Source organism: Thermobia domestica, chromosome 4, assembly GCF_964235325.1.
Source record: "Thermobia domestica chromosome 4, izTheDome1.hap1.1, whole genome shotgun sequence".
In the NCBI taxonomy this organism is placed as follows: Eukaryota; Metazoa; Arthropoda; class Insecta; order Zygentoma; family Lepismatidae; genus Thermobia; species Thermobia domestica.
In genome coordinates, this window is record NC_137457.1 from 77,565,684 (window position 1) to 77,637,772 (window position 72,089).

Genomic DNA, 72,089 nt, shown 5'->3' on the forward strand with positions numbered 1-72,089 from the left:
ATTACATGGATGGCAGAAAATAGCTGTTCGTCTTGGGCTGAGGGTCTTCGTTTTGTCCAGATGAAGAAAAACAGGTCCTTCCATAGGGGCATTAACCGGAGCCCCTACGAGGCTTTGTTTGGCGTTCCCATGAGAAATGGACTTTCGGATTCATCTCTTCCATGTGATTTATTACGAGACTTGACCAATGAGGAAGATCTACAAGAAATATTGGCTCGTGATCCACATTGTGACACCATGCAGGAAGGGGAAGGCTCAGGACAGGATGTACAGAATTCATTGACTCGTGATCCACACTGTGACACCATGCAGGAAGAGGAAGGTTCAGGACAGGATGTACAGAATTTATTGACTCGTGATCCACACTGTGACACCATGCAGGAAGAGGAAGGCTCAGGACAGGATGTACAGTATTCATTGACTCGTGATGTACAAGAAGACACTTCAGGACAGGACGCACAGCATTCATTCGTTCGTGATTCCCTTAATAATCTTCGGCAGGAAAGAGAGACTTTTCCAGAATTTCCAGCTTCTTTAGAGACCATCAACACTGCAATTGTGGAAGCAAATGAATCTCCATGTCCGTGCGCAAATCAAGAAAAAAGATGCAACATCTGCACAAGAAGTGAGAGTATACGAGAGGCACGTGAGGGATCCAAAATACATTTAAAGCGACAAGCAAATGAAATGTTAATGGCGTCAAGTAAAAAATTCCCTCGTGCAGACGTAGGACAAACTGTTCTAATCAAAATCCCAGAATTGGACAGAGGCAGAGCTGCTCCGAGGAACGTCATGGCTGTGGTTATGGGGAGAAACGATAACGATCTCTACCAGTTGGGGACTTCTTCGGGAATTATTAGAAAGCTGTACGCGCGCAATGAGTTCCAGTTCGCAGATGAACAGTTTCTTCAGATCAGTGATGTTCCGCAGAGAGACATTTCACTTAGAAGTGTAGCTGAAGCAGAAACACACTCCAGGCAGGGGTTTATTAAGTGCGGCTGCAGGAACTTCTGTTTGAACAAAAAATGTAATTGTGTAAAGAAGGGTGTAAAGTGTAACTCAAAGTGTCATTCCTCAAGTGCGTGTAGGAACAAGTAACTGGACAGTTGACCTATTACAATGTACTTGAAGAGCCTGTATATGTGGCGAATCTGCATTTCAGTTATTCCATTTTATAACTGTAAGTTCATTATATTTTTTCGCACTTACAGCTTAAAATTTTCAGCACACGTTTTTCAAATTCTTCACTGTTTCATTGTGTTAATAACTGAACTTAAAACATTTAACGCACTTTGCTGTTAATGCTTAATTAATTATTGTACTTATTTTTATATGGTGCATATTTTCTAAAAGTCTTCTAAAAAAGAAAGTAAGCTGAATTAGAAGGAATTAATACGAAGAACTATTTTTATTCATATACGAATTTCATACTTCTTATTTGACAGAATTTTGTGATATACATTTTCATTTCTTAAACATTGAAAAATAAAAATCTTGTAAAATGTGTAAAATGTGAAAAAATTAATAAATTTTTTTCTTATTTTCCTTTCTAAATTGAGCTTTGGATGAACTGTAATTATCCAAACCTAGCTTTGGATACTATTAAGCGACCAAACCCCGAAATGATAGACTTCTTCGTACTTTGGATAATTGCATCTGTCCAAACTTAGAATTGATCACTTTCTTCGGCCAATGGCCGTTTTCGAACATTGCTCCCAACATATATATATAGGTGTAAGTTGCCATTCACTAGACAGCCACTAGTATGTAAGTAGATGTAAGTGGACGGGGTTCGAGCTTAGACACTCAGGCGAACTATGAGAAAGTATGAAGGTAACATGGTGGTAGTGAATGATAGGAATGATAAGAGTAGCACAACAGCCGGAAACCAGAATGGGAGTCCTGGTTCGGACTCGAACCAAGAACTCGGTTGGCGGAGTGACAAAGGGGGTTGTCAAAATGGCGGACACTCACATGGTGTTAGTGATACATATGACTTGGAATATAGATAACTATGTGTGTGTACCCCCGGAAGTGTACCCAAGATGGCGGATACAAAATGGAGGACAACTGATAATAGAAACAACATTAAAATAAACAGGAATAGAAAGGACAATAGGAATGCATGCGCGAATAATGAATATACACTTACAATGGGTCAATATTCCTATAATATGGTGTTAGAATTTAAACGGAAGGCTGGCGCTAATAGTGTTATGATAACTAAATAGCATGTAGTGGAACTTTTTTTTGGAAATAGTAATGATCAATTTACATAACTAATGGATAGAATTGCTAATGAAGATTGGTTTTCGGGACTTGCCTGATGCTAGTGCAAGGATATATTCTGAATATTGCTCCAACAATTGTAATTCAAATAGAGACACTTTGCTACTAATAGTTGGCTACAGAGAGATACAAGGGGTGATTGAAAACCTTTGTTACAACTATAATTGTAATTGGTACATGAGTTTGGTAATTAGTACAATAGCTGATCTGGCTCTCAAGGAGCATGGGTTGAGAAACAACATGTTTCGAATGTAGGATATATACACAATGATAGGTGTGTGTGTGTAGAAGTTAGTGTTATGAATTAGTGTGCACGCAGTCGGCATATAGCTGAAATAAAACAAAATACCATAAACATTCATCAAGTTATCTCACGGACTGGAACGATATTTGCACTTTTGTCAGCAAATACTAAAGAACAAGTTATGGCTCAAAAAAGTTGGTGTTGACCATACACGTCAATGTCAACTGAATGTATTTTATAAGTTTACCTGTAAAGAAGTTCTTATTATTAGTAAATAAGCGGAATGCCTACACATAATTCCTACATCTAATGAATTCCTACAATTCATTATTTCAAGACTGTACAATAATATTTACTAAATACTACATGGTAGAATATATAATACAAAGATTGAATATTTATATATTGATTATAATGATTATAATGATTGATCATGAATACTATTTTGAATACCTACATTTACATAGTGAATGATTTAATATATAGGATAACATATACTGATTGCTCTAAATCTACTTAATGCAAATATTAAAGAAATACATTTTTTGCTATAGGCAAAATAAAAGAATAATAAAGCAAAAGTAATACAGGTAGATATAGTAAAAATGGATAAGATAATTACTTTAGTAGAATAAGCTTACTTGAATTATTTTGGTTTTAGCCCTAAAATAATCACTAAAACTGTTCTCTTCTCTTATACTTATTTCTGCATATATAGTGTCTGTGTGTATATACTAATCAAGTGTGTATATACTAATATGTGTGTATATACTAATCTCTGTGTATATACTAATCACTTTTTCTTTCAGCAACCGGTTTATAATACAGCCTTATATTCGGAAGGTTATGCATTAAGTGATGTTTCATATTCCAGTGATCGGTTAGCTCGCTGGTGCATTGGAGTCACCCTTACGCTGAGATGCACTATTATTAGGTCTTTGTTGGAACCTTGATGGTTTCTGATTACTCGAAGTTTGATATCGTTTGTTTTGTGGTTGTTTTAATTTACGTGTGTTACGGTGATTGTGATTATACTGTCTGCGCTGTTGATCGCTGGTAATTCTATTGTAGGCCTGATTCTGTTGACGGCGATACTGGTTCGAACCCTGACGATAATACTTGTTGCGATTTTCAAGAGTCATGTTAAGCAGTTGTTTTATTACTGCCCGGACAGATTGATCTTGGCGTCTACTACGCTTGTGAACTGGCTCTTCCGAACGTTGAGCCTGTGTGTGGTTAGTGCCTATTTTAGGCGTATTCTCATCTATTGCCCATAAGTTGGCTTGATGTTCTGCATCTTCGTAAAGCTGTAGATATTTTTGTAGGTCATTCAGAGTTTGGCATTCCTTAGTTATAATGAATTGAAGGGCCTGACTGTCCAAACCCTTTAGAATATTTCGGATTTTCTCTTTCTCATCCATAGTGTCGTTTGCCCTTTTACATAAGCGAAAGACATTAAATATGTATTCATTGTATGATTCATTTGGCAGTTTTTTCTCTGATACAATGCTGCAAATGCATCGCCGATATCTCCAGCTGATTTGTAAGCCTTAAGAAGTTTATCCCTAACTTGATTGAAAGTGATTCCTTCAGCGTTCAACTCGTCACTGTGAACTTCGAAGTAAACGCGAACACTACCTGAAAGGTATGGGAGTAGATATGCCCTCTTTTCGGCATCACTCCACTTAAACATCTGAGCCGCGCTTTCGAAATCATCAAGAAAACGCGTCACATCCTGATTAGGTTTCCCAGAGAACACATCAATTGGGAAACCTAGAATTTTATTATGAACCGTCACCTGGGATGTTTCTTTGGTATCCATTACAGAAGGGATAGATTGCTTGGAATGTCTACTTGGTAACTCTAATTTTATAGAAACGTCACAAGGACTAGACTCACAATGACTACGTGTACGGGCTGCTACTGGACTCCCAGACATGTATTGTTCCTGTGGTTACCAGATGGTGTTTTCCTTTCTACAGTCTGCTAAAAGAGAAAACAGTCCATCAGGGTAGAGTTTAAATAAATATTGCTTCAAACCCGGGAATCTTGAACCTAAACTGCCTACTCGAAGAACCTTAGGAACATTTTTTGAGAGTACAGGGCGTATACAACAAAAAAAATTATGCCGATCGATTCAAATGAAATGGATGTCTTCAAGACCTAGCCAGCCTGGATCAGCAAGACACCCATCTCCATCTAATTAAACAACTGTAAAGAGACACCATAGAAGGAAGATTAATATTTTTTTAGGCTTTAGTATCAGAGATGATAGACCATTTGCGTTCATGAAATAATTTTAAGCGCTTTATATTCACCGTAAATTCCTTGTTATCACTACGAAGTGATCTTAAGACACAGGTGTTACGAGGTAACATCTTGAGTATTACGTAACTACCAACATAGTGCTTTCGCTCTTGTTTATGTGAAGGACCAGGTTTCCTAGCCTAGAACTTTAATAGTACCTTGTCACCTATTTTATACGATATTTCAGACCTTCCTTTATCAATCCGTTCTTTATATTTAGCCTGTCGCTGGGCTAATGCTTTCTTGGTAACTTCGTGAATTCTTTTGGGTCTTGTTTTGAACTCAAGAGACAATGGTTTATAACATTGCGTCTCCAATTCATTAAACAACATCGGCTTTCTGTTATACACTAGCTCGAAAGGACTATATGGATGCAAGTCGTGTCTACTTATATTATAAACATAAGCTGCTAAAGAACGTACTTTGCCCACTGTTTTGATTCGAATTGTGGATTTAAGACGATTTGCTATAGAAAGCTTTGGTGGTATTAAACGTTCGTCACACACGGACACTTCACTTCCAGTATCCAAAAGAGCGTTTGCCAGTTGTCCTTTTAACTTAAGACGAACCGTAGGGAGTGATGTTCCTTATTATGGACCTTTGACAACACCAACGGCATATAATTTAGTTTTCGTGTTAGGAAGATCATCCCTTATCGAGGGAGTCAACGCACTACGGGTTTTGAGATTGTCAGCACTTTTTAAAATACGTAATTCCGTAATAACATCCTCTAATGATCTCACTTCAAATAACATAAGAGTTTCAGCATATGGGAGAGGGATAGTTCGAAGCAAATAAAGTAATCATTCCCGTTTGGTAATGTCAGGTCTTACTAGCAGCCAATCTCGTTTGCAAGTATAAACAAAAGAATCCACTGCATCATCAGGTTTGAATTTTCGCTTCAGAAGAGCCCGATGCAGATAGGATCAATAGTGATCGTCTGGAAATGCTGTTATCAAGAGTTTTTTCAACTTTGTAAACGTTTGCATTTCTGCTACGCGTGGTCGTAATACGTACTTCCATGCTTGAGCACTTTCTCGAAGACATAATGAGAAACAGGAGAGTTTCTTTTCTTCAGACCATTGGTATGCTTGAGATAAAAGCTCATATTCTGCCACAAAACGAGTAACTGATTCACCATTGGCGCCCTTAAAGACAGGAAAGTTTAAAGTAGGAGCCCACACTAACTTAGAGTCATGGGTACCTAACTCAACACGAGGTGTGAAAGGCAAGCTGAGGGGTATCTGCTTAAGGATGCTCATCTTGTTTGGGGATGTCACCTGGTTGTACTTGTAGTTGTAGAGGAGATGCAACTTCCTCTTTTGTATTTTTAGAGGGTCCTGAGGAGTTGAAGTAGCCATTGGGTTATGAAATTCATAGCTACTTGACATGTTCCCAATGGAATCCGGAGATGAATTCGAGAATACGGTGCGTTGTCTCGGTGCGGGTTTCGACACCGTCTTATATTCAGTAGTGTCCAATGGTTCCTCATGAATGGTTTGAGGGAGGAATGACCCAACCATAGGCCTTCCTTGACATGGCGTTCTCTGCAGTTCCTCATCATTCTTAGCAATAGCTCCACATTGCGAACAGTGCACTTGTGAACATTTCGGCCAAACACTTGATGAATGGGAGGCTTTCGCCCTTTTGACCTTAGGCCGCTGCATAAAGAATGACATGACCGAAACTGAATGGAACTTTAATTTCTAATGGCAAACGTACACCCCATATGCTGAGCAATGATTAACATATTCTCACAAAATATTCATGGAATACATGGATGGATAATAACATTCTTACACTTAAATGGAGGCAGGCATACTCTAAACAAAAGCAAATAAGCATTGAGAAATGTAGAAGCGTATCCCGGACGGGCCTTCATAGATCTCAAGGCTCTGTTTTTCCGGCCAGAAGGGAGAGAAACATGAGATACTACAGGTTAAATTTTGTCTAAGGATATAGGGATCAAGATACACCCATCTAATTGTAACAATATACAATTTATTAAAATAAAATAAAGACAACAAGAAAAGAGAAAGAGGAAAATATAGTTTGCAAAACTCAAAATATAACAGAGGAGTACTGAGACAATATTTTAAAAGCCTTGACAAATTATGACATCTTGTCTGTCTTCAAGTTCAAGTAATAACAGACTAAAGTGAAAATCAAAATTACGAATTACAATGACAGATATTAATTGCAATAATTTTCAATCAATTAAAGAGTTAAGTTATTTTAATATTTGAAAGATAATGAATCTAGTTGAGAGTTCTCCACTAGAAATTTGCCATATTGAATTTGTTTCGAGGCTGCCTGCCGAGAAAAGAAAATAACTTAAAACAGAAACATATTTACCTGAAAACAGATGTTAGGCTTCGTACAAGGTGTTGACACTTGACGAACACTATACTTTCAATCGCACTCAACTCACTAAACTCACTTACTCTATGTTTCACGGGTTCGGTCATTTTATTATGCCCGACTCCGTCATTGATGACGCATGTGGTGGAGTGATATTCTGGATTTTTCCAGAAAGCAGGATGAGTCTCCTCTTCATATGTCAGTGTGAGGAGGGAAGAAAAATAGGACAAGAGACATACGCAATTGCTTATCCGGAATCAGTTTTCTTCAACAATCAAAATAAGTGATTGTCTAAGGAGAGAGAGAGAGAAGTCGGATATTCGGGAGATGGTGTCTCACTTGATCGGAAGCCTCACATCACTCCTAACCCAAACTTCATGACATTATCAAACTGATATTTTCTGAATTGTAGTATTACTTGATTCATATCAAGCCAATATCCTGTTTCTTGAAAACTAGGTCACGTATAGTAGATATCATCCTGTTCATCCCCGTTGGAAAATTTTGGCCGTGGGAACGTTCCCACGGGGCTTAAACCGGTGTAAACCAGTATGTTGGTATGCTAGAATAAGGAAGTATACTCTTGGACGCCTACCAGATGTAAAAAACAAGATGAAACATGCCTTTTTCGTGTTCTTGTCGTGTATTGGCTAATAATTTGAATCCCAAAATCCCCCATCCCTCCTGCGAAGAGCGCAAGCGGAACGTATGTGCTTGTGTAGATCATTCTGTTAGCAGCTGTTGCAAAGGAAGAAACGTCAAAATTTAAAGATTTCATCGTCAATGAGTTTATTAGATAAGCTTAATAAGCCATCAATGGTACCCTTCACAAAAATGCGAGATTTGGAGATTGGAGTACCATTTGGTATTGTAAACTGTGAGATAATTACAACGGTATATGGTAGGAAGGCATGTGTGAAATTTGAAGGAGGCGAAAAAGTGATTTTATTAGAACGTTGTACTGAAAAATTGGAAGCAGATAACGATGCACTATTAACGTATTTACAAAGTGGAAATATCTGTTTAATATATAAAGGAATAAAAATTAATGTATCTGGGCGTAACATCCACGATCTTGAATTTACTGAACTGGTATACTCATCGTAAGTGTACGGTAACATGTACAAACAAGATGAAACATGAATTTTCCTCTTCGCCCCCCTTCCTCTTCACGCATGCGCAGTCATTTGTATGCATAGTGTCGTTATTCCGTGTTGGCCAGTTACTGGAGTAACATGTCTTTGAGTGATTGTGCATCAACTATGGATACCAAGAAAGAGTACTTGTTAAATGTTGAATATGGACTTAATTCAATGAAAACAAAATTAATTTGTATTGGACTGGATAGTGATACTTTTGAACCAGTGATTCGTGTTGGCAAAGGACTTGTGTTTGGAGTGGAGTTAAATTTGGCAGAGTGGGAGAAATTTGTACATTTAACCCCATTTCTTACGGACTATTTAAATTCTGAAGTGGAAATTATATTTATGAAATCTCTTAGTCGAAAAAACGAACTATTTATGCGAAAACTAATGGGTGAAAAATTAGTGATATTAGAGAAGAAAAGAACATTTCATGCTCCTCGAAACACTGTGCACTTAACTTCAAGTGATCGGCTTTATTTCTTGCAAATATTGCCGTGTATTGAATATGCTGTGAAAAACAGTAAAGTTTGTATTGTTGTGCTACGTGGATATTTTGACTTGTGTACAGATACTATTCGTAATCATGTACAATTGCAGTGTCTTACATGCAGAGGACTTGTCGGGATCCACACCTGTGTAGACGAACAGAGTATTATTAATGGTATGAACATCAGTTTTCCAAGTGTCTCTCTTGATAAGAACAGTGATGTGAACATTGATGGTGAACGATTAAAATTGGAAATGTAAGTATTTTGTAAACAAAAACTCATAGATACAATTATGGCTGATTTATTTGATAGTGTATCGACACAGCCATGGGGGGGAAACTGATACTGAACCTTCGAAGGATATCAATGAAGTGAACGTCTCTTCATAAAGAACAAGATAATTGATTTGTTTTTTTTCATGTATACTAACAACGTAATATCAAATGTAATAAAATTATATATAGTGAAAGTGAAATGTTTTATTTGTGTGTGTGTGTTTTGTGTTCGTTTCATACACCTCAATTTGATAGGATTTTTAATTAGCATACTAATTATTATAAGAACAATCCTAACATATTTTTTTCCTCGTATATTATAAGTGATACGTATAATAATTATAATAATAATCATAATGAATTCAAATTCTGAATATTAAAATAACAATTAGTATTTGAAATTATTATTATTATTATGATACAACTTTGTCTTAAGTATGATAGGACTTTTTTTAGTTTTTTTTTAAAGGAACTAAAATAATTAATATTAAAATTTTAAAAACAAAAGTCCTATCATAATAATATTGAATTCACATACTTGATTTAATTTACGAAAGAATAACTGATTAAGTATTTGAATTCATTATTATTATTAGTATTAGTATGTAGTTATGTGATTACACCATTGAATTAAAAATCAGTTTCAGAGTATTTTTTAAAAAAACACTATGAAATTCTTTAATTCAAGAACTTAAAAATATGTTTTATGATATGTGTATTTAATTACATAATTGATCATAAAACATATTTATTTATTAGGAAACGGAGAGAATAAATAAAACATTTGTTTTCAAAAAGAAAAAGAATACAAAGTATTTATTGCTGTTGAAACTATTTACACAATTTAAACGACGGTAAGTATAGTTCATTTTTAAAAGAACGTTAGATTTTTTCATTGTTCAGGTGATGATAACTTCCCAGCTGCCATATACTGTTCACTGATGCTGTCTATATACATGTACGTAGTTGTGTTGTAGATACTAACTTCACAGATGATACTACTGCTGTTGATGATGGTGATGACATGAAGATTGAAGTCATACTGTACAATGATGATGTCCATACACAACATGACGATCTTTTACTCTCTGAAATGAGAATAAATTGAAAAACATAACTTAAATTTATTTTATCTATAATCATGAACAAATAAAAGAACAAATGATAATATATACAAACACATTATAATAAATAATAATAAGAAGAAATGATTACTTGCAATAATATGAAAAAAGTAATCAAAAGAAACGAAGAAGAAGAATGAAGACATGATGATATGTATACAGGAAAAATGATTATCTGTAAAGTAAATACAGCAAGCGACAATATTTTTTCTGGAGTTGATGAGAATGTTAAATGAAATTCATTTAAGGACTTTCCTTTAGCTTTGAAGCATAGGAAAAGATATGAATAATGCCCACATAGGGACGATTTCACACTTTGAATTTGTTTATTATTAAATGTATAAGAAGTGGAATTTCTACGTAGAAATTGTATATGTTGCATTACATATGGAGGAGATCCAAATGTATCGAAGTAAGGGGCACGTCCGTCAGTAGGAATATATACGGAAATCCAGTGTGTACCAAGTTTGTTCGAGGGATCTGTATTTATAATGATAGCTGCAGGTAGTGGAACATGTGTTGGATATAGATTGGCTGCCTATATGCCAACGAAATGATTGTGAAGTAAAGAATTTGATTGCAAAGCATTCAATAAATCAAATGTAGAGGACATCATGTATAAAAATGCAGACATGTATATATATGATACGATATTAAAATAATAACAATAATACATTAATAATAATAGTAATAATAATAATAATAATAACGCACCTTTAAAAATCCATGATGATTCTTCTGAAGATCCACTTCTAAGAGAGATTGGAACTCGTCATATGTGATGCACGAGACTGGTGCTGGTAAGGGATTCTTCCAGACTTCCAGACTGGACTGACCAGACGACTTCCAGACAAACACATCCGTGGCATATAAGGTTCCAATGCTGCACAGGGCTGGCTTCTTCATCTTGAGTAATGTCGAAAACAAAGATAGTGTATCCTTGAGGAAAGGCAAGGCGAGGAATATTGTTACCATGATTGGAAAAGTGAATACCTGATTAACAGAATAAGGATAGAGGTTGTTTTCCAAATTTGGTTGTAATGGGTTTGAAGGTACAGGTTTTCCATCAATGTATAAAGAGAAGAAATTGATGTCAAAATGTTTGAAATGAAATGGATTTGAAGTTATTGTTCCTATATAGGCATCACCTTGTGTAAATGCCACAATCACTCGATTTGGTAATACTCCCATTAATAAATTATCAATTGTTTTTGATTCAAGATACTTTGGAATGACGAACGACTTCACTTGCTCTCTTGTGAGAGGATATTTGGCTGTTGTTGATTGTAGAAGCTTGTTATGTGCTAGTTTTATTGTAGGACTAACATTAATCTTTTTAACATGTAAAGTAGCGTCTAAAATGTTCACTTTATCCTCAACATTTGAATTACTAGCGATGAGACAAAAGTTTGGCTTAGGAGAAATTAACTTGATACGTAATTCTACTCCTTGGATTAAAAATTTATCTTGATTAAAAATATCACAATGAAGATGTCCAAGCATGTCCAATTTTGCACTTTTTGTGTCTAATTTTTGTTAATTCATAACGTTGTTGAAATCCTCTATTACAACTAGATGTTGCATCCATGCCCATACTTCCAAATGTATGATTCACAGGATTCATATTTATGATACGTAATAATGGTGCTACTGTATCTCCAACAAATACAGATTGAATTATATCAAAATACACATACATTGTAGATGGAAGTCCTAAACGTAAATTTGGAATGCTTTGGCCTTGTTGCATATCCTTTAAATCAACGTTTGGATCAAACCCCAACATCACACTAACACTTGGTGATAATGCAACGTCTACATCTATGACTTTATGAAGACGTAGTATAAAACAGATATTACTCTAACGAGTATAAGAAATATGTAAATTTGTGAATCTGTTGTACATATTTATTATCTTTATCAATTCTGATATGTCAGTGTAATAACGTACAGGAATAGTTATAAATTTCCATTCATCAATTTTTGCAGGTTTGTACAAAAACATTTTTTTACGGAATTCTTTTCTCTGATGAAGTTTCTTAGTGTGTGATATTAAGGTGTTTTCAGGAAAATATTCCATAGAGCTAGTACTGGGAAGCGTAACGTTGTCAGAGGGATTTTTTACCCCTGGAAACTTTTACCCCCTGGAAATGTTTACCCCCTTGTCGGTTTCTGGTAATTTCAAAGGAAAAGTCAGAAGTCACTATAAAATTAATATCATTGAATGTGATCTCATCAATTTACAATGTAATATTTTGTCTGTCTTTGAAGTAACCAGAAACCGACAGGGAGGTAATAATTTCCTAGGAAATTTTTACCCCCTACCAAAACTTTGGATTTAAAGCCAGCTTGCCCAAAGTGATTGTGTCTGTTAAGAGATACTACGGAGTGGTATCAATTTATAATGTAACATTTGAGTTTGTCTTTGAAGTAACCAGAAACCGACAGGGATGTAATAATTTCCTAGGAAATTTTTACTCCCCTACCAAATCTTCGGATTTAAAGCCATCTTGCCCAAAGTGACTGTGTGTGTTAAGAGATACAGCGGAGCGGTATCAATTTATAATGTAACATTTGACTTTGTCTTTGAAGTAACTAATAACCGACAGGCGGGTAATAATTTCCTAGGAAATTTTTACTCCCCTACCAAATCTTCGGATTTAAAGCCATCTTGCCCAAAGTGACTGTGTGTGTTAAGAGATACAGCGGAGCGGTATCAATTTATAATGTAACATTTGAGTTTGTCTTTGAAGTAACTAATAACCGACAGGCGGGTAATAATTTCCTAGGAAATTTTTACCCCCTCTACCAAATCTTCGGATTTAAAGCCATCTTGACCAAAGTGAGTGCATACACGGAGATATCACATTGAATGACATGAATTTTTAAAGTGACTTCTAACTTATGAGTTTAATTTATGAAAAACGTTTTAGGGGTAGTTTATACTTTTACTTTTCGGTTACATTTGGTTTTATAAAACAACTCAAGCTATTTCATAAATATGTATTTTATTTCTAATCTATAAAAGCGAATAACTCATTGTTTCTGAAAAAAACACAATAATAGTTTACTCAAGGATTTTCCATATAATTTTGTCAAACGTTCTCCCAAACGCTCAGAAGGATATATCCACCTTTTCAATGTACTCCCCCGCCATTCGAACAGTTCCTTTACCTTCTACGTGACGATAACGTTGTAACATTCTCACGATAGGGAGATTCCTTTTATATCGCACTCGTCGATAGAAAGGAAAAGCATAAGATCTGAACTGTTTCGAAAAAAAATGTTAATAAAGAAACATAAATAGGATATGGTGAAAATTTTAACGCGTAGCTAATTTTTGCATTTTCTTGGTAAGTACTTAGACGTTCAATATGGGTAATTTGGAATTGCTTTTCGGATAGATGAACAGGACCTTTGATGTTGCTCTTCTATTGATCATTTGAATTTAAATGTATTCCACATTTGACACTTTAGGCAAACAACTTAATTACATTGAAACAAGAGCACTCAGTACAAAAATTGCACATTAGAAAATGACTGACAACTTTCTTTCCACAGTTTGTATGTAATATCTAGAATTAAAAAAATATTTTTGTAATAGTCCTGGTCACAGTGTAAGATAATTCTTTTGGCCATCATTATTATTTTACTAAATGCGTCTCTAACAAGGAAACTTACGGAAGTATAACTCACCGATTTAAATGAAACTTTGCAGATTTGTCCAACATCGAAAAATAATCGACACGTATTTTTTCTAATTTCGGCAATTGGGCGGGTTTAAGATCTCTCGATGACCCTTTGAACGTTATGAAAGTTTATGAAGCATAGAGGGAAAACAATCATTTAATATTGAAGAAACAAGGGAGGTTTTAGAACAGCTGATTTAAAATCTGTCGTCAAAATTAGAAAATTCAAAATTGCGGATCCAATATGTTGATTACAATTAACAAAAGTCTTCTGTTTTGAAATTGTTTGCAGTTAGCCAAGAACAATCATAGGTGGCAGGAGTTAATGGAGAAGGTTGCAAACCGATTTGAAACCTTCATGTTTGATTGCACCTATCACTATTCGGGGTGCTTATTTAAAGTGAGGCTCCTCACCTCTCACTGTTTGTGATGCTTATTGAAAGTGAGTCCCCTCGCTTCTCACTATTAGAGGTGCTTATTGAAAGTGTGTCCCAGCGCCTCTCACTAGTGGGGTGCGTATTTAAGTGATTTCTACTATATTTGAGTTCCAAGTGAAACCTCAAAAGAGTATCTCAAAATAGAAACCATTCCTGCAGGAACAACTGGATTTAGCATCTTGATGTACTCTTCTTTAGTTCCTGGAAAAACATCTTGGGACATTTTTCTGGCATTGTCCTCCTCTATAACATAAATTAACATATCCCTAATAATATAATAAAGATCCAATCTTTGATTCGTAAGTAGGTTTTTTTCTCCCACATTTGCAAACATTATTAGTTATCTGTGATACGAAAGCGGTAATTTGTAATAAAAACCTCCTACTTTGACAATCCCATAACATTTTATTTCAAAGATTGTGCATCATTTTGCAATTTGTGTGCAGTTATTGCTGTAATAAGGTGTGCGTTGTGTAAACTATGTTTATGCATCACACATCTTTTTACGGAATATCATTACTGTAAAACGTGTTTCAATATATTTATAATTATAACAACTGAGGATATATGAATCTCGGACATATTGACAAGCGAGGAGACTCACTATATACAAGCGCCCCGAATATGAGAGGTATAGAGATGCACTTTAATCAAGCATCTCGTTAAAATAAGTAGAGGAAGGTGTTTCAAATCGTACTGCAACCTCCGCGCAGTAACCTCTGCCTGCGATAGTGGATAATTGTTCTTGGCTAACTGCAGACCATTTCAAACCATACAGCTTTTGTAATTGTAATCACCATATTGGATCCAAAATTTTGCATTTCCTAATTTTGACGTAAGATTCTGAATCAGCTATCCCTTAACCCCCTGGCAGTATGTTTTCTTTGAACATTACGTAATTGTTTCCTGTCTATGCTTCAAAATCACCTCTAACGTTTAAAGTTTGTTTCTACTCTTAAACCCGCACCAACGCCGAAATAAAAAACTATGTGTCGATTGTTTTTCGATGTTTCACAAATATACAAAGTTTCATTCAAATCAGTGAGTCTCACTTTCGTAAGTCTCTTTGTGAGATAAACATCCTATCCATAAATATTTAATCTGTCTCTGAAATTAACTTTTTAGATTAACATTTATCTAAAACATGCATTTTATGTAATGTTTGATAATATAATGCTTTTCTCAATATTCACTATCGCTCCAGTGCTCTGGAATAAAAATAAGTAATTTAACGTAATCTTTTGTCGTGCGGAAAGGAACGTACATGGACATCTTATGTGCTTCTGCAGCTTGATTGTTTGGTTGGTTCGGATTTTAGCATGCCTTTTGAGCAGTGAATCATTTGACACGAACTTCCGCCTTATCGTTATGTCCTAGCCGCATATGCCTACTATATAACAGAATTGCCAACTTGTGAGCTTGAAGTGGTCGGATCACAATCACAGTCTAAATCGTTTTTTGAATTTGTATCCGAGATCTGGATATGAATCTAAATTCGGAGATATAGTTCTTGTGATTCAGCATCTTAGTAAACAAGTAGTTCCCCATCTCTTTCCGGCATTTGAATCATATCAATATTAGTAAGTGAAAAGCATTGATAAGATACCGAAATAGAACATTTATATTTCTTCACAGGTAATTTTAGTGAAATTAGGGTTGCCGTCCTTTCGGCGTTTGCCGAGCATGTCCGACATTTTGCGATTTTTCAATGTCGAGACATCATTTCAATTATTTTTGAATAGTCTGACATTTAATCATATTTCTATTTGTTCAATATTTTGCTTGAAAAATTAGTATGTTTCTCAATTGCGTTAGAAAACTGTCCTTCATTGGTTTTTAATCAACTCTTTATTAAACATGGTCCTCTAAAATGTGTCGAGGTCCAAACTTTAACTGAAAAATTGGAAGCAGATAACGATGCACTATTAACGTATTTACAAAGTGGAAATGTCTGTTTAATATATAAAGGAATAAAAATTAATGTATCTGGGCGTAACATCCACGATCTTGAATTTACTGAACTAGTATACTCATTGTAAGTGTATGGTAACATGTACAAACAAGATGAAACATGAATTTTCCTCTTCGCCCAACATCCTCTTCACGCATGTGCAGTCATCTGTATGCATAGTGTCGTTATTCCGTGTTGGCCAGCGACTGGAGTAACATGTCTTTGAGTGATTGTGCATCAACTATGGATACCAAGAAAGAGTACTTGTTAAATGTTGAATATGGACTTAATTCAATGAAAACAAAATTAATTTGTATTGGATTGGATAGTGATACTTTTGAACCAGTGATTCGTGTTGGCAAAGTACTTGTGTTTGGAGTGGAGTTAAATTTGGCAGAGTGGGAGAAATTTGTACATTTAACCCCATTTGTTACGGACTATTTAAATTCTGAAGTGGAAATTATATTTATGAAATCTCTTAGTCGAAAAAACGAACTATTTATGCGAAAACTAATGGGTGAAAAATTAGTGATGTTAGAGAAGAAAAGAACATTTCATGCTCCTCGAAACACTGTGCACTTAACTTCAAGTGATCGGCTTTATTTCTTGGAAATATTGGAGTGTATTGAACATGCTGTGAAAAACAGTAAAGTTTGTATTGTTGTGCTACGTGGATATTTTGACTTGTGTACAGATACGATTCGTAATCATGTACAATTGCAGTGTCTTACATGCAGAGGACTTGCCGGGATCCATACCTGTGTAGACGAACAGAGTATTATTAATGGTATGAACATCAGTTTTCCAAGTGTCTCTCTTGATAAGAACAGTGATATGAACATTGATGGTGAACGATTAAAATTGGAAATGTAAGTATTTTGTAAACAAAAACTCATAGATACAATTATGGCTGATTTATTTGATAGTGTATAGACACAGCCATGGGGGGGGGGGGAAACTGATACTGAACCTTCGGAGGGTATCAATGAAGTGAACGCCTCTTCATAAAGAACAAGATATTTGATTTTTTTTTTCATGTATACTAACAACGTAATATCAAATGTAATAAAAATATATATAGTGAAAGTGAAATGTTTTATTTGTGTGTGTGTGTTTTGTGTTCGTTTCATACACCTCAATGTGATAGGATTTTTAATTAGCATACTAATTATTATAAGAAAAATCCTAACATATTTTTTTCCTCGTATAAGTGATACGTATAATAATTATAGTAATAATCATAATGAATTCAAATTCTGAATGTTAAAATAACAATTAGTATTTGAAATTATTATTATTATTATGATACAACTTTGTCTTAAGTATGATAGGACTTTTTTTAGTTTTTTTAAAGGACCTAAAATAATTAATATTAAAATTTTAAAAACAAAAGTCCTATCATAATATTGAATTCACATACTTGATTTAATTTACGAAAGAATAACTGATTAAGTATTTGAATTCATTATTATTATTAGTATTAGTATGTAGTTATGTGATTACACCATTGAATTAAAAATCAGTTTTAGAGTATTTTTTTAAAAAAAACTATGAAATTCTTTAATTCAAGAACTTAAAAACATGTTTTATGATATGTGTATTTAATTACATAATTGATAATAAAACATATTTATTTATTAGGAAACGGAGAGAATAAGAAATAAAACATTTGTTTTCAAAAAGAAAAAAGTATTTATTGCTGATGAAACTATTTACACAATTTAAACAACGGTAAGTATAGTTCATTTTTAAAAGAATGTTAGATTTTTTCATTGTTCAGGTGATGATAACTTCCCAGCTGCCATATACTGTTCACTGATGCTGTCTATATACATGTACGTAGTTGTGTTGTAGATACTAACTTCACAGATGATACTACTGCTGTTGATGATGGTGATGACATGTAGATTGAAGTCATACTGTACAATGGTGATGTCCATACACAACATGACGATCTTTTACTCTCTGAAATGAAAATAAATTGAAAAACATAACTTAAATTTATTTTATCTATAATCATGAACAAATAAAAGAACAAATGATAATATATACAAACACATTATAATAAATAATAAGAAGAAATGATTACTTGCAATAATATGAAAAAAGTAATCAAAAGAAACGAAGAAGAAGAATGAAGACATGATGATATGTATACAGGAAAAATGATTATCTGTAAAGTAAATACAGCAAGCGACGATCATTTTTTTTTCTGGAGATGATGAGAATGTTTAAAGAAATTCATTTAAGGACTTTCCTTTAGCTTTGAAGCATAGGAAAAGATATGAATAATGCCCACATAGGGACGATTTCACACTTTGAATTTGTTTATTATTAAATGTATAAGAAGTGGAATTTCTACGTAGAAATTGAATATGTTGCATTATATATGGAGGAGATCCAAATGTATCGAAGTAAGGGGCACGTCCGTCAGTAGGAACATATACGGAAATCCAGTGTGTACCAAGTTTGTTCGAGGGATCTGTATTTATAATGATAGCTGCAGGTAGTGGAACATGTGTTGGTAATAGATTGGCTGCCTATATGCCAACGAAATGATTGTGAAATAAAGAATTTGATTGCAAAGCATTCAATAAATCTAATGTAGAGGACATCATGTATAAAAATGCAGACATGTATATATATGATACGATATTAAAATAATAACAATAATACATTAATAATAATAATAATAATAATAACAATAATAATAATAATAATAATAATAATAATAATAATAATAATAATAATAATAATAACGCACCTTTAAAATTCCATGATGATTCTTCTGGAGATCCACTTCTAAGAGAGATTGGAACTCGCCATATGTGATGCACGAGACTGGTGCTGGTAAGGGATTCTTCCAGACTTCCAGACTGGACTGACCAGACGACTTCCAGACAAACACATCCGTGGCATATAAGGTTCCAATGCTGCACAGGGCTGGCTTCTTCATCTTGAGTAATGTCGAAAACAAAGATAGTGTATCCTTGAGGAAAGGCAAGACGAGGAATATTGTTACCATGATTGGAAAAGTGAATACCTGATCCACAGAATAAGGATAGAGGTTGTTTTCCAAATTTGGTTGTAATGGGTTTGAAGGTACAGGTTTTCCATCAATGTATAAAGAGAAGAAATTGATGTCAAAATGTTTGAAATGAAATGGATTTGAAGTTATTGTTCCTATATAGGCATCACCTTGTGTAAATGCCACAATCACTCGATTTGGTAATACTCCCATAAATAAATTATAAATTGTTTTTGATTCAAAATACTTTGGAATGACGAATGACTTCACTTGCTCCCTTGTGAGAGAATATTTGGCTGTTGTTGATTGTAGAAGCTTGTTATGTGCTAGTTTTATTGTAGGACTAACATTAATCTTTTTAACATGTAAAGCAACGTCTAAAAGGTTCACTTTATCCTCAACATTTGAATCACTAGCTTTGAGACAAAAGTTTGGCTTAGGAGGATTTAACTTGATACGTAATTCTACTCCTTGGATTAAAAATTTATCTTGATTAAAAATATCACAATGAAGATGTCCAAGCATGTTCAATTTTGCACTTTTTGTGTCTAATTTTTGTTAATTCATAACGTTGTTGAAATCCTCTATTACAACTAGATGTTGCATCCATATGCCCATACTTCCAAATGTATGATTCACAGGATTCATATTTATGATACGTAATAATGGTGCTACTGTATCTCCAACAAATACAGATTGAATTATATCAAAATACACATACATTGTAGATGGAAGTCCTAAACGTAAATTTGGAATGCTTAAGCCTTGTTGCATATCCATTAAATCAACGTTTGGATCAAACCCCAACATCACACTAACACTTGGTGATAATGCAACGTCTACATCTATGACTTTATGAAGACGTAGTATAAAATAGATATTACTCTAACGAGTATAAGAAATATGTAAATTTGTGAATCTGTTGTACATATTTACTATCTTTATCAATTCTGATATGTCCGTGTAATAACGTACAGGAATAGTTATAAATTTCCATTCATCAATTTTTGCAGGTTTGTACAAAAACATTTTTTACGGAATTCTTTTCTCTGATGAAGTTTCTTAGTGTGTGATATTAAGGTGTTTTCAGGAAAATATTCCATAGAGCTAGTACTGGGAAGCGTAACGTTGTCAGAGGGATTTTTTACCCCTGGAAACTTTTACCCCCTGGAAATGTTTACCCCCTTGTCGGTTTCTGGTAATTTCAAAGGAAAAGTCAGAAGTCACTATAAAATTAATATCATTGAATGTGATCTCATCAATTTACAATGTAATATTTTGTCTGTCTTTGAAGTAACCAGAAACCGACAGGGAGGCAATAATTTCCTAGGAAATTTTTACCCTCTACCAAATCTTTGGATTTAAAGCCAGCTTGCCCAAAGTGGTTGTGTCTGTTAAGAGATACTACGGAGTGGTATCAATTTATAATGTAACATTTGAGTTTGTCTTTGAAGTAACCAGAAACCGACAGGGATGTAATAATTTCCTAGGAAATTTTTACTCCCCTACCAAATCTTCGGATTTAAAGCCATCTTGCCCAAAGTGACTGTGTGTGTTAAGAGATACAGCGGAGCGGTATCAATTTATAATGTAACATTTGACTTTGTCTTTGAAGTAACTAATAACCGACAGGCGGGTAATAATTTCCTAGGAAATTTTTACTCCCCTACCAAATCTTCGGATTTAAAGCCATCTTGCCCAAAGTGACTGTGTGTGTTAAGAGATACAGCGGAGCGGTATCAATTTATAATGTAACATTTGAGTTTGTCTTTGAAGTAACTAATAACCGACAGGCGGGTAATAATTTCCTAGGAAATTTTTACCCCCCCCCTACCAAATCTTCGGATTTAAAGCCATCTTGACCAAAGTGAGTGCATACACGGAGATATCACATTGAATGACATGAATTTTTAAAGTGACTTCTAACTTATGAGTTTAATTTATGAAAAACGTTTTAGGGGTAGTTTATTCTTGTACTTTTCGGTTACATTTGGTTTATAAAACATCTCAAGCTATTTCATAAATATGTATTTTATTTCTAATCTATAAAAGCGAATAACTCATTGTTTCTGAAAAAAACACAATAATAGTTTACTCAAGGATTTGCCATATAATTTTGTCAAACGACTCATACTATTTTGTTCAAGTTTCGTAAATAAATGTTTCATTAATAAGCTAAAAATATTGCTAAACTCGCATGATTGAAAATGATCCACAATATGTAGTTTACCCTTGGGGTGAGATTTTTAACGATTTTCTAAAAAAAAAGTTCAGGTTATTTTGTTAATATTGCAAAAACAATTATTTTCTTAATTGCTCTAATATACAGTATGACATATCTAACGAAAATATCTGAAGATGTGGTACATTTTTTGGGAGGAAGGGTGAAGTTTATTTAATTGAGTTATCCAAGAAAAATTACTTTATTCCTATTTCTCAAATACATGTTTCAATAGTAACTGTGGCCTAACAGTTTAGGAAATTGGAGTGACAAAGTCTAGTGCGGTGGCCCGTTCCTTATATAAAAATCAGGGCTATAAGTTCTCCCAAGTTCTTGTTTATCAAAGCAGAATTCTGTCTTTATTAGTTACACAAGACGATAATTTTATCATTTTTATTACCGTTTCTGTTGTTCTCTTAAGGTTTAGTTCATAAGCATTCAGCGTTATTTTTATATTCAAGCATTAAATTAGGCAATCATGTTGTAATTTTCTTCTGCGGTCGTGAGATTTATAGTCAATAAAATCCTACTGGTTGTTTTCAATGTATCTAAAACAAAGACATAGCCAAGACATATATTTAGTGATTTCGGCTTTATACTGGAAATAAAGAGTGTTATCGAACATACATTACAGTGTGAGTTTCAATTCTCGCCTTTCTAAAGTATTTCCAAAGTCCTGACCTGTTTGGTGGTGACGTCACCGGGAATCTATCTTGAAGCAGCTTTAACAATGAGTATTATATACTATATATACGTTATACTCGTATATCTTTCAAATTAAACAGAAAAACACTGTCAACGTTTAACACTGGACGCCTACAGTGTGGAGAGGAAACAGCTGGAGCGATTGGAATAAATCTGAGATTTTAGATTGAAAACCTTCTATTTCCAACAAGTTTCCTTTTTCTGTTGTTGTATCGTTATCTTTACAAATTTGCGGTCTTTTGATGAATCTAGTATAGTAGACGAGTGGTCCGCAACCGCCGTACCGTGGCGCCAGAGTACCATGGCAAGGTGAAAAATGTGATGCAATATTTTACACATCGTCAGTAATTATTTTTTGTGTTATTGTTATTATTTAGAGTCTCATATTATTCCAGATACTATGCTTCATACGCTTGTACATTATTTCGTTCTTTGTGTATTTTATTCTCTATTAATTAATTTCGTCGGTTGTTGGAACAAAAACGAAGACGTTTATGACCGCTACACAGTGACGACACTAATGGAGACCAGGGGAACGGACGCCTTCCGTTCTCATCATCCGCCTTCCATCCTCGTGACCCCCAGGCATGCTGTATTATTAGACAGCAATTTTTCGGTACACAAAAATATAACTCGGTTTCCATAAATGTATCTCCCTATTCACACACACACCCTCACCAAGAAAGTAAAGCTGGTGTCGTCACTTCTCCTACGGTCCATGTTTCGCAAAAAGTACAGAAATCTAATTATAAGATATCCGAAATTACCATTAAGACCAATAGATCACAAACAACAGCTGAAACGTTGTTAATGCTACTTGTGAAAGATGGTGAAAATAGTCCTCGCCTCAGCTAATAGTGAAATTCCAAACTTTCTCTCTCAGCCGACAATCAGTCTCCGAGTTCGTTTTCAGCTAAGCAAGGGTACGAAAGATACAATTTTGTTATTTATCGGACTCAGTGAACTAGAGTTCGCTGAAGGAGGGACTATAACAGACTCCAGATGTTGCATTGATGTCATTCTCCGATATGTTCGTTTGTTTCGTGGAGCTATCCGTCCAAAGTTTCGTCTTATGAATGTCAATGCTTGGCCACATCGTACAGCTGCCGTGGCTGCCATCCTTGAGGAAGAGGATATTCATTAAATCTAATGGCCATCGTATTCCCTGGAGTTCAACCCATAGAGCATGCTTGGGATGCTCTAGGGAGACGTGTTGCCGAACTTGTACCTCCACCAAATACTCTTCTAGACCTTCGTCAAACTCTCACGAAGAGTGACAGTCACTGCAACACGAACTCCTTGCCAATCGTTTCCAGTATGCTACGTCGATGTCAGTAGTGCTTTTCTCTTCAAGGAGAGCATATTCCATACTGAGTCCTGCATATAAATGCTCTGCTGTCGTAGTCTTTTTTGCATTTTGGACATGAGGTTTGACATAAGATAAGGTTTCCTTAAATATTGGCGATATATGATACACTGTTTCAGTACAGACACTCCATGAATAAAATGACTATAGTGATACCTCATGTATTCTATTGCTGACCCTAATCGAGATTCATGAAACCTGGTATATGAATGTCTTATGTCACTTTAAGTTTGGGGCACGAGTGTATTATTTTCCATATAATTTCTAAAATGATTAAAAATTGGTATGTACATTAACTTAAAGTAAACATGAAAGCTTTTATTAAATACATACCTACACATAAAGGTAAACACAACTGTTAAAATAGTATCCCATACAAAATGATATGGACGCAAGATTTAAAAGAAGACTAGCAGAAATAAAACAGTAAAGAATGTCTTTTAATTATACTACAATTGCTTTTAATCCAAGTGTTACGGTTACTACTTTTGATACGGTAACCTATATCAAAAGCTTCATGTTGTAATACACTTTATGAATGCCATGCTTCAGTGGTGAACAGGGGCGTCATTTCAGATCATGTTATATTTTAGCGGGAAGTGGTGGAGCAACATCGTTCATCGACATTTAGAATTTGACGTTTCATATAGAATGTTAGTATACAATTTATTAAATGGTCAGTATTTGTAATAAAACTAGGACTCCCAATTACCCTCTATACCCTCCCAAAATGTCGTTCCAGGTGGTGAGGATTTTTGTCTTCTAAATCCGCGATTTTTTACGAAGCTTAAATTTTAATAAAAAAGTCACTTAAAAATTTGGCATTCTTAATAGATACCAATTATTTTTTTCGGTTACATGTTATTAATGACGAGAACACCCTTAGTCTCTTCTTAAGAATATAGAACAGAGTAGAACGATAAATATTTATAGAATACTCGTCTAGAATACTGATACAGAGAGTTGTTGTCTCTACTACAGTATTATATGATTCATTATAGCTCTTTGCCATCACAAGTAGACTACTTGAAACGAATTTTCATCGTTGAGATTCTCACCAATTTTATCGTTGTAATATGCGAATTGTAAGCTTTAATAGCACAATAAATTGTAGTATTTGTCCCTTTACCTCTCCCATGTATTACCGCCTCTCCCACAACACAATTTGTTCAGCAGTGATGGCCTAACCTATTTTTGTCTCCAGTTACGTTCATTTCTTCTCTATTATTCCCTATGGGATCCGGTGAGTGGGATACCTGCTTTGATTACGCCAAATAAACTTCGTGGTAAACAAACACCGTGTGCCTGGGTTTTCTAAATTTTCTTCAGTTCCCCCATTTTCTTCACTCCACCATTTCATAACCATTACTGTCTCCTTTAGTACAGTAGTACAGTATGCCCTAGCCGGCATAACTGTGGCACGTAAAAGTGAATGAAGCCATTTCATTCCCAATGGGCTATTTGGTTTTACGTTTTGCAAAGCTACGGTCGCATTTTTTCCAACACATGCATTTTGGATAATTTTAGATTCCTTCTTTAGTTCCCTTTTAGCTAAATCACTGTCGTTACTGTTTTCGATGCAGAAAACGTGGATATTAAAAACATGACTCATATAACTCAATAAACTAAATTAACCAAAGCTACAATTAGGTATAAGCGCAACCTACAAATATCTTTATAGCACCATCGTACGAAGACAATCAGACGGCAAGGCCACTCGACAAGAAATACTGTCACTCATGATGCAAACACCGGTCGAATGCCTGCATGTTCCAGGTATGCTCATCGTTTGCATGAGCTTGTATAGGGCTACCGAGTAATCTCTTCTTAAATTGTCATAAATAAAGCTTCCAGGGAAAAAGATGTGTCCATTTTTACATTTTTTTCAGGAAACAATATTTAAAATTCAAAACATTTTATTTCGGAAACTAGTAGTGGAAAATGCTTCAGATTTAGTTTACAAGTTCTTTATTAAGTTGGAAACTAGCTTACAAAATCTTACGTTCAATGTATATTATTGTAAATAAAAAAATACAATAAAACTGACATGAGGTTGATATATATACTGGGGGAAAGTGGGTCTATTGCAGTTAAAATAATGGAAAAAAGAGGCGATTTTTTTAGATTAATAGCTTGTTTTTTCGTCTGTCATTTTTATTCTCATTTACTTTGCTAATTACTTCTTTAGGAGTTAAAAGGCTTTATCGTATAGGCTGCATAAAACATTCAAAGCAAGCACATCCTCCCATTTTTTTCCTAGATAAACAACTTCCCTTTAAGAAAGAGGAGGCGATCTTGTAAATCACAACCATAATTATGATTTGGGTCATAGCATCCTATTCAAACTATTCTCAAACGATTTAACCCAGTTCTTTAATGTACAATGGAAATCTCGGAAACATACTTTTATCACCTAATCAGTATCAAGTATGCGAACAAGTGGGGTAGAAACAAGGGGAACAAGTGGGGTAGAAAGGTTCATTAACGTTGTTGATCTGATAGTCAACGTCTTATAAACGACTTTTTGACATTGCTTATGCAAGAGTGCAGTTGCTTAAGCAAGTTTGACGACATTAGAATTTTAATAATTGGGTTTTGGGACAAGAGTTATATATTTTATCTCATTTAATAATAATTCATTTAATATAACTGTATTGCACGCATGCCAGTGACGGAACAATATCACGGATGCGTAATATGATTTTTACAATCCTGGCCTTCTTTTCATTCGATTTTTCTCCTTATTTCATAGTGATGTATATGAGGTCCTTTGCGCATTATTACAGTGTTATTGTACTAAATTACAGCGTTAATACAATTTATGGTATAGGGCCTATGCGTCCAGTTTTCCTAAGCGAGTTATTTCTGGATGTAAGAATCCTCCTCCAATAAATCTGGTTCTGGTGGGTCATTTCTTAATAAAAGGTGAATCACAGAAGAAAACCTAAAAGTCTCCCTACGTGACAAAACTTGGATGACTTTTCTATACTCCAAGCTCATGATTGGCCTAGAGTAAAATGATCACTTTCTCAAGTACAGTGATTGTGCGAATGATATCCAATCTCGAATTATGAAATTGCAAATTCACGTACTTGATATAGTGTAGGTTTCACTATGCTGCCTTTGATTATTCCAATCCTCTGGTATTTCTTCAATTGATTTTATGTTCACCAGTCTAATGTTCTTATCACGTTCAAAGTAGGAATGACACGAACTGAGAATGTTACTTGAAAAGAAATGAACCTCTGACTTTCATAGACAACGTAATGAAGGCATATGAATAAAGTATAATCCTTATTTTGACTACTGCAAGAGTAAGAGAAGAGCTCAAAATGATGGACGGGAGATAATTTGTTTTACTATTTTTTAGAAGTAGGTTGTTGAAGATACATTAAGCTGTATGATCAGTCAACATTGGAATATAACTAGAGTTGAACGTTATCGACAAAAGAGACTGAAAAATAAGAGTAATACGATTTCCCCTTTCTTCCACTGTAAGTGATGACGATACTCCCTTCCATTTTAAAAGGATTCTTAAACTGCTATAGCAGCCTAACCGTAAACCTTCCCCCCTTTTCGATATATTAAATGCAACTCACAGCGTGCTCAACAAGATGACATGAAAATCAAAATTTCGTCCAAAACTGGACATCCCGCATTTCCCCCTGGACTCTTTAAATGTTAATTAGAAGGTTGCTATCTTTTCTTTAATCGAGTTCTTTTTATAAATAACATTTTCTTTCGTTTCTAAACTTTTCAGCTGTGACCAGTTTCGAAACAATTATGGCCTTCGTTTATAGTCGGGAATTGGAATACTTAGTTTACAATTTTGGTAAAAATTCTCAACGAAATTATTCTCCATTTATTTTTCCTGTGAAGATTTGTAACAGCGTGCTCAACAATATATTTGATCTGCCTGCAGGATGCTAGGTGGGGTGAGCTTTTGCATTAAATACCCATACCACAGGTGCGGGAAAACTCCTTTGTATTCAATGGACTTCATAACGGAGGCAACCACACCACAACATATCTGACCCCCAAAAGTGACGACATAATCACGGGCACTGGCCCAACCGGTATGCGTCAGCACAGAGTCTAATGAAAGCAGGATATTTGAGCCTACGATAGGCACAGAATCGTCGACATGTTTCACTTTTGACATTGTTGCAGATCGTCATGGTCCATTATGATGCAATCCATGGCAGGTTATATTCATGTCATGTAACTTGGGAGATGATTGCCGATTTCTGTTGAGGAAGGTGCTATTTATGTCTCTCCATTATTTCCTCAACAGTCATACGAGGATTCAGAGTGACAATAGTCCGTAATACCTGACGAGATATGTCAACGGCGGTTTTTTTCCATCCTCTGTTTCACTTCACGGATGAGGATTTGCCGTCAGTTTTGTAGGTTGTAACCACTTTGGACTTTTGTCTTTTGCGGCACACTTAACAGACCTGTAAGTGTTGTCGCGCTTAAAGAACTTGACGGAGCAACAATTTTCCTTTCTTGAAAACTAGATAAAACTCTCATTTTACACTAACACTGCTCAGCTCACGGTCAATTCACGTTCTACTACCCCTCACATAGCATGGAGTTCGCCATAACATGCCGCTATCACATACTTAAAAGTTTTGTCGCATCACACTGGGAGAAGAAATGTTACTTACTGTTCTTATTTTTGTTCTTAACAGTCAGGACGCGAGAAAGTTTTACGTCTGTTTGTTTTACGCAATAATACTTTTTACGCACTAAAACGCAATAATATTTTTACTGTCGTATTTTACTTTACGAGCCGCCTTTAGTAGACACCTTTAACATATTGTGCTCGTATTTTAATAGTTGAACAATACTAATATATATAGTGCACTAGATAGCAAATATACAGACATTCACAGGCTTTCTTTATTTCTTCGATTATGCAGCTTAAAGTTATAGAAATAAATATACCTAGGTACTATGTTCTCACAAAACGTCATTTGTATGTTTTATAGCACACCAATTTAAAATATACAAATTTGCTTTTCTAAGATACAAATACCAAATATATAAATTTGTACGATTGCAGATAAGTACCTGGGATTGAAGAGGTTAAATAGAAAATATCGAAATATTGCGAAACACAAACATATTAAAGCATTAAAAGTATCGAAGAATAGTAATATCGTAATACTCAAAAATACCGAAACATTGAAATATTAAAAACGTCGATCTTAAAAGTTTTCGATACTTAAAAATATTTATCAATCGATGTATCGAAATATCGCACAGCTGTACGTGGAACCTGTCACCGAGGATTTTCTTTTAACCATGGTTCATCTTCGAGGATGTGGTTTTCCCGTAAATATTGTAGAATTTCAGAATATTTACCACTTTCACCACGGTAACAGCATATATCCGACCTATAATAATTTGGACTCTTTGGAAATTAGAGTTAACTTATTTTCCTCTACGACTGCTTGCTCGATACAGGCACACTACCAGTCTACTGAGACTCACAGAATACGTAGTTAGCTGTATCACTTCCAACAAAAATCAAGGTCTGCGGTCGCTGTCTGTCCTTTGCCAACCCAGGCATTCTACGTGTTTCCTACTCCATATGTTTGAATTAATTTAGTAAGTCTCTATACGACATATTGGTAAACTAGAGTTGTGATTTTGTTACTTGTTAAAGTTTAAAATAAATACTTAGTTTATTATTATTTTTGAAGTAATGAGTTCTGTTTGAAAAGAGAATTAAATAAAATAGCGTGAAAGCTAGAACATATCGTATGTAGGTATGTATGAATCTGTTATCTGCAAATGTGCTTGTAAGTCTTCAATCTTAGACCATTCTAGTGTACCTCTAAGGATACATTTGTTTTTTGGCCCTTGTTCAAATGAATTAACTTTCACTTCAGACACTGGCCATAGACCTTCTTATTTGGAGCAACAGAAAGTCGAACTACGTGTGTAGGTAGAAACAATAAACGTGCCCCGATAAGATCATGCGCTGTGTATATGTTTTACGCTAGCCTCTCTTCCATTCATTTATCACAATCTTCGTTTCCGTTCCATCGTTTCTGGAAGTACGAGTTTGAAATAAATCAATATACGCTTCTCCAATTGTGATCAATGCCTCCCTCTGATTTCAACCCACCGTCTGCTCTTTAACTATGTCATGTGACACGCAGGCTACTGGGAGTCGGCGCGACTGCGCAAATGAAAATTTCAAGGTTGTATCGGTACCAACAAGCACTATGCAAATTTGCTTGTGTGTTTATTCCCCCGCATGACTCACCTCCTCTTTCCACTCCCCGTACGTTTCTCCATCCCGTAAGCAGGGCAGTGCCAATAGATGCGGTGTGCGTCAAAATTACATACCGTTTCTTAATTAAAGTGTGAGATCATCAGGAGGCAGCTAATTCGGCAGAGCATGCACACGGTTTACAATGATTCTCACATTTTTCTATAATTATTGGGGCCTTCCCGAAATTTCACTAGGAGGCCCAGGGGATCGCCATGAAGCCCCTGTAGGCTTAAAAATTATTGGCCCCGGAAAATGTCCCAACTTTTTTTCCGGACCTAACTGGTAAGGTGTTAAAAGCATATGCAGGCACCAACAAGGATAGAAATGCGGGAACACACATACACACATACACACGCAGATGTATACGCGTATTTGCGTACTTGTTAGCTCCGAGTTAGGAGACCGACTTGTTGGAACCAAACGTTGCATAAAAAACTAGAAGAGATACAAAAATGGGAGAGAGATCAAAATGCATTAATTTAATTCATATTTGCGGTGGTAAAATACTTATTTCGCTATTTCTGGCAGTTTCTTAGGAAACACGTGTGGTGCCGTACTATATTTATTGGATCCTGGTGCCAACATCACCTGCAAAATGTAAATGGTACCGGTAACAAAAACATACCTGGATGATCTAATGCCACACACACACACACACTATTAACATTTTTCTACAGAATTGCAGGCGTTATGAGGACCCCTTCGGGAGACCTCTGTATGTTTGGTCTCCACTTCCCTTTATCGGGGTAGAGGTGGGTATTTAAAACAAGTTCTACCGGGAAAGAAACAACTCGTTCGTAAACGGGCGAGAGGTAATTCGAGGTTTGCTATGATCACAACTGCTTGCTGCATTTGTTAATAAACGCTCAGAAGGAAAAGCATAAGATCTGAACTGTTTCGAAAGAAAAATGTTAATAAAGAAACACAAATAGGATATGGTGAAAATTTTAACGCGTAGCTAATTTTTGCATTTTCTTGGTAAGTACTTAGACGTTCAATATTGGTAATTTGGAATTGCTTTTCGGATAGATGAACAGGACCTTTGATGTTGCTCTTCTATTGATCATTTGAATTTAAATGTATTCCACATTTGACACTTTAGGCAAACAACTTAATTACATTGAAACAAGAGCACTCAGTACAAAAATTGCACATTAGAAAATGACTGACAACTTTCTTTCCACAGTTTGTATGTAATATCTAGAATTAAAAAAATATTTTTGTAATAGTCCTTGTCACTGTGTAAGATAATTCTTTTGGCCATCATTATTATTTTACTAAATGCGTCTCTAACAAGGAAACTTACGGAAGTATAACTCACCGATTTAAATGAAACTTTGCAGATTTGTACAACATCGGAAAATAATCGACACGTATTTTTTCTAATTTCGGCAATGGGGCGGGTTTAAGATCTCTCGATGACCCTTTGAACGTTATGAAAGTTTATGAAGCATAGAGGGAAAACAATCATTTAATATTGAAGAAACAAGGGAGGTTTTAGAACAGCTGATTTAAAATCTGTCGTCAAAATTAGAAAATTCAAAATTGCGGATCCAATATGTTGATTACAATTAACAAAAGTCTTCTGTTTTGAAATTGTTTGCAGTTAGCCAAGAACAATCATTGGTGGCAGGAGTTAATGGAGAAGGTTGCAAACCGATTTGAAACCTTCATGTTTGATTGCACCTATCACTATTCGGGGTGCTTATTTAAAGTGAGGCTCCTCACCTCTCACTGTTTGTGATGCTTATTGAAAGTGAGTCCCCTCGCTTCTCACTATTAGAGGTGCTTATTGAAAGTGAGTCCCAGCGCCTCTCACTAGTGGGGGTGCGTATTTAATTGATTTCTACTATAAGTGAAACCTCAAAAGAGTATCTCAAAATAGAAACCATTCCTGCAGGAACAACTGGATTTAGCATCTTGATGTACTCTTCTTTAGTTCCCGGAAAAACATCTTGGGACATTTTTCTGGCAGTGTCCTCCTCTATAACATAAATTAACATATCCGTAATAATATAATTAAGATCCAATCTTTGATTCGTAAGTAGGTTTTTTCTCCCACATTTGCAAACATTATTAGTTATCTGTGATACGAAAGCGGTAATTTGTAATAAAAACCTCCTACTTTGACAATCCCATAACATTTTATTTCAAAGATTGTGCATCATTTTGCAATTTGTGTGCAGTTATTGCTGTAATAAGGTGTGCGTTGTGTAAACTATGTTTATGCATCACACATCTTTTTACGGAATATCATTACTGTAAAACGTGTTTCAATAAATTTATAATTATAACAACTGAGGATATATGAATCTCGGACATATTGACAAGCGAGGAGACTCACTATATACAAGCGCCCCGAATATGAGAGGTATAGAGATGCACTTTAATCAAGCATCTCGTTAAAATAAGTAGAGGAAGGTGTTTCAAATCATACTGCAACCTCCGCGCAGTAACCTCTGCCTGCGATAGTGGATAATTGTTCTTGGCTAACTGCAGACTATTCCAAACCATACAGCTTTTGTAATTGTAATCACCATATTGGATCCAAAATTTTGCATTTCCTAATTTTGACGTAAGATTCTGAATCAGCTGTCCCTAAACCTCCTGGCAGTATGTTTTCTTTGTACATTACGTAATTGTTTTCTGTCTATGCTTCAAAATCACCTCTAACGTTTAAAGTTTGTTTCTACTCTTAAACCCGCACCAACGCCGAAATAAAAAACTACGTGTCGATTATTTTTCGATGTTTTACAAATATACAAAGTTTCATTTAAATCGGTGAGTTTCACTTTCGTAAGTCTCTTTGTGAGATAAACATCCTATCCATAAATATTTAATCTGTCTCTGAAATTAACTTTTTAGATTAACATTTATCTAAAACATGCATTTTATATAATGTTTGATAATATAATGCTTTTCTCAATATTCACTATCGCTCCAGTGCTCTGGAATAAAAATAAGTAGTTTAACGTAATCTTTTGTCGTGCGGAAAGGAACGTACATGGACATCTCATGTGCTTCTGCAGCTTGATTGTTTGGTTGGTTCGGATTTTAGCATGCCTTTTGAGCAGTGAATCATTTGACACGAACTTCCGCCTTATCGTTATGTCCTAGCCGCATATGCCTACTATATAACAAAATTGCCAACTTGTGAGCTTGAAGTGGTCGGATCACAATCACAGTCTAAATCGTTTTTTGAATTTGTATCCGAGATCTGGATATGAATCTAAATTCGGAGATATAGTTCTTGTGATTCAGCGTCTTAGTAAACAAGTAGTTCCCCATCTCTTTCCGGCATTTGAATCATATCAATATTAGTAAGTGAAAAGCATTGATAAGATACCGAAATAGAACATTTATATTTCTTCACAGGTAATTTTAGTGAAATTAGGGTTGCCGTCCTTTCGGCGTTTGCCGGGCATGTCCGACCTTTTGCGATTTTTCAATGTCGAGATATCATTTCAATTATTTTTGAATAGTCTGACATTTAATCATATTTCTATTTGTTCAATATTTTGCTTGAAAAATTAGTATGTTTCTCAATTGCGTTAGAAAACTGTCCTTCATTGGTTTTTAATCAACTCTTTATTAAACATGGTCCTCTAAAATGTGTCAAAGTATAAACATTAAATTTGATCTCATCTAACTCGGGAACTAAAAGGCTGCACATCATATTTATTTCACATGAGTACAACTTCAAGATTTATACCTTACCATGTTTGATTCAGATCAATGAGTTTGGTTGAATTTGTACTCTGTAACTCCCTTTGATCTTTCAGAAAATAATAAATGAAAGACGAAACTATAAATGACGAAAGTTATGTAAGTGGTTATATAAGCATAGGCATATAGCATATAGCTTAAGCCTAATAACTCATTATGTGTCTCTTATCTTAAATGAGTTCTTAGTCTAGAATGAAAATTTAACTGTTGCTCAAGAGTAGTAATAGGTATTTTTCAGAAATAACAATAGCATTGAAATTTCTAGCTATCAACTTTGTTTTGCGATTTTAGCAGTACGGTAATGCAGCAAGTAAACAGTGTTTTTCTTCTAGTCAATGCTTAATGTGAAAAAAGCTCGTTAATACAGTCAGTTAGGGGACCGATCATTGTACTAAAATGTACGTAGTTTCATGAACATGAATTATGAAGAATTTTACAAATACTTGTTAAAACAACACCATGCATTACTTCAGTCAAAAAATGCTAGCCGGGGCAACTACAATTCTGATTCAAGAACAAATGCAGATTCAACATCATCCACACAATTATAAAGTACAAATGTTTTCAAATTTACATGTAAAAAGTACACCTTTTTAATAAAAAGTCAGCTATTTTCTGAAAGAGTGTCCACCGTTTGACAATTTCGATGTAATAATCTTACAAAATCGTAGAAGGAAGAATGAAATGATAACAAATATTAACCAGTTGGTAAGTGTATTTATATTCTATAGTCCAATCAAAACATCAAATGCAGACTTCCCACTACCGCATCAGTTAAAAAAAATCACAGTATGAGTGCAGATAATAAATAATTAACATGACTTTCGGTAACTCTCGAGATGAACCCAAATAGACGATAGGTTTCAGAGAATCGGATACGAAATTTTTCAACCTCTCTAATTTTAAACCAGAGAACGTTCTAGTATCGGAATAGCAGCCTACGCAATACACACGAAAGCACATGCACTAACACTAGTTCCGGATAAAGGGAGGGACTTAGGGAGGCTATAGCCCGGGCCTCCAGATGAATAGGGTCCTCCAATCTGATCAAAATCTCAACTGACTTTCTAAAAAGAATAATGACGATATAATCATCATGATAAAATAAAATGACCAAAAATATTAAACACATTCTCTTAACTTTCCTACTGTACTTTGACAGAAATTTATTAGGTGAAGTCAGCAGGGGCCACATATTTTTTTTTCTAGCTACGGTCCTCGAGATAAGTTAATCCAGCCCTGACTAACACCTTACGTACGACGGAAAAGCATTAGAAAAATGAAAATATTTCAATTCTTTTCCCAGTTAATCTATCTTAAACCAGACTCTTAATAAATTATCTTGAAATACGGAAACTGAAGTGACGTTCTATTAAAACAAAGATTGTTCTTCTCTTGTAAACTTTGAAATTCCTTTCACATAGCACGAGTGCGCAAAAATCCGAACAGTGTAGAGAGTTCAATTGATTTGGCTATGTATTCTTATGGCTGTATAGAACCTAGGTACATCATTGCGGTCCAGAGTCCAATCAACATAGTGTGCAGTGGCGGCTTCATGATGTCCACCCCTCAAGAAATTGAAGATAATGCAATCAGATGGCAAGACTATGGCAAACATTTTTTTCTGGGAGGGGATATAGTAAGGGCATACTTTTCATTGATTATCTTCAGGGTCCAACGACAATTACAAGTGACTACTATTCCCAACTGATTCCAAAAGTAAGGCAGGCAATGAAGGGGAAACGCAGCTACACATGAAATTGCTGCTGCTGCAGTACAATGCTTCTACTCACAAAAGTCACCTTTCCTCCACCACTATTGCCGGTGTCAGGTATGGAACTTCCCACTCTCCAGATCTTGCCTCAAGTGACTTTCACGTGTTTCCCAAGATTAAGTATCACCCCCGAAGTTTGCCAACAATGAGCATGTTATGCAGGCTGTCGAATAATGGCTTCCGTGTATAGCCGTCAAGGATTTTTTTTAAACTGATATTCATGCTCTAGAACATTGTTGGGAGAAGTGCATTATAGTGAAAGGGGACTATGTGGACAACGGAAGATCTTCTATATCAGGAATTATCGAACACTCCTCGTAATATCATTCGCCACTGACTACGATGCCTAATTCACCTATATATACCGATTTTCCAACCTATAGAACGTGAGGGGGGCGGTTTACAACTCCTATGCATGAAATTTTGCCTCTGTCGTCTCCCGCATTGTATGGAGAATATCTCATGAGGATAAAATGTCTTTAGATTTATTTAGGATGTGTTTTTGCGAAACCAAATCATCAGCACGTCTTCAAAGTTTGGTAATCTTGTTGGTGAACTTTTGGTTTTTGACGTTTTGTCAAGCGTGTGTTCGCAAGACGGCTCCACGAATCGTATACCGAAATCTATCGATGTATCAGAGGTAAAGCAAAACATTTATGTAATTGGTGTAGAGCCCAGGTCGTTTGGTCACTGCAGTTAAAGAAAGAAAACAATCTATAACCCAAGACAGCAAAGAATAGGAGTGCACATATGCCATTACCTTACAAAAATAAACAAAAGTTTTCAGTGCATAACTAAGGTCTGGCACTGATATTAATTATGCAGCAACTTGGCACAGTGGTGAGGGAACCGGTTTTGTCTTATACATCTCTAGACTAGAACAGTGATGGGCAAACTACGGCCCACGGGCCAGATGCTACCGGCTGAAACATTCTATTAGGTCCGCAATATGAAAAATGAAATGAAATCTTTAAGTTTTACGTCCCACGGTTATGCCGGTTAGGCTAAAGGAGACGGTGATGATGAGAGATGAGTGAAATGGTGGAATGAAGAAAATGGCAGGATACGGAAGAACCCCGAGAAAACCCACGAGCACTGTGTTTGTGCACTACAAGGTCCGCAGTATGAGTCTTGATCTACAGAATTTAACTTCACTTATGAAAATCTGTGAATCCCACTTTAATCAATATTGTGAGAAACTTGTAGAAATGCTATACAAATTTCATTTAGCACTTCCACTTTATAGTCTTTCAATCATGGGCTTAGTATTACAAGAAGTTTTTTTTAAGAAAATATATAGGTCACCTAATTGTTCTTTGAATATTAGCCCGCCAAAGTGTTTTTATTTTTTCTTTTGGCCCCTTTCTAAATAGGTTTTCCTATCACTGGAGTAACACCCAAGCCCTGTGCAAAACAGTTTCGAGGTTCACCCCTCCTCCAGGGGTCTGGAGGATCGTTGCTACTACTTATTTTCTTGATAATATTATTAGCAAATTAATTACTGTGGGTTTAATTAATAGTATGCATGCTTGCGATAGCAGAACACAAATTTATCGAATTAAAAATTTGGTGATTTAAAAAATGTTGGATCATTATATAACAGTTAAGAAGCAGTTCTTATCAAAAACAGAGAACGAATATGTCAGCCAAATTTTGCTTCTCATCGTTCTCTGTAACTAGACCTGATACAAAGAATGTATTGATTTTTTTATATTTAAATCAGATATACGAGGGGTGTTCAAATGGAAAGGTGAAAGATGACACTGTGGAAATAATCGAAGTCTTTGTTCGAAAGTAATTACCAGACGCCTGAGCACAACTATCCCACTGTTTATGCTATCCAGTAGGTGTGATAGCAGCCAGTCTTCAATGTTTCTTTCAGTTCTCGTCCGTGTTCAATCGCTTGCCTTTAAGATGTCTTTTAGCGGACCAAACAGATGGAAGTCGCAGTGAGATATGTCCAAACTGTAGGGCGGAGCTGCTCCCACTTCAACTTATTCAGTACACTTCGTGTGACCTGCGAGACGTGTTGGCAAGCGTAATCGTGGAGCAGAATCACTTCCACTTTCTCACTGACTTGTTGAGCACACAATCTCTCCCGTACACAGTCACCATCCGGCGATGAATATCGACCGATTAAACCCCATTTCTCAGTCAGAAAACGGATAATACCTCGCTGCTCCTCACTCATCGAATGTTTCATTGTGAACGCTATTATTTCCTCACACACACCTCCGAGTAAATTCGACTTGGTCGGAACACATAATTGCCTGATTCTCTCGTGCATCATTTGAAAGGCAGCCACACATGGGCACAACCAGGCCGGACACGACATTCTCTCCTTAGTTGTCGCAGTACTTTATTCAAAGCGATATATTCCTATTTCAACATACGACGTTTGGTTTCTACGACGTTTCGTGCCTTTTCATTTGAAAATTCCTTGAATATATGACCTCGGAGTACGGGTCGTAACTAGGGATGGCCGGATCCTTATTTCGGATTTCTGATCTGGATCCGGATCTCGAATCTTGGATCTGGGTCCGGATCTCGGATTGCTGATCTGCATCCGAATGTCGAATCTCGGATCTGGATCCGGATATCGGATCTGGTTCCGGATTTCGAATTTCGGATCTGGTTTCGCCGAAAGTAATTTCACGAAGTTCTTACAGTGAAGAAGAAAACACAAAATTAAGACGAATATTGACATGTCTATTTGTCTCCTTCATTCTACACTAAAGATCAAATGCTTGTCTTACTAAAAGATAATCTGATTTGATCCGGAAGAGACTTTGAATGTCGAATCTCTGTCTACCCGGTTGCAGGACCGAGATGAAATACATATATATTTATATTTGAAACCGGAATACAAACTCGAATATTTAAAATTCCTGAATATACCTATTACATTGACAGTTAAGAAAACATAAACTGTTAAGACAAGTATTGACTAGTTTTCACGTATATTTATCTTGCTCAGTCTGCTCAAAATATCAAATGTATACCTTACAATTAGATTTATTAATTTTTTAGTAAACCACCATATGAGCACCAAGAATAAACTATGAATTTTTGTGCCCCTTATCTAGATTAGAAATTTCGGATTCATATATAGAATCAGGCTGAAAGATAAATATTTGAGATCTGGCAACCGAAACAAGTGCTAGTACCAAGATCGTAGCCGTTTGTCCCTAGGTAATGCGAGCGGAAGGCACTTGCACTAATTCCGCATGTACTTTGGGGAACACGAGAAACTAAAAATAGATAAATATTCTTTTTCAGGGGCAAGTCGCGCTTTAACATGACTTTTCATGAGTGTTGTGTTCAAACACGAAAACTGTAATGGCGACTTGTTTGAAATAAAGGCCTTTTCTTTTGTAGCAATAAAGTTAGGTATTTTCACATTGAATAAAAATGTGCAAACCACATTTCACTGATTAGAGCGCTGGTTCTTATGGAAGCTTTCACACTGAACCGCAAATTTCCTCATGCGGGTATCGGATTGCCACAATTCACCTTGCTGAAAGACGTGGTTTATCAGGAGGTTGGCCAAGATTCTTTTGGACTTAGCCTGTAGACTGCTTCTGGTCTCAATTATTTGCATATAAAGTTGGTTCGAAATGATTTAAAATATCACTAATTGACCTTAAGGGAATAATCGCGAATTAAATATTCGTAAATAAGAAGAGATGTAAAAGTTAAGCCTTAAAATAAATCCGATAATTCCTAATGCAACTTAATGATAGCAATAAAACTCCTTATGTAACCGTTTCAAAGCTAAGATTAACAGTTATGTCCTTGAAGAGGGTTTATGACAACATAGAATATTATAAATCCAATTATCATAAGTAGTACCTCTGACAGCCCAGTATTTGACATCACCATCGCCCTTCATCCTGACAAATATCCAATTCACTTACCCATAATGACTTTTCAGGCGTTCCAGTGACATCAATATCACAGTTTGAGTTTGTGATCATGCTTCGGTGAACCTTGACTATCACCATCAGCAGCTATTAGAGAATCAGAACTTATTTCTGTATTAGATAATGTGGGTAACTATAGCTTTTCGTCTATAGGAGACGGAGAGCGTGCCTTCAATGCCCGTGGTCATGGGTTCAATTTTCGGAGAGGCGCTCAATAATTTCGATGTTGACCCAGCATCGTGAGGACAATTGAGGAGTTATCTTAAGTAAGAGGTAGCGGACTCCAGTCTAGAAAGCCGGTATTAGGGACTTCGGGTGTTGATGCGTTGACTACACATCCACACTTTCAACGTAAGCCCGCTGGTAGGAACCAAAGGACTGTCGTGCCAAGAATTTAGTTTGTTTTAATTATCATAAATGCCTTCTTTATTATTAAATTTTATTCAATATTTTCTTTTCAGCTAGTTTGCGAAACTCAGAGCTAGCTCCTTGTTTTCTTTTTAATTCATGTTCATAGTTAGCACAACTAATCATTAAGGAAAAACAATCTTTTCAATAAAATTCGCCTCGGGTCTTTCGTAGCTCTAAGTTGGTTATTTTTAGTTTTTTTTTAAGATGAAGGGCGGTTTATCATTTTCCCCTCGATTTCCCAACTTTTTTTCTAGTTTTACCTATGTTTCTTTGCACTGACATTGCGCCTATACGCACGTGCTTAGTGTGTTCGTTTACAAAAGCGGGCAATTTTCCTGCCACTATAGAAAGTAAGAGTGCACTGTATCAGAGAAGTATTAATTGACGTATGTAAGTGAATATATCTGTGACGAAGTCATAATTACTCAGTTTTTGCATCGTACATAGTTTCTTCATCCTCATTAATCTCTTCATCCCCGCTTCCTGAATTCCAGTTCTAGTATTCTTTCTTGATGGGGGACTGATGTCTCATGTAGGCTTATTGACTATAACGTCAGCAATAAAGAAAGTACGGTTTAATTTGCAGCAATTTTAAAACATTACTTTCATTAAATAATAATAATAATAATAATAATAATAATAATAATAATAATAATAATAATAATAATAATAATAATAAGAAACGAGCTCAGGCTACTTGTTAGGATTCTTGCTTCGCAATTGGATAATACCGGGTTCGAATTCGTAAACCAGCCATCCTGACTGAGGATTTTCCAGGGTTGTTCCTCAGTTATACTGGGCAAATGCTAGGTTAGTACCTTGATCTAAGGCTCTGGAGACCTTCCTTCCATTCCTTTTCCAATGTTTTTATCTGTTGGTTACTACAGTGTAAAGTGGCCTCTGAGGATGTATCTGGTAGCTTATAGTAAATAAACAATAACGATGTAATATATCTTCACGAAACGTGTGGGTCAATTCAACTACAGCCTTACAGTCCCAATAGATAGCTAAAGTTTTAATATTAATTTCCTGACTTTTAAATACTATTTTCATATTGTTTCCGCTTTCAATTTTCTCATGTATGTTCCCACCGAGAATTGAAGCTGAGATCACATGAACAAATGCGAATATGTTAAATATTTTTGAACACTTTAATATACAAAACACAAAACGCTTCAATGATACGATGCATGGATATGTTTTGGTTACGTCTTTCAACAAACTCCGGACCTCAGAAGGGCAAGCCATAAGTTAGGTAATAAAGTCATACAACGAACGCAACCATATCGCTCTTCTGAAATTCTCGTGTGTACGTTTAAAATCTACTGTTGTTCCACGCCAACCAGTCTATAATGTTTTGTTGTATATACTTTCGAAGTGAAAGATATTCATTATTACATTTGTTGATGGTTGGACTCATGAGTCAGACACCACTATTAATAAAGAGTTTGTTTTGTCTAGTATTCCTGCTGTTAGAAGGGCCATATCTGAAAGATATTTCATTTGTATATGAGAAAAGGAGAAAATTAATTTTCTAAGAATAAAATAAATACTTTCAATGTTAAGCTAACATTAAGATTCGAAGAGGAGCTAAACAGAAGAATTTGTTACCATTTATATCAGTTTTCAGACAGTTCACTATACTCTGAAATGGGAAGAAATCAAACTTGGAAATATTTTACTAAAGAGACTTCGACAAGAAGTGCAACATGTAAATATTGCAAGGTTAGAATAAAATAAAGAACAAAGGTAGCACAAACGTGTTATAGAACATTTAAAAGCACAGCAACCCACTCTATCAGTGAATCCGAAATAAGTTTTAACTAATTTTATATATTCAATTTTATCATCACAACTTCAGATCTAGGTTTGGATACGAATCAAGATCTGAGATTCGAATTTTGGATCCAGATACGAGATCCGGATCTGAGATTCGGATCCGAGATCCAGATCTAGGTCCGGATCCGGCAAGATCCGGATCCGGATCTCACTGGATCCGGGATATCCGGATCCGAAAATTTTTGGCCATCCCTAGTCTTAACAATGAGACCGCGAATGCACTTTTGGTATACGTTGTCCCGCACACATTATCAATGAAGCCACATAATTACCGCCATTGTATGTCCTTCGTCACAGATTATGATTATGGTTCCAAATCAGTTATGCTAACTTCAAACGTTATAAAATCCCACTCGTGGTGTAGAAATTCACATTTTACTCTTGAATTTCCCATGTTATGCTAATTATAAATTTACGAAACTAGAAAAATAAGAAAAACAGAAGAATGTTATTTTCTGCGATATATAATTAATTATCCGCAAATATAGATTTTCTACGTTTATCAAATAGCTTTTAAAGAATGATTTTCCTTGAAAGAAGCAATTTAGGATGTTGACAGAAACAAATATTATATATATATATTAAAAACTTATTATTTCTGCCATTCCTTTGTACCATCATCTTGTACTAGATGTAACAACAAAAAATAATATGAAAATAACAAGAAAAGGATATAGGAAAAATAAAAAAAAATCTTCATTTCGCAGTACATATTTTCAATGCCAGAGCACAATTTAAGTTTGTTCGCGGCCGATAGCAGTTTTTTTGAAGACATTTTCCTCTACCATGTGTTTGTAGCATGAAATTACAATTAACCTGATTTCAGATTGAAGATTTATTAGACTATTTTCGGTCCATAAAATAATTGTTGGCGTCGATAAGGTGTTAAAATCCAATATAAACCTACGCTGCCAATTTCGACGAAAACTTCCTTTATCCCTTTTCTAAAAGCAAATGTTAAAAAATCCTACAATATGGATTTATCCCACAAGTTGGTATCATTGGTTCAAGTTTTAGTGGTGGTAGTTGCTTCAAAAACAAACCCGAGCAATGTGTTTTGGATATTACATTAGTATGCCTCTTGTGATATAGCCTAAGTGCTAAAAAGGGAGACTTAATTGCAACAAGTCGATCAACGAGCGTCGTCAGTCATTTGTCATTTTCACACATTATAAAACCAAAAATAATTTGCGATTGCAACCATAGCGCTAATGAAATATCATTATAAAAGCACTCCAAATCTTCGTGGGTTGTAATGTTAGGACCTTTATCGTTATACAAACACTTAAATCAACTTCTTTTCTTAAAAAGAAATATCTTCTACATGAAAGCTTATGTCAACTTTCCATTTTTAATATGAAGTTTTCCTTTTAATGAGCATCCTCCCGGTTTCTCCGCAATTTACATATTACACTTCTAGGTTCGGTGATTTTTAGATATACATCCGTCCGTCCGTTCGCTAAGTTTTCTTCAAATTAGAGTAATTTACTGAAGAGTAAAAATCGAAAAACACGATTTTCTCAAAAATGACTTCAACAATTTTTTATGTTTCATAAATCAATATTTAATTAAGAACCCTATATTGTGGTATAAGATATTTCCCTGGGAAAATCTGCGAGGGGTAGTTTATTCTTGGGGTTGAGCTTTTTATCGATGCTTTTCTCAAAAACGGCTGAGGCTATTTTATTCGTATTTCATAAATAAGTATTTCATGAATAACCTGGTAAAATGGCATAAGTCATTTGACGTGAAGAAATATAGGAGGGGCAGTTTGTGAAATCGGGATGAGTTGCTTATCGACGATTTTCACAAAAATGTCCCAGGCATTTTCGTTGATAATTTATAAATATTTCTTTAACAACCCTATATTGTGTTAAAAATCATTTCCCTGGGACAAATCTACTAGGGGTAGCATATTCGTGTATTTTTCGGCTACTTTTCGTTTCCGAAAACAACTCAAGTGATTTGATAAATAAGTATTTGATTAGTAATCTTATAACATGAAATAACTCATTGTTCCTAAAAAAAAAAGAAAAACAAAGGGTAGTTTACTCAAGGTGTTTCACAACAATTTTCTCAAACGACTAAGACTATTTTGTTCAAATTTGGAAAATAAATGTTTCATTAAATAGCTAAAATATATGGCTAAAGTCGCAGGATCGAAAATGATCCACAATATGTAGTTTACTCTTGGGGGTGAGATTTCCAACGATTTTCTCAAAAATGGCTCAGGTGCTTTTCTTAATACTGCAAAAACAATTATTTTGTTAATTGCTCTACTATACAGTATGACATATCTAATGAAAATATCTGAAGGGGTGGTACATTTTTTGGAAGGAAGAGTGAAGTTTATTCAATTGAGTTATCCAAGAAAAATTAGTTTATTCCTATTTCCCAAATAAAGTTTCAATAGAAGTGTGGCCTAACAGTTTAGGAGATTGGAGCGTCCAAGTGTAGTGCGGTGGCCCGTACTTTTATAAAAATTAAGGCTACAACTTCTTCCTACTCCTTGTTTATCAAAGCAGAATTCTGTCCTTATTAGTCACACAAGACGATAATTTTATAATTTTCATTACCGTTTCTGTTGTTCTCTCTTAAGGTTTAGTTCATATGCGTTAAGCATTATTTTTATAATCATGCATCAAATTAAGCAATCATGTTGTAACTTTCAGCTGCGGTCGTGAGATTTATAATCAATAAAATCCTACGTGCGGGTTTGATTGTATCTAAATCAGTGACATAGCCAAGATATATATTTATTAATTTCGACTTTATACTGAAAATAAAAAGAGTTATCGAACATACATTACAGTGTGAGTTTCAATTCTCGCCTTTCTAAAGTATTTCCAAAGTCCTAACCTGTTTGGTGCTGATGTAGCCGGGAATCTATCTTGAAGCAGCTTTGACAATGAGTATTATATACGATATATAGGGTATATCCTTCAAATTAAACAGAAAAACACTGTCAACGTTTAACACTGGACGCCTACAGTGTGAAGAGGAAACGGCTGGAGCGATTGGAATAAATCCGAGATTTTAGATTGAAAACCTTCTATTTCCAACATGTTTCCTTTTTCTGTTGTTGTATCTTTATCATTACAAATTTGCGGTCTTTTGATGAATCTAGTATAGTAGACGAGTGATCTGCAACCGCCGTACCGCGGCGCCAGAGTGCCATGGCAAGGTGAAAAATGTGATGCAAAATTTTAGACATCGTAAGATATTATTTCTTGAGTTGTTATTATTGTTATTAGAGTCTATTATTATTCCAGTTACTAGGCTTGTATAGTATTAGGTTCCCCGTCGTATTTTATTCTTTATATATTAATTTCGTCGGTTGTTGGAACAAAAAACGAAGACGTTTATGACTGCTACGCAGTGACGACACTGGAAGGCACCAGGGGAACGGGCGCCTTCCGATCACATCGTCCGCTTTATGTCTTCGTGACAACCCCCGCTTCCCAGGCAAGCTGTATTATCACACACCCCTTCCCCCAAGAAAGTACAGCTGGTGTCGTCAATGTTTTCACAGAGCGTGTTTCGCAAAAGATACAGATAGCTAATTATAAGATATCCGAACTTACCGTTATGATCAATAGATCACACACAACAGCTGAAACGTTGTTAATGCTACTTGTAAATAGATGGTGAAAATAGTCCTAGGCTTAGCTAATAGTGAAATTCCAAATTTTCTCTCTCAGCCGACAATCAGTCTCCGAGTTCGTTTCCAACTAGGTAAGGGCACGAAAGATACACTTTTGTTAATTAACACTCAGTGAAATGCAGTTCGTAGAAGGAGGGACTATAACAGAGGCCAGTTGTTGCATTGATGTCATTCTTCGTTATGTTCGTTTGTTGCGTGGAGCTATGGGTCCAAAGTTCCGTTTTATGAATGTCAATGCTTGTCCGTATCGTACAGCTGCCGTGGCCGCCCTCCTTGAGGAAGAGAATATTCATTAATTCTGATGGCCAGCGTATTCCCTGGAGTTCAACCCATAGAGCATGCTTGGGATGCTCTAGGGAGATGTGTTGCCGTGCGTATACCTCTATTAAGTACTCTTCCAGACTTTCGAAAAACTCTCACGGAAAAGTGACAGACCATGCAACAGGAACTGTTTGCCACAATACGATTTTTTATTAAATGGTCTGTATTTGTAAAAAAAAAACAAAAAAAAACTAGTGACACTTACCGTGTATGCCCTCCCAAAATACCGTTCCTGGTGGTGAGGATTTTTGTCTTCTAATTCCGCGATTTTTTTACGAATCTTAAATTTTAATAAAGTCACTTAAAAATTTGGCATTCTTAATAGATACCTTTTATTATTATTTTCGTTTACATGTTATTAATGACCAGAGTAGCCTTAGTCTCCTCTTAAGAATATAGAACAGAGTAGAAAGATAAATACTTATAGAATACTGTATAGAATACTGATTGAGAGATATAGAATATAGAGAGCTATAGTGATATAGAATACTGATACGAAGCTAAATCTGCTGATACCTCAGTTGATTAAATTATGATAAAAAGGCAACTGAAACTTTATCCAAACTGAAATGATCAACTAAACTTTTAAATACATTTTTCTTAGGTATTTTTGTGTTTGATAATAATTGTATCCAATGCTTCATAATGGCCTAACATTTTATGATAAAGGGAAACATTCCTGTAGACACTAAAATGAGGAAACGTGTGAGCGCATCGTGATACTGGTACTGCTGAAGCTCTAGGCTACTCAATCGAGAAATATGAAAATGTACAAAGTAAAAGAATAGCTCCTCATAAAAGACAAAATGTTACCGGATGAGCACAGAATAACTCCATATAAGCATGGGCGTCTCCTGAATGTTATAATTGATGGGTACAATAAAAGCATTATAATGCTTGTAGACTTAACTAAAGTTAGCATTATAATACTTGTAGATTTAACTAAAGTTATATTGAAATGGTAAGACAATTGGATGGGTATTTGGATAAAAAGCTAATGAGTTTCAATTTTTAGTCTTCCAAACTATGTTATACATAAATATCGGAAGTTTTACAAAAGGGCTATACCCGTCCTTCCATTTGTCGACGGGGATTAGAGCAAAACTGGTGAGATATATTGAGAAGTGGTTTTCGAAAATCGATTCAGCGCCTCAAGAATAGGCACCATCTTATCCTCCGTTAATCCACCTTTGAAGTCCTAAGTGGTAAAAGTCAACCTTATGCAGCCTCAACATTGATCGCCTTAAAATTAACACAGTAATAATAGTAATAATAATACATCTTTTCAAGACTTTTCGCAATACTATGATTATTGTCAATGCCAGATGAGCCAGATGGAAACATCTCGTATCATTGGCTACCACTCATGTAACTTCTCACTTGAAAAGAGCTGCAGAACATGTTTTCGGGAATCAATTCAAGTTTTGAATGATTTTAGAATCTTCATCCATATGGTATTAAAACCGAAAGCATTATAAATTTAATGTTACTTCCGGTTGAAGTATTGATATCCATAGAAAAAAAACTGTAAGATATATCGGAAACCAGTTTTTTAATCGATTCAGCGTCCCAAGATAGGTTTCTTTTTACTCCGTTAATATGCTGTTCAAACAGAAATGGTAGAAATTAAGCATAACAAAATCTGTACTAGATATTGACAAATTGTTTACAGAAATCGATTCAGTTTCTCAAAAAAAGAATCTGTATTTCTTTAGTATAATTCGAAATTGTAATATTTTACTACTGTTTCCGGTTTCAATATTAATCTACACAGAGGAAGGGAGAGAGAGAGAGAGAGCGAAAGTAAGATATAGAAAATGCGATTTCTGGAATCTATTATGCTGCTAAAGAATAGATTCAATCGGCTCTGATAAGTCTCTATTCAAACTGAAAGTGGTAGAAGACAACCGGTATCCGGTTTTAAGATTAATTTCCATAGAATAAATGCTTCAATAACGACAAGTTTCTTTTGGAATGGATTGAGCGTGTTAAGGAAATATATCTGTCGTCTGTATGCTAAAACCGGAAATTATTACCATACTTTTTTTTTCACATGAAAACCTACTTGAGCGGTAGTCAATGATACGCGATATTTCTAGGTACTGCGACAGATATTGACAAAAATCATAGTAGTGCGAAATTCTGTGTGTCTATATACTGTCTGTCATCTGCCCCACAATGATGACAACGTCGCTTCACTGCTATTAAAGGAGCAGGAAACCTTCTCAAAGGTGTTTAACTTGACATTTGAAAAGAGCTATAGTCAACATTTCAATATCAATCTCCGTACAGGAAGAAAACCGTAAGGTATATCAAGAAGCGGTTTTCTGGAATTGATTGGCGATTCCAAGAATAGCTTCCATTTTCTCCGTTAACCCTTTTCTAAAACCTGAAGTAGTGGAAATAAACATTTTACGGTTTCAACACTGATTACCATAGAAAGAACGCACTAACAGATAGCGAAAAGCATTTTTCTAGAATTAATTGAGCATCTCAAGAAAATATACCATCTTCACTCTCTCTCTCTATTAAAGTGGAAATGGTAAAGGAATTACTACTGCTGCTAGTGTCAGTATTGATCTGCATTGAGATAAAACTGAAAGTTATGTATGAGAATCGGTTTTCTGTGATCGATTCAAGGTCCCAAGGATCACTTCAGTCTTTGACCAATTTAATTTAAGAAGTGGTCAAAGTAGAGAATTTCTGGTTTTAACGTTAATCTCTATACAGCATAAATGGAAATAGTTAGCGAAAATGTTTTTTGTATTCGATTCATCGTCCCAAGAATATATTTGTTTCACTCTTTCCTAGGCAGTAAAGACGAAACTAATAAAACCGAATACTACTTCCGGTTTCATTGTTGAGCTCCATAGAGCAAATACGATAATACATAGAACATTTTTGTTGTGTATTCAGCGTCCGAAGAACATGTAATCTCTAATCTTATTCCTCTATTGTAATCGAAAGCTATATATATCCTGCAACCAGTTTTAATATTGAATGTTCATAGTTTTAAAGTGTACCTTGTTCACATTGCGACACGAAATACAGTTGTTGTCTCTACTACGGTATTATATAATTCATTATAGCTCTTTGCCCTCACAAGTACACAACTTGAAGCGAATTTTCATCGTTGCGATTCTCAACAATTTTATCGTCCTGGTATGCGAATTGTCAGCTTTAATACCATCATAAATTGTAGTATTTACCCCTTTTCCTCTCCCATGTACTACCGCCTCTCCCAGAATAAAATTTGTTCAGCAGTGATGGCCTAACCTATTTTTGTCTCCGGTCACGTTCATTTCTTCTCCATTATTGCCTATGGGTTCCGGTGAGAGGGATCCCTGGGTTGATTACGCCAAATAAACTTTGTGGTGGACAAACACCGATTGCGTGGGTTTTCTCGGGGTTCCTCAGCTTCTTCGCGGTTTCTTCGCAGTTTCTTCATTACACCATTTCATAACCATTACTGTCTCCTTTAGCCTAGCCGGCATACCTGCGGCACGTAAAATTGAAAGATTTCGTTTCATTCCCAATGGGCTCTTTGGTTTTACGTTTTGCATAGCTACGGTCGCGCTTTTTCCAACACAAAAATTTTGGATAGTTTTAGTATCCTTCTTTTGTTCCCTTATAGCTAAATCACTGTCGTTACAGTCTTCGATGCAGCAAACCTGGATTCGAAAAACATTACTTATATTACTGAATAAACTAAATTAACCAACGCTACTATTACGTATAAGTGCTACCTACAAATAGCTTTAGAGCATCACCATACGAAGACAATCAGACGGCAAGGCCATTCTACAAGAAATACTGTCACTCATGGCGCAAACATATGTCAAATGCCTGCATGTCGCAGGTATGCTTATCGTTTGCATGAGCTTGTATAAGGCTACCGAGTAGTACCTTCTTAAATTGTCATAAATAAAGAGTCCAGGGGAAAAGGGGATGTCCATTTTTACATTTTTTTTCAGGAAACTATTTTTAAAGTTCAGAACATTTTATTTCTGAAACTAGCCGCGGAAAAGGCTTCAGATTTGGTTTACAAGTTCTTTATTATATTGGAAACTAGCTTACAAAATCTTATGTTCAATGTATATTATTGTAAGTAAAAGAATACAAGAAAACCGACATGAGGTTGGTATATACTGGGAAAAAACGGGTCTATTGCAGGCAAAGTAACAGAAAAAGAGGCAATTGTTTATCAAATTATAAATAATATTATTAAAAATATGACATCTTTGTTCTCCTTTACTCCGCTAATTACTTCTTTTGGAGGTTCTTATAGAAGGCTTAAGCGTATAGGTTGCATAAGACATTCAAAGCATACAGATCCTACCATTTTTCTTCCTAGATAGGGAACCTTCCTTTAAGAAAGAGGAAACGATCTTGTAAATCTCACCAATAATTATGGTGTTGGTCATAGCATCCTATTCAAACTGTTCTCAATCGATTTAACCCAGTTCCTTAATGCACAACGAAAATCTTGGAAATGTACTTTTATCCTCTAATCAGTATCAAGTACGGGAGAGTGAAACAAGGAGAACAAGTGGGGTACAAAGTTTCATTGACTTTGTTGACCTGCGTGTCAACGCCTTATAAACGACTATTTGACATTGTTTACGGAAAGGTGCAGTTGCTTAAGCAAGTTTGACGACATTAGAATTTTAAAAATCGGGTTCTGGAACAATAGTTATATACTTTAACTCATTTAATAATAATTCATTGGATATACCTGTATTGCACGCATGCCCATGAGGGATCAATATCACGGATGCATAATATGATTTTTAAAATCCTGGCCTTCTTTTCATTCGAATTTTCTTCTTATTTCATAGTAATGTATATGCGGTCCTTCGCGCATCTTGCAGTGTTACTGAGTTGTTGAGTTGAATTTCAGTTTAGCGTCTCTTTCAGCAGCGAGGCTATATGAGACGTGGACCTACTGATTAAAGTGGAATCCGATCCACATGAGCTCCCACCAGGAATCGAACCCTGGTCTCCCGTGCAGTGTTATTGTACTATATTTCAACATTAATACAATTTATGGTATAAGCGTCCAGCTTTCCGACGCGAGTCATTTATGGTTTAAAGAATTCTCCCTCCAATAAATCTGGTTGTGGTGGGCCATTTGGTAATAGTAGGTGAATCACAGAGGAAAACCAAAGTCCATTATAGGTCTCCCCAGGTATCACAAAACATGTGTGGCTTTTCTCTACTCGAAGCTCATGATTAGCCTAGAGTGGAATGAGCATTTTCCCAAGTACAGTGGTTGTAAGAATGATATCCAATCTCGAATTATGAAACTGTAAATTCACTTACTTTATATGGTTTACGTTTCACTCTGCTGCCTTTGATTACATTATTCCAATCCTCTGGTATTTGATCTCTTGATTTTATGTTCACCAGTCTCATGTTCTTATCACGTTCAATGTAGGAATGACACGAACTGGGAATGTCACTTGAAAGAAAATGAACCCCAGCCTTTCATGTACAATGCAATGTAACCATCTGAATAAAGTATAATCCTTATTTTGACTACTGCAAGAGTAATAGAAATGCTCAAGATTATGGATGTTAGGAGATGATTTGTCTTACTATTTTTTTTAAAGAAATAGATTGTTGAAGCTACATTTAGCTGTATGATCATTCAAAACTGGAACATAAATACAGTTGAACGTTATCGACAAAAGAGACAGAAAAATAAGAGTAAAATGAATTCCCCTTTCTTCCACTGTAAGTGATGACGATACCTAATTCCATTTTAAAAGGATTTTTAAACTGCTATAGCAGGCTAACCGTAAACTTTTTCCCCCTTTTCGATATATTGAATGAAACTCACAGCCTGCTCAACAAGATGGCATGAAAATCGAAATTTCGCCCAAAAGTGGACATCCCGCATTTTCCCCTGGACTCCTCAAACGTTAGTTAGACGGTTGCTAGCTTTTCTTTAGTCGAGTTCTTTCTATAAAATAACATTTTTCTTCGTTTCTAAATTTCTCAGCTGTGAACACTTTCAAAAAATCATGACCTTCGTTGATAGTCGGAATTGGAATACTTGGTTTACAATTTTGGTACAAGTTCTCATCGAAATTACTCGTTCTCCAGTTATTTTTTCCTGTAAAGATTTGTAACAGCGTGTTATTGTCTTTGATCTGTGTGCAAGATGCTAGGTGAGTTGAGCTTTTGCAATACGTACCCATACCTCAGGTGCGGAAAAACTTCTTTGTATTCAATGGGTTTTCTCGGTGTTGTTTTGTTTCATAACGGAGACAATTGGACGATAAAATACCTAATCGGCAAAAACGACGTCATAATCACGGGCAGTGGCACAACCGGTATGCGTCAGCAGAACCTACTTAAAACAGGATATTTGAGCCTACAACGACACAGAGCCGTCGACATGTTTCACTGTTGACATTGTGCCAAACCGTCATGGTCCATTATGAAGCCCATCCATGTCAGGTCATATTCATGTCATGTAACTTGGCAGACTGATTGTCGACGCCGGTTGAGGAAGGTGCTATTTCTTTCTCCATTATTTGCTCCGCAGTCAGACGATGATTCTAAGTGACAATACGCCGTAAGGCTTGGCGGGATCTGTCAACAGTGGTATTGTTCCATCCACTATTTCACTTCACGGATGAGGATTTGCCGCCAGTTTTCTAGGTTGTAATCACTATGGACACTGTCCTTTGCGTCACACTTAACAGGCCTGTAAGTTTTGTCGCGCTTGCAGAACTTAACGGAGAAACAATTTTCCTTCCTTGAAAACTAAATAGAACTCTCATTTTACACTAACACTGCTCAACTCACTGTCCATTCACGGTCTACTACCCTTCACCTAGTATGGAGTTGGCCGTAACACGCCACTACCATCGTCTCAGATCTGTGGTGGCCGTATAATCTTTGGTAACGCAGATATAAACGTGTTTCCAACTCCAGATGTGGCTGTTAAATAGTTAAGCATTTGTAGATCTGGAAGAACAAATATTGGTACGTTGGGTATATGGGCATTGAGTGGAAGTGTATTTAGTGAATTCGTTGATAGTCCATGGATACTCTTAGAAACACATACTGGACTTCCTTTTTCATATTCCCTAGTGGTTATATGGTTAGTATGCGCGCCTTAAGTGCGTGAAATTCGGGTTCGACTTCTGGTGGGACCTCATGTGGTTAGGATCCCTCGTTAAGCTGTATTTCATGTTTCCTATAGTCTCGGTGCTGTATAGGATCCTAAGCCCTGAGTCAACCAACAATTCTTGCGTAAGGATCTGAAGAAACGGATGAATATGATGCAGATATGTAAAGAAAGAAAGCTGAAGCCAGAAACTACCAAAGATAGACTAAGGTTGGGTGTTCGAAATCAAAAAGTTTCAAGTGCGCTAAGTGAAAGATGTTTTTGTGTATTGAGAAAGTAGAAACTGTCCGGATGATTTGCATGTAAATTAAAACAGATATGAAATACAGAAGAAAGAAGGGACATAATAATAATAATAATAAATATTACAATTTCAATACCATAATCGGCTCCGGAGGGAAGTTATGTCCGTAAAACTTAATTTTTTTACGCAATATCACTTTATTTTTTACTGTCGTATTTTACCTTACAAGCCGCCTTTGGTAGACACCTTCAACATATTGTGCTCGTATTTTGATAGTTGAACAACTCTAATATACATAGTGCACTAGATAACAAATATACTGAAATTCACAGGTTTTCTTTATTTTTTTCGATCAGGCTGGTTCGGGTTATTAAAGTAAATATACCTAAATACTGCCTTCTTACAAAACGTCATTTGTATGTTTTATAACAATCCAATTTAAAAATATACAAATTTGATTTTCCTACGATACAAATACACAAATGTATAAATTTGTATGATTGCAGATAATTACCTGGGACTGAAGAGGTTAAATAGAAAATATCGAAATATTGTGAAATATGGACATATTAAAGCATTAAAAGTATCGAAGAATCGTAATATCCTAATACTGAAAAATGCCGAAATATTGAAAAATATTGAAATATTAAAAACATCGATCATAAAAGTTTTCAATACTTAAAAATATCTACCAATCGATATATCGTATTATCGCACAGCTGTACGTGGGACCTGTCACCGAGGATTTTCTTTTAACCACTGTTCCTCTTCGAGAATGTGGTTTCCCCGTAAATTTTGTAGAATTTCATCACTTTGACCGTCACCTAAATGTTGTTACTCGCGACACACTCAGCATACTTACCACTTTCACCACGCTAACACCATATATCCGAGCTTTAATAATTAGGCCTCTTTAGAAATTAGTTAATTTATTTTACTTTGTGAACGCTTGCTCGATACAGGCACACTACTATTCTACCGAGACTCATAGAATACTTAGTTAGCCCTATCACTCCCACCAACAATCAAGGGCTGCGGTCGCTGCCTATCCTTTACCAACCCAGAGATCTTTCGCGTTTTCTACTCCATATGTTTGAATTAGTTTAATAAATGTGTATGCGACATATCTGTAAACTACGGTTGTGCTTTCGTATTTGCTAAAGGTTAAAATAAATATTTAGTTTATTGTTATTTTTAAAGTAATGAGTTTTGTTTGACAAAGGAAGGAAATAAAATAGCGTGAAAGTTGGAACATATAGTATGTAGGTATGTATGAATCTGAATCTTGTACCATTCTAGTGTACCTTTTAGGATACATTTGTTTTTGCTCTTGTTCAAATAAATTAACTTTCCCTTCAGACACTGGTCCCAGACCTTCTTACATGGAGCAACAGAAAATCGAACTACGTGTGTAGATAGAAACAATAATTGTGTCGCGATAAGATCATGCGCTATGAATATGTTTTACGCTAGCCTATCTTCCATTCTTTTATCACAATCTTTGTTTCCGTTCCGATCGTTTCGGAAAGTACGAGTTGTAAATATATGCACATACGTTTCTCCAATTGTGATCAATGCCTCCCCCTGATTTCAACCCACCTTCTGCTCATTAACTATGTCATGTGACAGGCAGGCTACTGTGAGTAGACGCGACTGCGCAAACGAAAATTTCAAGATTGCGCGGGTACCAACAAGCACTGTGTAAATTTGCTTGTGTGTTTATTCCCCCGCACGACTCACCTCCTCCTTCCACTCCCCGTACGTTTCTCCATCCCGTAAGCAGGGCAGTGCCAATAGATGCGGTATGCATCATATTTACACACCGTTTCTTAGTTAAAGTGTTATACCATTAGGAGGCAGCTAATTCGGCAGACCATACACATTATATACACAGATTCTCACATTTTTCTATAATTATTGGGACCTTCCCGAAATTCGGCCAGGAGGCCCAGGGGGTCGCCACGAAGCTCCTGTAGGCTTAAAAATTGTTGGTAAGGTGTTAAACCATATGCAGGTGCCAATAAGGATAGGAATGCGGGAATATATATATTAGGTAGTCCTTAATTTTCGATTTCCGAATTTCTTTTTTCCCAACCCCTAAATCTGTTCCATGGCGGACCAAATTAATCTGTGAAAAAATGGGCTCAATCGAAGAATAGTGAACATACCTCCGAGCAACCTAAACATCTGAATGCTTTTACAATTTTGAGTATATGGCAAAAGTTTGTAATAAACTCGTGTAACGTTAAAATGGCTGAGGTAAACGAATCATATCTTGGATAGATGTTGCGGAAGTAGATCCATACCTGATAGTGATTAGTGACCGAGATGAGGCATACCTTTACGTCCACCATCTTGGATTCGAGCAAAAAAATTAAATAGAAATGGCCTCGTATGATATATCATTTTGAGGTAGCTTTTCACGACAAACAAACGTCTGCCTTTATTTTCCAATTAGCACTGAAGATGTAATAATTATTAACTATGGACAATAAAAGCTCCGAAGTAATAAAACTATATTCTGTGAGTTTATATCTCTGTACGGACTGCAGATATATAAGATTGTTGAAGAGTTTCCCTTATTGGAATTAAACCATAAAGTAAAGAAAGAAATTCACATTCGTTTCTGTGCAGTGCAACACAAAAATAAATATCATTCTTTTCTAATCAATAATTTAAACAATATGTTCCAATTTATCGCTGGAAAAATATTCGTAATGGTTATTTCTCTCTCAGAAAGGGGACTAGTAAAATGCGTATACACCAACACTGAAATGATAACAGCAATGCTCAGCTCTGTCAGTTTATTTGAAGGCTTCGAAAAAGTACGATTGTTTTCCTATGCGATTGTTTGTTTTAGTTTCTTCGCACATAGTGCTGTTGAGTTTGTAGATTTTTACGAAGTGTAAATAATTTATGGGATACAATGGCATTATCCCCGAAGTCAGTTTCGCGCTGTTTACGCAAAGACTACGAATGCGCCCTTATTGGACCTATTAGGAACCAAATTGTAGGAACAAAACTGCTTTCAAAAAAAAAAACAAGTACTTAGTGTTTTATTCTTCGATGTGCGTGTAGTTACGTTGACCATAAAACAATGCTACATTAATTGTGAAGGAAGTTCTTGTATTTTGGGAAAATGCACGAATTCCTACAAAACAAAGTGATCACTGTATTGAGAAAGTTCTAGTACTATACAAAGAGTGGCAAGATTTACAGGAAATTTTACGCAGAAAAACTGATGTGGAAGGAACTAAAAGAGCGACATTTATTTCCCAACCAAATGACTTGTTTGATATTGCCCACGAGAATGCGTTACATATGATCAAAAAGGATTCCAATTAAGCAAAGGATAAGCAATATTTAGTAATGTAACGCATGAAAGGACGACAAGGTTATATGGGTGGCATTGACCGCAAACTTAAAGAAACTGAAGAAAGAATAAAGGAACGCAGGAATAAGGATGAAGAAAGGAGAAAACGAAATTGCGTAGAAATGGAAGGAAAAGCCACAGTTTAGTCAGCAACATTGTCTGTCAACGATAACGAAGATACAGATTCCCATTCCTATGATTCGTATTCCACTCCACCTACCCAATCATGTTTAGGAGATAAAATATTGGTGAGTGAACCAAGTACCTCGGGTACAAGAGGTACTCATGATATTTTAACTTCACGTTTGTGTGAATTACTGGACAGATGCAAAATCAGCGAACTCAATTCAGTTCATCTGTTAGTGGTAGCAGCAGAAACTTTTCACTGTAATATTGAAGGTTTAATTATTAATCGCTCTTCCGTACGACTTCGCAGGAAAGAAATGCAGGAGAAAAGAGAGATTTGATGTCTCCGATTCTGATGCTTTGGTGCTTCACTGGGATGGCAAACTACTTCCAGCTACAAGTAATATAGAGAACGTTGACAGACTTGCGCTATTTTTAACTTTTAACAGAAAAGAACAATTATTAGGTATCCCAGAAATACCATCATCTACAGGGGAAGCAAAAGCAACAGCTGTTTACGAAGCTGTGGAGAAATGGGAAAAAGAGCACAAAATACAGGCGTTATGCTTCGATACAACTGCAAGCAAGACCGGCAGAATGAAAGGCGCGTGTGCAAACGTTGAGAAGAAATTTGATCGTGGTTTGCTCCACCTAACGTGTCGACATCACATATTTGAATTAGTTCTTCAAAGTAGCTTTCACGCAGCAATGGATGTACAGCTACTAGTACAAGTTCCGGGCCTGATGTGCTTTTGTTTAAGAGATTTGGGGAATCCTGGTCGTCAATAGATAAAAGAAATTACCGAACTGGGGTAGATGATGTCCCGGAAGATGTCCGTTTCAATATGTTAGAATTCATACAACAACAGATACATCAGAAACATCATAGAGATGATTATCGCGAATTATTAGAATCGGCCATGATCTTCTTAGGCGGCGCCCTTCCACAAGGAGTTTCATTTTGTATTCCTAGAGGTGTAAGCCATGCTCGGTGAATGGCAAAGGCTATATATTAGGGTGTATCGAAAAAAACTTTTTTTCGAAATCCGGTTACGGCTAGTGCGGATTTTTGGCCAAATGGCATCAATAAAACGTATAAAAAATCTCAACTCGATCAGACAACTCCTTCTGCTGCCGAGTAGAGCCCAAATATTAGAAAAATCAACAAAAGATTCACTTTTCAACTGATTTTCCAAAAAATATTTTTTTTATATTTCCTATATTTTTCGGTCTTTTAAATTATTGAAATAGCATCGGAAAGAAGAAATAAATACATAAAACAAATTTATTACGGTTATTTCTGTACACCATAAGCATAAAAACCTAGTTAATTATTTGTAAAATTGCACTGATTTTCTGGCGTATCGTAAAATTAAATTTTAATATAAAATCATTGAAGTCTTTTGAATAACGAAGAAAACACTTTAGTGCTAAATTCTAAGAGCAGTAATAGTATAAATAATTTGCTCCCAATGCCGTATGCATCTGCTTATCACACTAGATCACCTGCCGCCCACCTCTCCCCGAACGCTCTTCTCTTGTACTTGCCCAGCTGAAAGGATCGGTCTTATCAGTCGCCAGTAGTCAACCAGCTGCGTCGAACGTGATTGTCGCTGCTTGAGTTATTTATTAGAGCTGCAGGGAATTTTAACTAAATAATTTGTTTTTGTGTGAAGTGCAGTATGTAGAAGTGAGAACAGTGTTTCAGATGTGTTAAGTACTTTTTATTAGGAAGAGAGTGACAGATACGCTGACGTTATGGCATCGACAAGTTTGTTACGGTCTGACGTTAGGAATAGGATTATTGGAACACCCAAGGAATTGGGTAGAACACAGCTGCCAACCGTTGAAATGTATTGAGACAATACCTATGGGAGCGAGAAGAAAAAATGAGAATTTCGGGATCCCGGAAAGAGCCTTCAACAAAGGATTTATTTTCCATCGTCGCCAGGAAGATTGTAGAAAATTGAGATTATGCCTCAATCAGCGGCGAAGCAATTTTCAGTGTCAGAAGGATTGTTGCAATGATATTGAAGTACTATAATATTGTCCGTGACTTGCAAAACCTTGCAAAGTCCGGTTTCCAAACTTCTGCGAAACGAATTGCTGATTTTCAACAGTCTGCCAAAAATATTTTATTTGATACAGCCTTTTGTAAGTGTTCCGATCCTCTTGCCTGCAACTGCGAAAAAGGAAGAAAAGTGCCAGTGTTAGAGGCGCCTTTTCTTCTAGATCGAAGAACCTCAAGTTTGAGGCGTAATCTCAATTTTCTACAGTCTTCCTGGCGACGATAGAAGATAAATCCTTTATTGAAGGCTCTTTCCGGGATCCCGAAATTCTCATTTTTTCTTCTCGCTCCCATTGGTATTGTCTCAATACATTTCAACGGTTGGTAGCTGTGTTCTACCCAATTCCTTGGGTGTCCCAATAATGCTATTCCTAACGTCACACCGTAACAAACTTGTCGATGCCATAACGTCAGCGTATCTGTCACTCTCTTCCTAATAAAAAGTATTTAACACATCTGAAACACTGTTCTCACTTCTACATACTGCACTTCACACGAAAACAAATTATTTAGTTAAAATTTCCTAAAGCACTAATAAATAACTCTAACAGCAACAATCACGATCGACACAGCTGGTTGACTACTGGCGACTGATAAGACCGATCCTTTCAGCTGGGCAAGTACAAGAGAAGAGGCGTTCGGGGAGAGGTGGGCGGCAGGTGATCTAGTGTGATAAGCAGATGCATACGGCATTGGAAGCAAATTATTTTTACTATTACTGCTCTTAGAATTTAGCACTAAAGTGTTTTCTTCGTTATTCAAAAGACTTCAATGATTTTATATTAAAATTTAATTGTACGATACGCCAGAAAATCAGTGCATTTTTACAAATAGTTAACTAGGTTTTTATGCTTATGGTGTACAGAAATAACCATAATAAATTTGTTTTATGTATTTATTTCTCCTTTCCAATACTATTTCAATAATTTAAAAGATCGAAAAATATAGGAAATATTAAAAAATATTTTTTGGAAAATCAGTTGAAAAGTGAATCTTTTGTTGATTTTTCTAATATTTGGGCTCTACTCGGCAGCAGAAGGAGTTGTCTGATCGAGTTGAGATTTTTTATACGTTTTATTGATGCCATTTGGCCAAAAATCCGCACTAGCCGTAACCGAATTTCGAAAAAAAGTTTTTTTCGATACACCCTACTATATATGCGTTGAAGATATATTTATTCCAAGACCAATTTGGACTGGCGAGAAAAGAAAAGAATTCAATCAAGAGACTGCATTTTCCTCGTCCGAATCTATTTACAAGCTTGCACCCTTGGCTGTGAAAGCTCCGTACAAGTTTTTACAGAAATTAATCGATTACAGGGAAGTAAATCCAGAAATTAGCAATTGTACTCTGAAAAAATTCGCTAACCACATATGGTATTTGTTACCAGAAACTGCGGCATTTGCATTCCTTGATGATGAAGTGTCACAACATGTGAATGCAAAATGGTTCTTAATATAAAAGGGAGTACAGAAGAATGTGATGCACAAAACCAAATAAATCGATATACTTTAAATTGTGCAGAACTCAACAGATTAAGAGAAAAATAACTTTCAGACTTCGTTTCCGCAGATTTGAAGATATGTTTCTCAAGATTTTCGATAAATACACATTTTTTGCAAATATGCTCATCTACTTGGAAAGAAGACGTGAACTTTCTACGTGGGTTAAATATATTGCAAAACATTGTGGTGGTGAATGATGTTGCAGAGAGAGGTGTGAAACTGATACAAGAATACGGGAACATTTTAACAAAGGACGAAAAAGATAAACAATACATATTGCAGATAGTCAGTGAACACACAAAAAAGGTATCCATATGCTACAAAAGTTGGCTTAATGATGCAGTAGAATTTGGCTAGTTTTCCACAGCCTTCAGCACTCTTTTATTATCATTTTATACATTCATTATATTATTTATGTAATTTCATTTCATAAAAATATTTTCAATATAGGCTGGTGTATATTTCAACAAAATGTAATTATATAACAACATATATAATTATTCCATGTCACAAGTATGTAATAGTTAATTGATATTTCAGTAACCTATAATGAAAAACATTATTGAAAAATAATAAACTATTATTTCAAAGCTAAAAAGAATTAAATGATCCGAGATAACTTGAAAATATAGGAAGATATGTTTTTATAATGAAAGGTTACCCAAAAACGATTTCACAAAACAGTTCCATTTAAAATTTTGGATCCAAATACAAAATTGCGTACTTCAAAATGGCCGCTATCATGGTATTTCTCAGGGTCAGATGTGGATTACTTCCAATCCCTGTATCCAAGATTTGGTCCCTTTCCCTTCAGCCGCTTTAAAGTATGAAGGGTTTATTCCAGACTTTTCCTATATATTAACATATTGGATATGCATTCATACTTTTCGTCACTTGGGTCGCTTAAATATTCTTCGATTGAGCCCATTTTTTTTCATGGATAAATTGGGTCCTACATGATCCAATTTAGGATTGGGAGCAAAAAAACACTTAAAAAAATTGTCATGTAATTAAGGACCACCCTAATATATATATATAGGGTGAGTCAAAAGATCTTGGACACGTGCTTAAGTTTGAAAATCGACGGGAAAGTAAAACGTAATGATGTGAACAGAGATTTGATGAAGGGCCGCAACTTTTTGGAGTGTATGTCATTTATGGCCGCTATTTTGAAATCCACCATTTTAATTCAAGTCATTTTTTTAAATAGGAAGGAGGTGTATGACAAATCAAATAACACTAGCTTGAGCTCATGAATTTAGTGGTGTAATAATTTTTCTATCTTGTAGAGTTTACAAGTTATTAATATTCAAAAGTAGGAAATTACCTTGGTACTGAATGCTACAACACATGTTCTACGTGCTGTCCATCCCGTGCAATCCACAACTGTAGCCGCCGCAATCACTCTGACCGCACACGGAGAAGAATGTCTCCTGAAATTTGGTCACAGGCTTGTTGGATGCTTTCCTCCAGTTGTCTCAAATCACGGATTGTCTCAGCATACACTATCTGCTTATGATGTTCCCATAGATAAAAGTCAAGGGCCCTTAAGTCAGGGGATCTTGTAGGCCAATCCACGGGACCACGGCGATCAATCCACTTCCCTGGCAGTTCTTCATCCAACCATTCACGGACACCAAGTCGATAGTATGGAGGCGCTCCATCGTGCTGAAAATAAGATTGGAAAATGCCGTCAGCGTTCAGTGTGGCGGGGAACACAAGGTCCTGCAGCAGCATTAGATACTATGGTGCAGTTAAGGTGTTGTAAATGAAAAATGGCCCAACGATGTGGGTGTCCCATATGTCACACCACACCATCACCTTCGCTGGAATATGTTCTCGGGTCAACCCAGTTCGGATTTGCATCACACCAGTATCGACAATTATGTCGATTAACATCCCCGTTCAAAGTGAAATACGCTTAGTCGCTGAACAGTATGCCCTTGGCAAACGCAGGATCCAGTTCGTGTTGTTCAATAGCCTACATGCAGAACTGCAACCGGCGATCAGGATCATCCTCGTTCAGTTTATGTTGCATGTGCAGTCTGGAAGGATGCCATTAATTGGCGTGCAATATCCGGACAACGGAGGATTGGCTTATTGCACATGCTAGGAACACACGACGCTACTTCGTTTAGGACTTTTCACAAACGACGCAATAACCGCCGTTGCAGTTTCCTCATTGCTGGCAGTCTTTGGTAGGCCACTACGAGCCCTATCTTGAACAGAGCCCGTCTTCCGGAATTTGGTGATCACGTGAGCTAGCGTGCTGAGTGATACCGGTTCTCTGTCTGGATGCTGTCTGTTGTAGTCAGCTGCTATTGCTCGGTAGCTGCATTACCCTGATATAAGGATGATTTCGATCTTCTGTTCACGTGTCAGACCCATTTCAGATCACCTGGAACAAAGAGAGAACTGGTCAGTATCAAGGAAATTTCCCACCTTTGAACATTAATAACTTCTAAACTGTACAAGTTAGGAAAAAACAAATTACACCTCTAAATTCCTGAGCTCAAGCAAGTGTTACTTGATGTGTCAAACACCCCTTCCGATTTTAAAAAATGACTTGAATCCAAAATGGTGAGTTTCAAGATAGCGGCCATGAATGACATACACTCCAACGTTGCAGCCCCTCATCAAACCTCTGTTCCCATCATCACTTTTTACTTTTCTCGTCGATTATCAAACTTATACACGAGTCAAATGATTTTGATATACCCTATATATATATATATACACTGCTCCACAAAACTTAAGCAACCATAGAGAACGTGGTATAATTGACGTTTGGGGCCCATTCAACACTGGTTAGTGGCATGCACGTACACAAAGACACACAGGCAAGGCGAGCACCCACTCTATCGCATAAGCAGCATCGTTGCAAGCGCGGTGAACAACTTATGCCATGAACCGTACACCACAGCCCAGTAGTGTCCGAGGCTCCAAGCATTGAGTTAGTGGTTCTTGTGTGAGATACACACCTTGCAATGGCTGGTAGACGACATTTAAATGACTTTGACCGCGGGCAAACAATTGGGCGGTGGAATTCGGCCGATCGCAAATGGAAGTGGCGCAGGAATTCAACGTGAACAAAAGTGTTGTGTCGAGGCTGTGCAATCGCTTTCAAAATGGAGGTGAAGTCAGTAGACGTCATGGAGGAGGCCGTCCGAAGAAGACGTCGGCCGTCGAGGACCGATTTCTCACAATTTCTGTCAAACGTAACCTTCAAGCTTCATGCTCTCACCTGGCCAATGAGTTGTTTCAGGCTACAGGACAACGCGTGAGTCGTGAAACTGTTCGTCGGCGACTCAATAGAGCAGGACTGTATGCAAAAAGGCCTGCGCTGTGTGTGCCATGAAACTGGAGCACAAACGTAAGCGTTGCACATGTTGTCAGGAACATGTTGTATGGGGGGAACACCAGTGAGCGCGTGTCATGTTCTCCAATGAGTCGAGATTCAGCCTGTTTTCAGATTCTGATCCGACTTTAGTGTGGAGAGAGCCAGGAGCACGCTATCATCCAAACTTCATTGCTAAACGGCCCTCCTATGGCGGTGGTTCCATTATGGTGTGGAGTGGAATTGTGCTGGACGGGAAAACGGACCTCCATATTGTGCAACATGGCACTTTGACAGCACAACGGTACCTGGATGAAATTCTCAATACACATGTGTGCAATTTCCGCGGAGCATTTGGCCCAGACTTCCTGTTCATGGATGACAATGCCCACCCACACCGTGCACATCGTGTGTCCGAGTATCTGGAGAGCGAAGGCATTACGCGTATTGCATGGCCTGCATATTCGCCGGACTTGAATCTCATCGAGCATGTGTGGGATGCTCTTGGGCGGCGAATAGCGCAGCGCAGTTCACCAGCACACACTCCCCCTGACCTGCAAACAGCTCTCCTCGAGGAGTGGCGCCATCTGCCGCAAGACTTGATCAACACTCTGATTTGCAGCATGGAGGCCAGATGTCGTGCCTGTATAGCTGTTCGTGGTGGTTACATGCCATATTGACTGCCTATGCCCTCGCACAACCCAGCTTCACCTGTTGAGGTATCGTAGTGCTGAACTTTTTGGTCATCCTGTACATCCTAACTGTATTGTTCGTCTTCACTTGTGTTGCATTGTGCATCTGGACCGTCTGTTTGTTCATTATACTTGGTGCAGTGATCGTGTCGTTTTATTTTCTGCCACTTTCTTCGAGTTGCTTAAGTTTTGTGGAGCAGTGTATATATATCCACAATTTTCCTACCATGTTCAAGAACATGATCCACAAATGCAAAAATTGAATTTCTTAACTGTTCTAAATCTAAAACGATTAAAATAACTACACAAAAATCACAGTGGTAATCATAACCACATTTCTGACAACTTCATATCTGCATTTTACCTAAAATACTCTGATAAATTACAGGTCATTAAAATACACCACTTATAGCGTGTGGCTCCGCCTATAATTTAGTGTTACAAAAACAAATGTTAAGCCAAATGTATTAAATGACAGTAATTATATTCAAATATTCCTGTAAATGTTAAAATTGTTATAGAGTGATCCTTTTTGAAAACGTAACAAATACACTAAATATAACAAATTCATTCGAGGTTATATCAAAATCTAATTGCTTAGCTTATGTGGCAAAGTAATGAGCAAACCTGCAATAGTAACGTTTTACGAGCAATACATGGTACGAATAATGATTAGATGTGGTCGTAGTAATATATACATAGTGAGTATTTCATTTATCCAGGTACGAGTATATACTGGATATAACTTTTAAAATGCCTTATTGCGTGTCTATAATAGAACGAATCTCATTTCTTCAGGTGATACGACAAATGGCAATGCTTAAAACTATTTCTGCCCTTCTCAGTATGTACAGCTTGACTGTATCTGTTCCTCATGTAGGTGGTAAGTACATAATCTAATTTTTCTAGCTTTTACTGTCTAAACAAAGATATTCATTCCTGTGCGATAACAATCAGAATAAATTTATCTAATATCAATTTCTATTTTGCTTCAAATACACTGTTACTTCTACTGTTGAGACATGAATAATTTCAACATACACTTCAAATCTTACGTAATTTAAGTTTAATATTAGTATTCTAACCATTAACATAAAACGATTATTTTGATTATTTTAGACACTTATGATAAATATTAGTCTAAATTGAATATATTTAGAATTTATTGCTTTTAGTCATTCAAAACGTCTTATTTTTGTTTAGTTATTAAACAAAATATTCTACCTTACAAGTATTAGGACGAAATATTCATTTCTAATTTGCAGTTACCTCCCTAACAACGTTGATACCTGCATTTAGACAATAAATAAATAATGCTTGGCACGCCTTAGAGAATGTATCGAGGTAATAATTAAAAAAAAAGGCTAAGAAATTAATACTATATATGTTTCTTAAGGCGAAAATTTAACGATATTATATATGCAATGAGATCATACCTATTTGCTATTTAGAAAATAGTCAAATGCTAACTATATGCCCTGCTCACTCCATACATTTAAAGCCAAATAGAAAACAATGAAATCTATTATATAAAAGAGAACGCACAAATCCTTTGTTACCTCATCACGCTAATACGGCTGAACCAATTTCTTTTATTTTTGGGGGGTTATTAGGATTTGGACCCTAGATGGTTTTTATCATATCACTTTAATTTTTAATTACCAGTGTCTTGAGATAATTGACCATTCAAGTGTCCATAACGTACAAATCCTTTGTTAGTTCATCATAGGTAAAAATAAACGTATTTATATGCAACCCGCATGACCGTGTCACTCGGCGGGTTAACATAAATGACAGGCGATATAATGTTAACATTTACTGCAATCTACTATGGTTTTTATCATATCACTTGAAAGCGAAAACTTCCGGGGTGACCGCAGCGAAGCGGGGCGGGTTAACATAAATGACAGGCGATATAATGTTAAGATTTACTGCAATCTTCTATGGTTTTTATCATATCACTTGAAAGCGAAAAAGTAAAAATTATCTAAGTAACAAAGTTTATTGCGTTCCGGGGTGACCGCAGCGAAGCGGGGTGAACGCTGCTAGTTAATTATGACTTTAGAATGCAACCAAATGTAATGTAAAGATTATGTAAAAGTATAGAAGTTTTTCTCTTCATACGTTAGCCATATGAACACCAAAGGACGGGGGCTGGGATACCAAACTATTTTTGTTACAATTTTTAACATTCATATTTGAAAAAAAAACCTGAAGAAAATGATGTTATCAAGTTCAATCCTATTTATCACAAAAAGCGCTTGCTTAGGTTTTAGTGTTCTGTTTTTTTTTTTTAATTTATAAATAAAGAAAGTCTTGTGTAGCTCAGAGGCCCCCTTTTTAGTTCAAAAGAGCTGTTCACCGCATACACTAAATGTTCCATTTCAGTGTTTTTTAAAATTTTATTTTCGTTTTTTCGTTTGAATCGATTTAGCTTTTAAGACAAGCAGGGGCACTCTGAACTATTATTGCCATGTAGAGTTGCCATCTATACATTATAAATATTTAGTTTACCTATTTTTCAGATTATTACATCTCTACCTAAATATTTTACTTTCTATTAGTTGATTCCATCAAACCTGTTAACACTTAAATATGTCACTTTATATATATATAGCGAGAGAAAGATCCAATTTCCAATAATGACGGATGCATCTCCGGTTTTGTCAAGTTGTTTTAATCGGGAACATGCAGAAGCAAAGAGTGCCTATGGCAATTTAATATAGTGCCCAATGTAAGTCCGTCATACTGTTTATCCTTTTACGGAGAAACCAAATTTGTACTAATGTCGCCATTCCAATGACACACAGGATGAAGCCTTCAAAAAATTAAACCTGAATTCATTCAAATACTGAAGTATACCCACTATTTCCCTATTCCCTTCCCTATTTCCTCCCACACTACTCTACCACCACCGAAATGAGACTAGAGGCCGCCTTTGTAAACATACAACACTATACTAGGTTCCTATTGTTAGCAATGTTAGTTTTTTTCTATACAAACAGTAAAATAAATAAGTTATAGTACTGGCATAAATAAAAATGGTAACTTAAACTATGACATACATATATGATTTAGAGCATTTACTTAGAAACCTGGTAATAACAAAGAACAAAAAACAAAGAAATAAGAACTTCTTAGACACCCCATGTTCATATCAGAAAATAAGTTATTTTTCGAAAGAAATATTGAACTCTAAGTGTGGTTCCGATAACAAAGGAGATAGATAGAGTTAAGGCGTGTAAAAGTTTTGTTGGTACATATTATGGACAATTACTTTCTCCTTGTAACCTGAATAAAAGTAATGCACTCTGAAAATGTTTATAAACTTATAATATAAATTTCGTTTAACATAAAAAATTCTTTGTCCACTCAAAACCCTTATAAATGAATAATACAAATTGTCTTTCACATCAATAACCTGTTCTGTTCTAAGTCTTTAGAAATCTATAGCTAATTATTTAATATCGCCTGTTAGGAATTGCTCTTGTTTTTAATGAGTTATATTTTTTCTTCTAATTTTTAACCTTCTGTTAAGTGGGGTGCAACATACCTCAGTGCTCATTATTTTCTTCTTAATGGGTTATAAAAAAACAGTATTTTTACAACAATGACAGGAGAACAATGTTTCTACAAGGATGACATTCAACACATTTAAATATTTTTTTTACAGGAAAGGTTATTATACTGAAGTAATTCTTTTCTAAATATCTACAAATTATTAGAGTGGGGTGCAAGTACACTTCACTTGGTAAATCATGTTACTTATAAATATCCGTTGTTCCCTCGGGAGCCACTAGGTAGTAGTTCCTTGTAGCATTCTCTTCATAGTTAATCGTTAATAATATTGTACAATTATTATGCTTAAATACAAAAGTGCTATGATAAGTGATGGTATAAGGTTTGTACCTTTCTTTTCTGTCTTGTGCTCTATTTAGAAGGTAAACGAGCATTAGGTATTACACGAACGTCCCTGCTAACGAATGTTAGTGATAATGACGTTTTAGTATTTTTGCATGCATACTAATGGTTCGTATTAGCGTGTAAGGTGGGATTTCGTAGTACAAATACCTTGTTCGACTAGGGCATGATACGACCATGTGTTAAGTGTCCTCGCCCCAGAGACAGAAATGTACGATCAAGATGTGACGTTTGTGGCAGCTCTATTGCAAAAATCACCCAACGAAGAAGACTGTATGAGAAGGCTGTTAGTGTTTGCAATGATAGGAATATTCTTACTTGTTACTTTAGGCAAGTGATTTTCAGGGAATCTTGTTTTTACAGAGAAATATTAGCAAACTGTATTTTACACATAGCTCAAGCTATACTGTATTTGTGAGCAAATATACAAATTAATTACATTAATTTATATGTGGAAGCATGAATGATGCAATAAACATCCCATTTCAACGTTTTTGTATTATAATAATTAAATAGTTTCTTTAAATGCCACGATTTGTATGCGAGGTGCTTTTGTACTCCACTCGGTAAATAATGTGAAATATTGAAATTGATAAAGAAAAGGTTAAGATTGTTCGTAACGAACTTTTCTTTATTTTTTCTCATAATTAGATTGTATAACAAATGTTCAAATGATCAATTTATGTTCTAGATGTTGGCATACTCATACATATATTTGTACATTGAATATTGTATGTTGCAGTGTTAAATGTTGAATATTACACGTTGTACTTTGGATCTATTAATATTCGATTTCCTTCGATTTCGATTGTTGAATTTCCTAGGGTATGATTGCTGTAAAATTTAATTAATCTTTCTTTCTTTCAGTTTATAAAAATGTATATATTTTCCAGCAAATTTGTTATTTCCATTCGGAGGTTTCGATCACTGAAGAATTGTATCCAGATCCGTAATAAGTTCTGTTGTATCTTTTGGGTTTTTTCGGTAATTGTGAATCTATTCCTGTAACATAATCATTTTTTCTTAATTTTTCCTTATAATTAATTTCTAATGGTATTTTGCATCACTAAGATCAGATCATAAAATACAATATATGAGTGTTGTTTACATTTTCATAGGAGCAGATGAATCCTTATTGGTTAAGCATGTTAGTATTAGTTTAGTAAATATTATTTCCTACTCTCAGAAAAAGAAACGTTGTTGTATGTTCTCATAATTGTGATTAAACGAAAACTTTCAGTTTTACGTCGCAGCTTTACTTCCTTCAGAGTACGAGAATAATTGAACGCTAAATATTTAGGTTTCATGAAATAATTCAATAATAGTCTTATTGCACGTGGGATCTATGGTAAGATTTATATATCAACAGGCAATAATCATAATTACTTTCTGTGATGGATTTTCCTAAGTTATATCGTTTGCATTCCGACAAAATAGTATTCCCATACTATTTATTTACGTATTATAAACAAAATGTATTGATTGCTTATATGATATTAATAAGAAAATAATTACCAAACCTTTTACTCGTAACACCATTAAATGTTATTATCAGTTTTAAGTTGCTCCTTAAATAGATACAATCTTGCAGCACACAATATGCTAATCGTTTTTGCTGCTAATATACCTTATAAGAAATATATCAATAGTTTCTACAGCTAAAATAATTGTCATATTTTAATGAACATTGATATGAAAATTGCATTTTTAACTAATGTCTGGAAATAGTAATACTAATAAAATCATTAAGATATTTCAGGTCCATTAATGATGGCAATTTACTTCATGGACTGCATTCTTATTTTTCAATGTCGTCATTTATTAAATTCGTTAATTCGTCTATTTGTTACATAAAGGTGTTTATATTGATCTGTTGAAGGTAAATATTAAAGAGACACTTTACTATAAACTTCGTAACAAATTTAATTATTAAAATATGTTTTTAGCGCACATACTTGGCTCGAACAATAATAGAAATAATTCTAAATGCGGCAATATATGTACGAGGAAGTCTGAAAAATCTGCTCGAGCATCACATACAAAAAAAATGCATTCTGGAGAACTCTGATACCAGAATGGTATTAGTTCTCGCCTACGTACTCACCGGGCCTTGCGACAAATACTTGCAATTGATTCTGCACTGCCCATTAGTCCATTTTTTTAAAAATCTGCAGTTGTGGACTTTTCATTTGGAATTTCTCTTCTGGATATGTGCCCGTCCTCCTGAAACTTTCTGAAGAGCAACTGGTTGTGAATGATAACCCACGCAAATCCATAGCTTACACCTATTGTATCTGTAACACTTCCAACTGTTATAATTCTATCATCTAAGATCTACTCAACTTTCTTGGTCAAGGCATCATAAGTGAAAGATGGTTTTACAGACCTAGAGGTATTCGAAGTGGCCATGTGTCCTGTTTGAAACAGACGTGTGCATATGGTTACTATCTCATCGGGTGGGCTTCCATTCCCACTTTTATCCCTTTGTGGACCTGTTTGTTGATTTCCACGAAGATAGAGGAAATTAATAACGCTTGTTCTTCATGCCTGTCAATGATCACGCTTCCAGTTATTTATCTGCATAAAGGAAACGATGTTTTGCTCTAAGCAATCCAGAATTTGTATGGTTATGTACAATGCCCTAGCTGTACAATACATGCGCACGGGGATTTGTAATTTTGTCACTTTTTATATGATTGCAGTAGAATTTGACACCCCGTCGTATATTCGTTTAGAAAAGTAAATAAAGCTCAACACATATTAACGAATGATTAGAATCTCGATTGATATTGAAAAACCTGTAAAGAATCATTCAAGGCACATAGAAGAAAAGGAAACACTTAAAAATAATGATGATATAATGACAAGTAACGTAGGTGTATTTTCCATAATTGATAAAATATTAGATAATTATAATAACATATTGGAAGTAAGTTAAATCGATTAATCTCGTAACACAATCAATATTCAACATAACGTTACTAATGATTACAATGTTAAAAGTAGCCATCGTTGCAAGGGATAATGTCCCGGTATATACTGAATGAAACAAACGGAAAGTTTAAAAATTGCATTAATTCAGGTGATTCTTATACTTTATTCTTATTAGCAACAAGTGATAATATTAATGAAATCTATTATAACGAGATCGACTTGAGAGGACTAATTACGACTGGTGTTACAATCAAAGATGTCGTATTCAATAAAATAAAATGATTTATAATTTAGGAGCTACAATCTCGAAACCATTATACTAAAACAGAGTTTCACAATTTTATCAATAAAGTTAGAAATTTTTATTTTTGTTGTTGAGATTAGCTTATCCGCTATCATAAAGAAAATTATAGGACGAAATTCTAAGTCTGAGTACATAAGCCAGAAAAAAATCAGTACTAAGCACAAAATGAAATTGAAAAGTATTTTAGGTCCATATTTATTCTTTTAAACTCAAAATAGAAAATGTAAAGTAGTTTCAGACGTGATATAAATATCCTTGGGTAACCTGAACAATAAAGATGGAGCATTAAAAATTTCTAACACAGACGCTTCATACTTAACCTGTTAACTGAGGAGTTTCGAAATCAGGAGTTGCATCTGAATGGGGAATAAATTTGTTAAAACTATGTATTATGAAATGAAATGATAACTATGAATTTTAGGTCCCACGGAAAATACGTATTGATTCATAACGCTTAATACTAAACTTATTATGAGGAACGTACTCCTTCAATCAGAAATATAAGGTAAGTTCGCATAACGAGTGCTGTCGTCATTGGGAGTTGAGGTTATAAGAAGGTGGTATGGAGTTAATGCCAAAATAGGACTGAGAAATCAATTCAATTTTATATTTTAAAAATGAAGTAAATATTTTTGCGTTTTCCTACACCGCAAAGGAATGAGTTGAAAAGATATATTGAAAGTGTCATAAATATAACTATTTTAAGTAATGCTCTTTTGCAAGACTAGAATAAAAATAGACCCGGCAGTACGGCAGCCGATAATGAAAATAGCTAAACACTTCAGAAATATAAAAATAATTGATGAATAACTATCTACTAAGTAAATTAAATTAAAAGTAAATTAAAATTACTTAGTATCTACTAAG